Source organism: Coturnix japonica, chromosome Z, assembly GCF_054131305.1.
Source record: "Coturnix japonica strain WE chromosome Z, WE-NBRP24, whole genome shotgun sequence".
In the NCBI taxonomy this organism is placed as follows: Eukaryota; Metazoa; Chordata; class Aves; order Galliformes; family Phasianidae; genus Coturnix; species Coturnix japonica.
Genome location: NC_140702.1, coordinates 28,036,683 through 28,108,771, shown reverse-complemented (window position 1 = coordinate 28,108,771; position 72,089 = coordinate 28,036,683). Strand labels below are relative to the sequence as shown.

At 38.7% G+C, this 72,089-nt stretch overlaps 2 protein-coding genes and 1 pseudogene across 4 annotated transcripts; all 3 read right to left on the bottom strand.

Annotated features, from left to right (window-relative positions):
- Nucleotides 1-2,108: 2,108 nt before the first annotated feature.
- LOC146753839 (uncharacterized) lies at nt 2,109-3,095 on the bottom strand (annotated as a pseudogene).
- Nucleotides 3,096-8,758: 5,663 nt separating this feature from the next.
- On the bottom strand, nt 8,759-35,281 carry LIX1 (limb and CNS expressed 1). 3 transcript variants are annotated; one of them, XM_015849500.3, is made up of 6 exons: nt 35,132-35,281; nt 25,996-26,159; nt 18,730-18,870; nt 16,005-16,100; nt 11,205-11,282; nt 8,759-10,581 (listed from the first exon to the last, which is right to left on the bottom strand). In XM_015849500.3, the coding sequence occupies exons 1-6, from the start codon at nt 35,211-35,213 to the stop codon at nt 10,297-10,299; spliced, it is 846 nt and encodes a 281-aa protein (XP_015704986.2). In that variant the 5' UTR covers nt 35,214-35,281; the 3' UTR covers nt 8,759-10,296. The 3 variants fall into 3 exon arrangements, with proteins under 3 accessions (XP_015704986.2, XP_015704989.2, XP_015704988.2); XM_015849503.3 differs by having other exon boundaries at nt 8,759-10,557; XM_015849502.3 differs by having other exon boundaries at nt 11,205-11,261.
- A 2,429-nt stretch (nt 35,282-37,710) lies between these two features.
- On the bottom strand, nt 37,711-48,506 carry RIOK2 (RIO kinase 2). The gene is made up of 10 exons (XM_015849499.3): nt 48,411-48,506; nt 47,857-47,995; nt 46,870-46,986; nt 45,724-45,899; nt 45,281-45,369; nt 43,833-44,024; nt 43,338-43,430; nt 41,724-42,251; nt 41,156-41,249; nt 37,711-38,022 (listed from the first exon to the last, which is right to left on the bottom strand). Exons 1-10 carry the CDS (start codon nt 48,474-48,476, stop codon nt 37,861-37,863), a joined length of 1,656 nt encoding a protein of 551 aa, XP_015704985.1. The 5' UTR covers nt 48,477-48,506; the 3' UTR covers nt 37,711-37,860.
- Nucleotides 48,507-72,089: the final 23,583 nt, after the last annotated feature.

The following is a 72,089-nucleotide window of genomic DNA, read 5'->3' as shown; positions in this document are numbered from 1 at the left end:
CTCAAGATCACAAACTCAACCAGGGCATGATTGCTGCAGCCCAGGCAGCCTCCAACTTTGACACCTTTGATGATCTCCTCCGTACTGGTGAGTAGCAGGTCCAGCAACGCTTCACCTCTGGTTGGTCTGTCCAGTACCTGGACCAAGTATTTCGTGATAGACCTCAGGCTTTTCTCAGCAACTTCCTCACTGCCAGCCTGAATTATCAGTAGCAGGCAGTAATCAGAGGGGCGAATCAGCCCAGGAAGTTTCCTTGAAATGTCCCTGCCCCATGCCCCAGGGAGGCAGCATACCTCCCTATGGGTAGGGTCTGGCTGACATATAGGGCCTTCTGTTCCTGTCAGGAGGGAGTCACCTATGACAACCACCCTTCTTTCCTTTCAGGTAGAGGCAGTCCTGAGGCATGGGGTTGACTGCTTTGCCTGAGGCAACCTCATGGGTGGACCTCCCTCCACACTCTCACTCACCCCTCCCTGTGTGGTTTTGTGAAACAAGACATTGCTGGTGTGTGTCCGTTTGGGGGTGAGTCCAATGCTGGCTGCAGGTCTACAAGCTCAGATGGGTGTTGTGCTGCTCTTCTGTCTGTGCCTTCCGCTCTTCCAACTGGTTCTGTGGTTTAAATGGTAACCAGAGGGAAGGCTAACAGTGAGAGGTAACTACAGCATATCATAATGAGAAAAAATTAAACAAAAATGGGAGCAGAATAGGGACGGGTTATGTCACAGATTTATCTCTAGACCTATCTGTGTCCAGGATGAGGGGACAGCAGGCCCACTGACCAGAAAAAAAAAAACAAGCCAAAACAGGAGTTGGGGGTAGGGGTTCAGTAGTTTTACAGGCCAGTTTGGCCCAATGCTATGACTAAGGGGGCAAAGGATCCACAGATCCACACACTGGGAAAAAGGAAAGGGTAAAGGGAGAAGAGCAGGGAGATGGGAGCTGGGCCTAAAATTAGAACAGCAACAAACTGAGGACGAAAGGCAGTTTACTAAATATGATATCCAAATGCAAGATAAGACAGTTTAACACAAAATAATTGGAACTGACACAAATAAATCAAATAGAAGAGAGTGTCCAAAACTGAAGGCCTTATGCTAAAACTGAAAGTAAAATGATGACCATGCACTGTGAGATGAGCAGCAAAAAATGAGAGCAGTCTTGTGACTCCCAAGCAGTTTATCTTAACCTCCAGATAAAAAGTCCTCCAGGGTATGTAGTACTTCTGCTTTTGTGAGAGAGAGGTACCCAAAGAATCAACAATGCATGGAACTGGAACAGCAACTCGTTAAATCATGGTTCTTGAAAAACTTGTAAGATGTGAAATACAAACAACAAAATAAAAAATACATGGAAGGTAAACCAAGCAGAAAACAGGGGATGAACACATACTAACGGAAATAAAGTTATTAGATAGGCATTAAACCTGTGAGACCTTGACTGTTAAGGGCTAGGGAGGGATTTCACTTTGGCATGCAGGTGATAAAAGACACAGGAGCAATTGATTGCTGGAGATGACCCACCTCATGCCCTGCATAGAAGCAAAGCAGTGCCTCCCCTGTCCACATTTCCCTTTGCAGTGTGCTGTGGGAGGTCCCAAAGGAACGGTTGCAGCAGCATGGGAGGCCTCCAGGCCCAGCAGAGGTCAGACCTGCCCTGTGCACAGCACTGACAGATGCACGGGTGGCAACACGGATAATTTTTATGGAATTTTACTGGGGAATCAGCTCTTGGAAAGGGTGGATAGGAGCAGGACAAGGGGAAATGGTGTTAGGTTGAAGGAGGGAAGATTTAGGGTGGATGTCAGGAGAAAATTCTGTACTATGAGAATGGAGAGGTGCTGGAACAGGCTGCCCAGAGAGGTTGTGGATGCCTCACCCTGCAGGTGTTCTAGGCCAGGTGGATGGGGCCCTGGGCAGCCTGGTCTAATAAATATAGAGGTTGGTGGCCCTGCCTGTGGCAGGGGTGGTTGAAGATTGGTGATGTTTGAGGTCCCTTCCAACATGGGCCATTCTGTGACTCTGTTGTCTGATGCAGTCCGAGCCCCTGAGGGCTGCTTGTGGCCCAGCTGCAGGCATGGCCGTGTTCTGGCCAGTTGCTGGGGTGGTGTCCTAGTGCTGCCTGCGGGGTGGCCTCTTGGCAGGAGGTGCAGAGTGCTCAGCCGTGTGAGTCCTCCTCCTCTTCATAGCTCGCCGAGGCGCCCTGCGTGAGCGCTCCCTGCCCCTGCTGGCACTGGAGGGACCTGGCACTGCCTCCCCCGGCTCCTCTTGGGCGGCTTCTTGGGCAATTGGCACCAGAGCCGGGATGGATGGAGGCTGGCTGGGTCCCTCACAAATGGCAGAGGTTGAGGGGCCAGGAAGCTCCCCCACGTTGGCTTACGTGGTGCTGCTGAAGGGCTGCGGGCCAGGGTCAGAAGTCTCTGCTGGGGAGGCAGCTGCACCACGGGTAGCTGCAGGGCTGCTCTCCTGCCCTGTGGCAGCATGGGAGGCCTCCAGGGCCAGCAGATGTTGCACCTCCCCACTGCAAAACTGCACAGCTTGGGCAATGAGCTGTTGCACGAAGCTGGTGGCCTGGCTTTGCAGGGAGCCAAGCAGCCACAGGGACAGTGCTCCCTCATCCAGGCCAAAGATGCGCAGTCCGGAGATGACAAGGTGGAGCACTGCAGAGGCTGCCCCATGGTCAGCCCCAAAGAGCTGCCTCAGCTCCTGGCGGAGCCATGGCAGCAGGGGCTGGAGCACAGCTGGATGCTGGCGGAACATGGCCGCCCAGGTGGGCACCGCAGGCACCTGCCCTGCAGCCTCAGGTTGCTGCTGGGGATCTCTCCCTTCCTGCGCAGGCCATCTGACAAGGAGCTTTTCAAAGCTGTCGTCCACAAGCACTGAGTGCAAGATGTACTGCACTGTGCGTTTGCAGAGGGGGCATGTGGGCCTACTCTCAGCCCAGCGCTGGATGCAGCCAAAGCAGAACTGGTGCAGGCATGGAATGACATAGCTGCCATCATCCCTGGTGTCCAGACAAATGGGGCAGCGATAGTGCAGCTCCGCGTCCATGCTGTCCAGCTGCTGTGGTGGGCAGGAGAGCGCAGAGGATGATGGGCTGCTCCTCACTCCTCTGCTGCAGCAGCAGGGGTCACGCTAGAAAAGGAAGAGAGGCCACGGTCAGTCGCTGAGCCCGGCAGGGGAGGAACAAGTGCCCACGTCCCTTGCCAAGTGCCCAATTCCCTCCCTCCCAGCTGCCCAGGGTGAGGTGTCCCCTTACCGGCTCCCTTTGCTGCTGGGGCCTTCTGGGTGCCCCGGCTGCCTGAGCCAGGCAGGTCGGGGAAGAAGCTCCGGTGGCTCTGGGGACGAGCACTGAGAGCGGCTGTCAGCAGCTCCCAGAGCACGAGACCAGCACCAAGGCAAGACTTGCCGCTCGCTCCAAACCTCACAGGCACTCTCCGCTGGTTGGAAAACTGTAAAGACAGGTCACAATTTGGATGGAGAAAAAACCTAATAAAATAATTCCAGCAGTGTGCACAGGCGGTCAAGAAGGCCAATGGCATCCTGGCTTGTATCAGAAACGGTATGGTGAGCAGAACTAGAGAAGTCATCTTACCCCAGGACTTGGCATTTGTGAGGCCTCACCTCGAGTACCGTGCTCAGTTTTGGGTACCTCAGTACAGAAAGGACATGGAAGTGCTGGAGCAGGTCCAAAGAAGGGCAACAAGGCTTGTGAAGGGCTTGGAGAATGTGCCCTCTGTAGAGTGACTGAAGGAACTAGGGCTGTTTTGTCTGGGGAAAAAGAGGCTAAGGGAGGACCTTATTGCTCTCTTCCAGAACCTGAAAGGTTCCTACAGCAAGAGTGGGGTTGGTCTCTTCTCACTGGTGACAGGTGACAGGACAAGGGGAAATGGCCTCAATTTGTGCCAGGGTAAGTTTAGGTTGTGTATCAGGAAAAACTAAATTGGAGAGGTATGGATTTGAAGGATGGACTGTTCGGTGGATTCAGAACTGGTTGGCTGGTCACAGCTGAAGGGATATGATCAATGGTTCTGTGTCAGGATGGAGACTGATCACAAGCAGAGTCCCTCAGGGGCCGGTCTTGGGACCAGCGCTCTTCAACATCTTCATCAGTGACACAGACAATGGCATCGAGTGCACCCTCAGCAAGTCTGCAGATGACAGCAGGCTGAGTGGTGCAGTTGATACATTGGAGGGAAGGGAAGATTTTGCATGTTAGCATCATGACATGGGGCTCTTATGGCGTGAATATTTCTTTATTGCTGTGATGATCATGATCATCTTGTGTATCCCTAAAATCTTGTGTATCCCTATCGTCTTGTGTATTCATGCTTATTCTCCTAAGTGAGCCTTTTATAATCTAACACACATTCAGTACACATAATTCAGTACATTTCCACGAATAATCCATTGGCCAGAAAGCAAGCAAGTTCCATAACAAGCAGATAGATTATCTTATGTCTACATACAAAACACCTCTGTTTATTCCAACCTTCTGTCTCCTTCCCAGAGCTTCATTATCAGTGATTCAGCTTTCAGTGAGGCTGAGCTGACCTCCCATTTCCCACATCTCCCCCTACTTTACTAATGAAAAATGCATGATTTAAAGAATCTTGTATCACTTCTGAACACACTGTAATAAGCAAGGAATGCAAACTAAAACTCAGAGAAAAGCAAGAGCTAACCCTGCTTTTAATACATTTTATATCCACACGCCCAGGCTTAATTACACCAAGCTGAGTAATTTCTATAAGCAGCTAAACTAGAATTATCTCACTGAACTAATGATTGATTCTTTCCACTATAGTTAAAATACAAAACAATAATCCATTTTAACCAAACCAAATAGTTCCACAACAGTTACTAGGTCATCTTCAAGATGGCAGTATTCAGCTCTGTTGTTGCTGCTGGTGTCAAATGTTGTAGTGATGATAAGTCTGGATCTCCTTCCAGCAATCTGAAGAGGGGGCTTGGCATACAGGAGATGAAACACCAGTAACAAATTGTTGACAAATGATTGGGCTGTTCTTCATGCCCTGAGGCAACACAGTCAAATGGTATCTAAGACGGGGTTCCCCATTATTAGTAGAGGGAACCAAAAATGCAAAACAGAAGTGTATCATCAGAGCACAGTGGGATGTTAAAAAAACAGTCTTTCAAGTCTATTACTGTAAGCAGACATGACTGTGGAAGCATAGTGGGGGAAGGCAGCCCTGGTTGCAAAGAGCCCATATCTTCAATAACAGCTTTAATCTTTCTGAGATCATTAAGTCTCCATTTCCCTGATTGTTTTTTGATAACAAACAGGAATTCTACAGGCTTGTAGTTGGCACTGTATGTTCAGCCATGAGTTCTTCTTGAACAAGGATATTTAACTGCAGCAATTTATCTTGGGATAGGCGCCACTGGTCCACCCCCGGGATCAAAGGGATTGTTGAGGCCCTTGCTGCCCCCTCTCCCCAGCAGTGGTAGCAAAGAAGCTGCTGGCACAGCAGGTGAATTGGAGGAGGACCCTGCAACTCCTTCACTCTTGGGTGGACTGGGAATGATCAACAACAAGCCCACATGACTTTTTAAAGCTTTAAAAATTTTTCTCCAGGTTTTATGCAAGAAAGACATCATCTTATCACCTTTAGTGGATGCATCCCACAATTTCATCCCAATCCTTTCCCAAGTCTCTGGACTGTAAAATATTTGACTGGTGATAGAGGGATCCATTCTGGTGGCCCTTGCAAGCATTTGCTGTAGATCAGGGGAGGATACTGACACTCCCCATCTTTTAAGGATAGACTGAAAGGTGACTATGGCATTTTTCTGTTCTATGGTCATTTTGTTCCCCGTAGTGCGCATGCTTACCTTTGTCCAGCAAGAGGCAATTGAAGCACTAAGGCATGATGAATCCTCGGTCTGCTCTATCTCAATACTGCCCTGTATAGGATTTCCACATTTTTCTCAACACATTTAGCATGTTTTGTGTTTTTTTTTCAACACCTGCCATGTTTATCTTAATGCATTCCATGTTTTTTTTCAACGTCTGCTGCATTTATCTCAGTGTGTTCGTATATTTTTTCAACCCTTGCCGTGTTTATCTCAAAGTGTTCCGGACAAGTCAGTCTTCAAGTTAGGCCACATCTCTGGTCGAGCCCTTGTTTGAAGTCCCGTTTCATAGTCCTTGTGCCTTGTCCCTGTTCTGGAGTCAGATGTCGTGACCTAGCTTCAGAATGCAGGGTCCTCATGCCATGAAGATTTCTTTATTGCTGTGATGATCATGATCATCTCCATCATCCCATGTATCCTTATCATCTTGTATTTTCATGGCTATTCTTCTAGGCAAGCCTTTTGTATTCTAACACACACATTCAGTACATTTCCATGAATAATCCATTGGCTAGAAAGCAAGCAAGTTCCATAAGAAGCAGAGAGCTTATCTTATGCTTAGGTACAAAGCATCCCTGTTTATTCAGACCTTCTGTCTCCTTCCCAGAGCCTTATTATCAGTGAGCCAAAATTCAGCAAGGCCAAGCTGAACTCTCCATCCCCCTCAGTAAGCCATCCAGAGGGACCTGGACAGTTTGGAGAAGTGAGCCCATGAAAACCTAAAAAGGTTCAATAAAGCCAAGTGCAAGGAAGAAAGAAAGAAAGAAAGAAAGAAAGAAAGAAAGAAAGAAAGAAAGAAAGAAAGAAAGAAAGAAAGAAAGAAAGAAAGAAAGAAAGAAAGAAAGAAAGAAAGAAAGAAAGAAAGAAAGAAAGAAAGAAAGAAAGAAAGAAAGAAAGAAAGAAAGAAAGAAAGAAAGAAAGAAAGAAAGAAAGAAAGAAAGAAAGAAAGAAAGAAAGAAAGAAAGAAAGAAAGAAAGAAAGAAAGAAAGAAAGAAAGAAAGAAAGAAAGAAAGAAAGAAAGAAAGAAAGAAAGAAAGAAAGAAAGAAAGAAAGAAAGAAAGAAAGAAAGAAAGAAAGAAAGAAAGAAAGAAAGAAAGAAAGAAAGAAAGAAAGAAAGAAAGAAAGAAAGAAAGAAAGAAAGAAAGAAAGAAAGAAAGAAAGAAAGAAAGAAAGAAAGAAAGAAAGAAAGAAAGAAAAAGAAAGAAAGGAAGGAAGAAAAAGAGAGAGTGGTTAAGCTAATGATTCTAACACCAGGACACCAGGAGGAGAGGGGGCTCCAGTTCAATGACTGTGCATGCGCATTTTCACATTTGCCCAGAATTATGGTTTCATTGAGGTGTGATCATCAGTTTTTAGCTGTGTTTTCCTGACAAAAAGGAAGCAGCTGTAGATGACAGAAATGAACATCCTTCTGAACAGAGGCAGCAAAAGCCTGCTATCTGTTTTTGGGACCTCTGTTGTCTAAGTCTGACAGATTCTTACATTCAATGTGTTTGTTTTACCACAGTTATGCTTTAGTGCACTGATTGAGATGTGTACAAAAGATACAGCTAATTTTTAAGACACAGTAAACTGCTGGCATTTTATTATGAGCAATAGGAATTACACCAATTTTCATTATCCTTTCTCGGGCCACTTGTTTTGGATCCTGAAAATGCATTTTTTAATGCATGTGAGAACAGCAGTACCTAGGATGCAGTGGCTCATATCAGAAGAGAATCTCCCTAAGCTTCTCTTCAACAGTATGAGAGCAAAAGTGCACTGGGTATTTTCAGAAAGATGTAGTGTAACAACCTGCTTGCACAGCCTTCTCTGCTAATTTTATTCTCAGGTAAATGATGCAATCCTCCTGATGGGAGTGTGCATCTGGGGTCAAGGGGATCTAGTTTTCCCAGTCTGACAGATTATTTATCAAACAACTATTATCATTGCTTCTGAATTATAATTACCTGGACACAATCCACTCTGTTCAGAGTCTCCCGATACAAATTGAATCCACTGTGGTGGAAATAGTTGAAATCTCTCCTCAGGCTGGTAAATCCAGGCTAAAGGGCAAGACAGGCAGCATCTCAGAAGTTTCTTATTATAAACAACAGTTGCGTTTGCTTCCCAGCTCCCTTGAAAGGGTATTGCTTTCTATGAAACTTTAAAGGACCATTTACTCAAGTGTTCCTCTGAAAGAATGCATGGTAAAAAGACTACACATTTTCCCAACATCTGGTGATTTGGTGTATTGTGTTACATAAATACAGTCTGGTAGATTCTGTCCACACGTAGTTACTTGCAGAAATTACGGGCACCTATGTATCACTTGTGTCCAACATCAAAGTGATATTTGAAATTTAAGGAGGAGATAAACAACGAAGTCAGACTCTGCCTCTGCTGTGGGTAGGCAATAATATATTTCAACATTTAACAGGAGACATGAACAGCACAGGCATCCAAGTAAGGCTGATAAGTCTACAACACAAAGTTCCTATGTGAAAGTGATTAAGTATTTTGCTGCAGTGGCAACATTGGTTCAGCCCCTTCTCATAGTGGGAGGAACAGCATAGAAAGCATGTAACCCAGAAGCATGTATCTGAAAACAAGGAGGCTTGTAAAGTTAAAATACAATGATGGGAGTGAGGTATGAAGAGGTAAGTGGGCAGTACTTCTTAATGCTAAGTGAAATGTGTTCTTTTGAAGCTAATTTCTCTTTTGTGTCTTCCCATTAGCACAAAGAATGCAGAGATCTAGGATGGGATCTTTAGTTTTCTTTGTGCTTTGAAGAACTGATTTCTGCTTAAATCCTTGAAGCTGAGTATCTAACAGAAAAAAACAAACAAACAAACCAAAAAAAAAAAACCAAAACAAAAAAAACGAAGATTGATTGCTGCAAACAGTATCAGTCACAGGAGTGCGATTATTTATTTCTTCATCTGATCAACAAACTAAAATCAAAGCAATCCAAGTTTTTCCAGCACTTTTTCTATAGTCGACTGTTTTAAACATTTTACATACAACACTGTACCAGGCATCTATACCATACAGCCATCCCACACCTTTCCTTATACAGTGAAAGAATCTTTACAGGTCACAGTTGTCTGTCTCTGCAGTAAGGTTGACCCCACACCAGGGAACTGCCTCTAGCAGTGGTGTGCATGGTTTTGTGACACGATTATTACTGCTGACCTATTCTTCTGTTTTGTTTTTTTAAATTTGAGATGTGACATTGTTGGGAACCCACTTCTGCAAAGGATTAAAATGAATTCTCTCTCCCAAGCCTGTTTCTCCTCCAACTGAACTGTGTGTCTCTTCTATGTAGAAATACATTATGTCTAAAGCAAACTGTACTGATGCTGAGATACTACTGAGGTTACTGAGTTGATTTCAACTACAGCTATGCTAGGTGTCCATTCTTCTGGCAGAAACTATGAGGAAACAGAACTATGGAGAAGTGTGTTCAAGTTCATTGACCAGTAGCTTAACACCTTCCTGCTGCCATCATCAGCTAAAATGGTTATTATGAGTGTATGCCTCATGCAGGCTTATGCTGCTGACTTTGCTCTAGGGACAGTGGCTTCTAGTAGTGGAATTGTGCTGACAAAGAGCATGGGGAAAGAAAAGAACTTGAACCTCAGTAGGCATCTGTTGAAGTGCAAGCAATTAAATTCCCTTTGAAAAAGTACATAAAATCTAACTAAAAGACTTCTATTACACAGAATTTGTTAGCCATACCTGACAGTATGGCCAGTGAATAATTTCTGCTCATCTTTATGTTTGCATAGATTTGGGAAATCTTGCTGACTGCAGCAGAGGTAAAGCACCTTTAATCTGGATTACTAGTTTAATCATGCACGTTGTTTTTTTGTTGGGTTTTTTTTTTGTTTGTTTGTTTGTTTGTTTTGATTTGGTTTTGGTTTTTTGCTTGAAAGGTTCTTTATATCCTTTGAAAAACAGAATGAACTTCAGCAACAGCACCTGATAGGAAGAAACACGTGCTGTGAAGAAGTCTGGGAGTAACCAGGCACCAGTGCAGCTTAGAACTAACCTTTTTGTCTTTTACTGCTGACAGTCTGCAGGTTTGTGATGACAATTTTTATGTCTTCATCAAATAAGATTTAGTCTTCAAGTGCAAATCAAAAGCCAGGTTACCGCATCAAGTTGAATCTTCAGAGTACCATAAAAGCTTTCTCCACTTTGTCTTCATTTAGGTTTACACATACCTTAGTACCAGTGCTACACAAAATGTTTCGTGGCAACTTTAGCTTGAACTGAAGAATATTTCTAGTCACTGAAATAAAAATTAAAAAAAAAAAAAAAAAAAAAAAAGACATCTGTGCTTTTAGAGAAAGAAATTAAAACATCTATGAAAAAGAATGCTAACAACTTACACAGTATTTTTAACCTAGACTGGCATGTTAAAATGCCTTCTTCAAAGTTAGCGGTAGCCATGTAGGGCCAAGCTCATTTGATTGTCCCATGAGGAAGTGGTAACTTTATCGCTGTAGATCTGACTCAGTGCTAAGCTAAGTATTTCTTTCTTTTCTTTGTAGAACCTCAGTTCATGTCCAGCTTTCCTGACTTCTTCCAGTTCCCTCAGTGCCACTTGAAGCTCTTGAGAAATAATTCCTGGAGATTCTTGCTCCTTCATAATCCAGTCCAAGGCCATGTGACTTCTCATCTTTTCATCTAAGGAACACTGGGAGTAGTAGGAAATTACTTCCTATTATTCAGGGAAATAACAACAGACACAGAACTTAGCAACAGATCTAAACAGGAAGATAAACAACACTGAGAATCATTCAGCTTTATGCAAAATTACACAGCAATCCTCTGTAATGTTCCACGTTTCAAAAGTTGATCAATAAAAGATAGAACTAAATCTACCTATGTTTATTTCTCTTGAAGAGAGGCAACACTTTAGAAAACGAAAGTTATTTTCTTCCCTTTTGTAAGCTCAGATTGTAGTTTTTTTTCTGTAGATTATAATACAGTACACAAATTAACTTCACAAGTTAAAAATGTTTCAAAATTTGTCAGCCTGTTGCATTTCCGAGTGTTGTCCCAAAATGGGAGACAAAACCTGATAGGGTCACAATTTTTCTCAAGTGAATTTTCTGCCTGTCGATAGATAAAAGTAAGAAACAGTCCAGGGTTTTCTTGCAGTGATATCAAGGGACAAATACAGAAAATACCAAAGTATTTTAAAATTTATCTTTTCTAAGTCCTGTATAAATCAAAATAAAGGACATTTCTTCAGAAAAAAATTCTACTCCTAATAATAATTTGCATATTTTAACTTCACACACATAACCACTCAATCAATTTTTTAATGGCTTGTCCTACCTGCCTGGAGCACTTTGTTTCCCGTAGGGCTTTAAGGCTTCCATTCCAATGCAGAAGCTGAAAGACAATCATCAGCTCCTGCAAAATTTGATTACAAACTGAAATATTAAAAAAAAAAAAAAAAACAACAAAAAAAACCCCACATCTCTTCATTTAAGAGGAAAAAAAAAAAAGAAAAAAAAAAAAAAAAAGGAGCAGATTTGATGTTGAAAGTTGTTGACATAAAGGAAAATTAATCCAAACTGTATTAGGAGTTATAATGAAAGGTTTACAGCTGGGTAACTAAAAGCTACTATTTCCTCTTTTGAAGCAAATAGAGTACTGTAAAATACTGGTCCCTCAATAGCAGCTTTTACTTCTAGGTGACCTCTACAACCTTGTTTATAGTCACAGTGCTGGTGCATTTAGAGCTACTTAGCTATCAGACACCAGCATTAAAAATGTGGCAAACTTTTGATCACCAGGTTGAGTGTATTATTTTCTATTTTCTGCACACTGAAGTCAGGTAGTTTAAATTATTTTCTAACTTCCAAGTCCCACTATGCATTGCAAAATAACATCTAATTAGGTGGAGTAACAATGGTACTTAAAATTAACCTTAGATCCTTGCCCCAAATCACTGTACTGTTAGTTTGGGCAATTTCCAAACTTTGAATTGAGATGGATGACTATCACAGAAAGAATAATATCAAATAAACACACACACATACACACACATACACAAAGGATGAGAATATGATTCCTTATCCAACTGATCACTTTTCTAATGGGATTTTTATTTCATGGCAGACATACAGCGGCCTTAAACAAAACTGATATCAATGTAATTATTTTTCTTTAAATGAGGTGAAGCATTTTGATCTTTTTGTGAAACGAAATGGCTATTTCACAGTAAACACACAAATCAAACGTTAGTTGATGCAGTTTAATGGATCAGCTGGTGCTATTAAACAAGGCTGCACAGAAGAACAGAACTAGAACCCCATAGAGAGTTGTTATTATATCTGCTGTATTGAATAGAGCTAGGTTAGATGGAACTGGATTTCTCATTGTAAAGATTTAATACTGCTAAAATTACTTGTTCCAAAACAAACATCTTGCTAGTATTGCCCCATTTTGATAATATCAAGACCCTGTGGGGATTTACAGTGGGTGCTAATGGAAAGTAGGGGAATGGGACAGAAAAGTAAACCTTAAGGAAGAATACATAAATACGTGTCAATCCAGACCACTGCTCATGGCCTAATACCTACCCCAATACTGAATCACTGTGTGTCACTGAGAGTAACTAACACATTACAATTTATATTAGAGATGGGAAGGAGAAAGATAAACTCAGTAGCATACAAGGATTATTTTCATCACCAGTGATTCTCTTTCAAATGCTAAACACAAGCTGGGCAGAATAAAGAACGAATCTTAGTCTCTTTTTGCTCATGATCACTTACTGCTTTTGATGTGACCAAAAGCATTGGCTTGCAACTGGATTTTTTCCACCTAGCTTGCTGATTGCCAGTCTTCTGACAAATCAGAGGTCAGGACAAAAGGGCTCAGATAAAATTATCTATCTTACATTAGATAGAAAACATAGAGTTTTATTTGGGCTGTACAAATTATTTTTCTTGTCTGGTATCTTGCCCACTTATTCCTGCATTTCAGTCTTTTTCCTGAACCTTTTATAAACTTGGCTATATTATTATTTTTTTGTTTATGCAGGAGACTGTTTGTATTACAGTGAATTTTAAATACATTTTAGATGGACACATTTAGTAGATGGAGGAAGTGGCCTGGTAAAGAAAGAGAGAGTGCACATATTAACTCTGCATAGTCTCACATTTCAGACCAAGACACCAGGAGCAGTATACCTGGTGGTGTTGACCTAATATGTCTTGAATACAGCTGTACTCCTTTCATAATAAGGATCACAATTTGATAGTGTGGGAAATGACATCTGGTTTTTACATAAGTAGCAGAATGTTGTACCAAAGGGACATACCTCAGAATGTGTGATACAAGATAAGTTTCTATCTGTGGTTAAAGAATAGGGTATGCACATTCTGGACAGATAAAAGGAGAGTTTGGCTGGCGTGTTAATTTGTGTACGCTCCTCCCCTGGGGAGACTGTGGGCAGCAGTTGAGTGGTGATCCAAAGGTAAGGACTGTAAGACATACATCTGCACCCAGAACTCTGCAAGAAGAGACAAACTTATCTGGCAAGACATATGGTGGAAGATACTGTCCTGGTCACTATTTCATTAATTCTGTTTCCTTGGAGAAACAAAGACAGATGGACTTTGTCAAATGCCTATAGGATGTGTGTGTGAAGAATGTGAACCTACCAGCTGGGGATGAACTCAGCATTGAGATCTAGGAGATGTAAGAGCTTGTTTTTCTTACAACAGGCTCTCTGGCTTGCAGGATGCTCACCATTGCAATTGTGGATTAAAACTTTTTCACAAGAGATACAGTCTATGAAAAATTGAGTTATTTCTCACAACAGATGAAAAGAACTTCCTTTTTACTACATGTAAAGATTTTGTGCAAGAAAATTCATTATGTCCCAAGTACTGTTTAACCCAAGATCTGACCTAAACATTCAGGTCTTTATGTGTATCTCTTTACTTATTCCCTTTTCTTTACCTCAGGAAACAAAAACAAAATAAATCAAGATACAAGTCCAAAATTCAAAGTCCCCAAAGCCTGCAAAGACTGATCTTTATAGGTGGAAGAAATCCCAGAGTTTATGCTACATGTCTGGAGTCCTTTCAGACTAAAAAGTTGGTGGTAGGTTTTGCTTGGCTTCAGAAGCTAATGTCTTATTTTGACTTCCTGTGCAATTGGCTCTTGATTTTAAAGTATTTATAAAAGAAACTACTAAGCATTTTGTTTATTTTAAAATTATATGTCCTATATTTCAAAAGACAGAAGATGGCAATCTGTAACTAATCATATGGCAATTTGTAATGTCTTTTGTATAAATAATTTACATGCAGTCTCCCTTTGATGCCTCTTCACTTACTGGAGATGAATCCTGCAATGCAATGCTGTGTTTTTTGTAATTTAGACTGGAAATTGCCTTACTTCTTTTGTTTTTCAGTACTTCCTTTCATTCCGCAACAGCACGCGAGCTACACTCTGAAACAGCTGAACATTTTCTTGGATACATAGTGATACATGGGAATTAGCGTGAACTCCTTCACTCTCCATTCTGATTTGCTTGAATGTGTAAACCTGCTGTATTAGTTCTCATTTACCACTGGATTTTTAACTTGTCCATATAAAATATTAATCTTTGCCTTAGGGTGGCTTGACATCTATCTGTATTGGTACACGTGGGTTATTTGATAAGTAATCTTGGCTTACCCATTTTACTCAAATGCACAGAGAAGGGCTTTAAATTTTAATTGGGATATATTGGAATTTGGATTCAGAGATGTATTTTATTTTACAAATCTCTATTCGTAGGTCATAGCATCTTAATCTATCAAATGTATTTTGCAGTTTCAGTATTCTTTCTCAAGGCCTGAGTTTTTCAGAGTCGTTTCTGAAATTCCATCCCTGGATGAAGTGCATCTTGGGGAGAGAAGGCATAAGACTTCAGAATGATATAACTTTGGCCCCAGAAAGCCTCTTGAAAGTTTATCATCTTGAGTGCAGTACCATTACCTATGACATTAATAGGGCAACTTCTCCCTATTGACACTTTTCTCACTCTTTATTAGACATGTCACTGTGAGGTGCTACTTATAGCTCACCCAAAACATGTAGTCTGCTGGAAACATGCAGTTCAAAACAGGCATGCTCTAGGAATATTCACACTATTTTCCTTAATTTGTTCCTTCCTTCACATATTTGAAACTTACACAAAGCTGTGTCTTAATTGCACTTAGAAGGTGAAGCAGAATGGTCCCCATAACACACAGCACTTATGCCCATTTAACTTGTGCTATTTATCAATAAAAAACAAAGCTGCAGAGCATATTGTAGGCAGTTGAAGTCTATATGACATCACATCAATCAGTTCACACTTAATCAAATGTAAGAAAAGTAAACTCAGAAATATATGGGTCTGGTTTGGTGTCCAGATTAAATGATTGTGCATGAAGGCTTTACATATAATTTGATAATTAGGAAGCTGTAATAAAGCATCTACTTGGAGATTTTGTTAGTGGTTCAGAATATGTGCTCTGAAGTGTTGAATCGAACTTCCTTCAACTGGAATTAATTTTAGAAAGGCTCTGGCAGACAGCCAGAAATGGCCTTTGAAATGGCCAGCATTACAAGAATATTTGCCCTTCAACATATTACATCAGACAGTGCATGGTAACTCATTCACCCATGTTCAGTACAGTACTTTCAGATTTTATTTCGAATAACACTGCAGGAAGTTAAGTGCTCACTTGTGAGGATGTATCAACCCAGTATAAGGCCATTGCTCACAGTATTTTCTCCAGTAATGTAGATTTAGGACAATATTTTTTATTAGGATATGGAATCAAAAAGGCCATTTTATCACATGTAAATTTTAGGCACAACACTGTGCAGATGATATTTTAGTGCATGCAATCAGCTGGAAAGGACACTACTCTTTGCTAATACTGTAGACATTTGTTGTTGGCACTTATTGTAGTGCAGTTCTGAATTTAACCTTTAGACATTAAGACCTGATTTAAACCCAATTTTCTCTCATTCTGTATGGTCTCAGCATGCCTCAAATGCAGTGAATTCTATCTGGAATTAGTCATTAAGTTGCTTCACTCAGATGTGAGCGAGGTAGAAGCTGCACTGTTATCCTTATACCTGAAATTCCAGCATTGTCTTTCCAATGTTTGACTCTAGCATGTAATGATAAGCTCCAATACTAGTGCTGGGGTCATCAGCATCCTTTAGGTTGCCCTTTGGGAAGAAACAAAAGAATGTGATTAGAATGGAAGTAGTTGATTTATGGTTGTATATTTTATAGTTAATAACATGTCTTAATACTGCTAACCCAAGACATTTTAATACCCCTCCATTTCTTCCCCCAGCAAACAATTTGGGAGCCTGTTTCTGCAAATCACAATTACCTTGGAAACTAATCATTTTATCAACATTTTGTGTACCAGCTGAATGTGAAATATCTGACAAGTGGTAAACATGGTTTCTTTCTCCTCCTAGAGTGACAACAGATGAGAATGCTGAAGTGCTTAGTGACACACTGCTGAAAGGAGAAAACACGTGGGATTAACTAGAAGTGGTTTAGTATTTGCTTAGCAGTAAGCAGTTAGCACTCAAAGGGTTCCCTTAGCTAACATCCCCACGCACCTCCTACCAACACTCAAATTGCTCTCCAGCTGATACATTTTTAGCCAGTTTATCTGGTGTACTTCCTTGTCGGTGTGATTTTCACATTACCTTCTTAAGCGTTCCTTCCTTTCTAACTTTCCACACTGGCACTAGACTGATTATTTGTATTCACTGGAGAAGCCAATAAAAAATAAAATAATGTAATTATTGTAAGGAAGACACAGAAAAATGCAATCTGGAATCATCAATTTCCTTATAAAAAAGGAAAATTATGTAGGGAATGTTATCTGATCATTCTGGAGGTCTACAAAAATCTTCTCTCAGGTGCAAGGATGGAAAGAAATTCCTTCCTGAGGAAGGAGGAGATGTGGACAAAAAGGGGAAACAATTTGTTACTGTTCTGCCCAGACCTGTTTATCTCTTCTTAGTCAGAAAGCTATAATACTCTCCTGCTTTGGCAGCTTCAATGTAATTGACTGTAATGGGACTATAATGACTACCTAGAGTTTTGAAGCAGGTCTTGGCTTTTCTTGTGAACTGGAGCAGCATCCCCCTGAGCACTTCTAAAATAAACTGACAGTAGTTAGTGGTTCAGCAGTACTCAATAATTTCGTGTCAAGCCCCGCTTCTCTTTAGCTAATCTTTGCTGTCCTAGTGCACTATTAATGGGAGAGTCTACCTCTGGTCTCTGTGTGGTGTCCATCCATCTAAAGTCATAATTGTTAGAGATGAATCAACAAACTGCCCATTCAGTTCAATCAGTTCCGTCTAGTTCCAGGTATTTAAGAAATACTTACTTCCACTGCAACAAATGCTGACTGTGCAGGTTTTGCATCTCATAAATTGTATCTATAGTAATGAGAACACTCAATAAGGTGTATCTATGAGCATGCTGATAACACGATCCATAGTTTTACATTCACTTTTTCAGCAGAATTCAAAAGCTGCATCAATTATCCGGATAAAGGAAGGGGCTGAGTTTCACCCCTTTCATAGAACCACAGAATCACAGAATGATCTGGGTTGAAAAGAACCACAATGATCACCCAGTTTCAACCCCCCTGCTATGTGCAGGGTCTTCAACCACCAGACCAGGCTGCCCAGAGCCACATCCAGCCTGGGATGGGGCAGCCACAACCTCCCTGGGCAGCCTGTAAGCTCCTTTGAAGGGGGAAACCTAGAAAAAGGAATGTGAGATAATTTTGGACAGATTCCTTTGCATAACCCCAGGTATTCAAAGGCAACTTTGAAAAGTTAAACATATTTCTACCCAATATGGTTCCACTGAAGAGAAATAAAATTTATGGCTTTTGAATGCTGTAGCGTTAACACACTGCTGCTGAAATATTTATGCTGGCTTTTAAGTATCCCTAAGGAAATCCAGGCAGAACTCTGTGAAGCACATAATCTTTTAGCTCAAAAATTTCCTTAAAATTGATAAATTACTTACGTCAAAAATTCCCTTTAAATTTCATACACGAATAAATCGTGTTCTATTTTTCCTAACTTCTGTGGATTTTTGTCCCTCTATAATGTATAAAATTCTCAGTACTGAAAAAGAAAACAATTCTTTCGTCTATAAAACAGATACAGACCAGGTCCCATTATACTCATCTGTTTCTACATCCTTTCCCAAATACATCCATGAGGGAGTACACTCAGAAGGTGAGCACTACAGGTTATCTCAAAAAATAGAAGGAAATAGAGATATTTCCAAATTTGAAAAAAGATCTTCCACACTTATTATCAGAAATGTTTCCTGCAAGCAGAAATGAAATGAAATGAAAGTTTCCTTAACTCACAATACATATCTCCTAGCAAATCAGCACTTTCATTCCTAAGGAGCACTGTAAAATATTTGCTACATAGTAGTGATCTGAACTATAAATATTTTATCCAGGTATAAACTCTGAAAACAAACAAACAAACCCAAGTGACCTTTAAGGAACTAACACAGCTTTAAAAACCTGATGCTTTCATCCGATTGTACTAAATAAACATTTTAAACATAAAATTGATCATCTTTATTACTGCAAAGGTGAAAAAAACAGTAAGACCTTGACTTCTGTCAGCTGGTGAAAGCTCTACTACTAGAGAACCATAATCATGTGTGTTCTGTTCATTAATACCATTCACATGTGTTCTGTTTGCTCACTGACAGAGAAGAGATAGTAGGCAGGCTGGAGCTTTGATTTTACCTACAAGACCATACACCTCCCCCATGATTTTTTGCACTTACACTTGTTGAGGAAACAGCCTCCTGAACACTTTCCATGATGAATTCCTTTGTGATTCTGCGGCAGGGCAGTTCATTGAAGAGAGAGTTGATCAGAGCCACTTTTGCAGCATCTCGCCTTGCCTCTGCTCTGCTTAAACAGCTCTGTAAAAGAACATACAAAATTTTACAGGTCTAGGATGAAACCTATATTTCCCACTATGTTTCTTACGTGTGCTTTTTTGTTGCCTCTCAAAGTAAATCAGAGTTAAAATATATAACTTATTAATAATTGCTTTTATCATAAAATCTGAATTCTGAGAACCAACATTTCAATTGAGAAGTGGCTTTGCCAGAAATCTTCATTAAAATAATTGGTTTAAGTAAACATTAATTTATTTTATCAACATTCTTTAATTTTTTTAACCCTCAATTTGTTATTTCAATAGTTACTGCAAACATTAACCTGCTACTTCCTAGCAACAACCATGTTGGGAGTGAATTAAGCTTACAAAACATTTTGCAGTGAAAAGGCTCTGGACAGTAGAAAAGGGGAACTTGAAAAAAGAGTTGTCAACCCTCGTTGTTCACCCTGCCTTTCTGTGTAGCTGCCTGAGCTGCCAGTGGTGACATATGCTGTCCTCACACAGCTTACAGAGGGACAACTCAGTGTTTAGTTTGGCCCCCAGAAGTTTCAGTTCAAGACTGCTTTCTCTGGTTTTGTAATGGAGCGTGAGAATTTCTTAGCTCTCAAAATGCAAACAATGCACTCATATTTTTAATAAAATCAAGATTTTACCCACTTCAGAGGTAATGGGAATTCCTAAACATGAGCTCTGTGGGGTGATGTGGACAAAATGTTATGCTTCCAGTTATGTCTAAACTCTGGAAACTTCCTCACCTCATCTTGCCTCCTGTGTTACACACATCACCGGGGCTCACCCACAGTCCCCACATCAAGCTCAAGATCTTAATTTTATCACAGCTTTTACAAGACCAAGTTTTATGCCACAGACACTGAAAAACAGAAACTAAAGCACCAGCCATGCCTGAGCTTCAGCAACTACAGGGAATGGATTATGTAAATTGAATCCACATGAACTTAGAAGATGAACTGAACCCCAAGCTTTCAGACAGGCTTAAAAATGCCTCGAAAGATTTATGCCAACCTGACTGAAGGGTGAGACTCTTTTGAAAATCTCAGATCTGGCTAACAGCAAGGCAGTCGAGATAGAGAGCAGAATGCAGATGGTCTGTGCACCGGCTGCTGAATCAGCTGTGGCTCTTCTCTGATGCTGCAATGAAAAGCAATCAACCTCAAACTTTGATTTGTCCATTCTTCCAGATGCTGCCTCTGAACTCCAAGAGTAATTTATTGGGAATGGGATGAGAATAATATTAGATTTTACTACAATAATTATAACAAAAAATCCTAGCCTTCCTAAAAAACTAATTGTCATTTAACTGTCATTTTAATTTGATTTCTTCTGTCTTAATACAGTCTTGCTGAATGAAGTTTTACTAGACACAAAGGAAGACCAGCTTTTAAAACTGCCTGAGTATGTTTCAGATAGCAAGAAATGTTAACACCTTTAGAATTTCAACATCTAATTTTCTTCATGGTGAGTAAGCTGTGCTGTATTTGAGGACTTTATCTAACTTTAACCCATACATTAGCTTGTCATCCATCTTAATTTGCAACGTCTGATATGACAAAATGATCTCCTGAGGTCCGTTCTAACCTCCATCATTCTATGGTTCCATGAAAAGCATATCTTCTGTGTTCATTTACAGCAGCATCCACAGATTCTTCCATGGTCTCTTTTATTTCCTTCTCCAGACCTACAGGTATTCAGTATCTGGCACAATTGGTTTAATTCCACCAGGTTGTTTCTATGCATTTTGATAAGAAGAAGTGTGATTAGTCTGAATTATGTTAGAATATGTAGAACATTTTTTCATTATATGGACTAATTTACCCTACCTTTTAAAAAGCCACTTTGAACTCTATTTATAAACATCCAGTTTTTTAGGATGAAATTCAGTTTGTATTTTATTCTGTTTTTTCCTGCCATGCTCTCTCAGAAGCTGGGGTCTTCATGAACATGTAAAATATCTAATCCTTTTCTATCCTTTTCAAGCTGCTCAGGTCAAATGTTTCAACACTGTGTATTTTTCTTCCAATTACATTTAAAGATTCTTTTGCAAGTTGCATGTGATTTTGTTTTGTAAAATTCTAAGAACTTGGATTTCTATGTGCTTTCAATAATAAATGTTATAATCTAAACCAAGCCAAATAATTTGGATTTAAACCATCTTTGTGCAGATGAAATCCAGTAAAAATGACAGATAAAAGAAAACTATTCATTTTTAAGTAATACCAGCAAAGCAGCAGATCAAAGAGTCTTTATGTATTTATAAGCAAATGGTTAGTTTTGAAAGATCAAGAGATTTACCAATCTGGAAGAAGGGAAAGACCCTTAACATTTAACTAAATATAATGGAAGATAGGAAAACTTGAACAAAAATGGAGATTTTATTTTAAAGTGATGACATATGACTTTTCTCTGTTGTTTGTTTTTTTTTTTTCCTCCCCCTTTATTTTTTCCTCTCTATCCTGAAAGAGTGAAATTATTAGCATAGGATCTTTGTCTCTAGCTTACAGAGAAGTCTGAAGCTGAATTTGTGTTGGGAATCGTGGAAGAGGCCTCTGACAGTTGTTGGATGGGATTGGCACAGAGAGCAATGTCTGCTGCATTGTAGTGGTGTAATACATAGTGTAATACTGCCATGTCTACTCTTCAGCATGCTGGGTTTTAGCAGTTTTGATGTTTGTAGCTGGAAAAGGACAACAAAGTTGTACTCTCGGTCCCCAGAGGAAAGAGGAGGTGCTGAACCAAGACAGAACGAAACAGGTTCCTACTGGTTTTTCAGACATGTTGGAAACAGGGAAAGTAGGCTTTAGGTCTTTAGCTTAAAGATGATAGTTCTTTGTTCTTAGCAGGTGAAACTATCAGAAATGCACAGATGTTTCATTATAACCTGTTTCTACTTGCAGAGAATGGCTTGAAAGCAGCCTGAGCCATCAACAGCCACTTGAAGGTGTCAGTTGATGATATTCAACCAGCAATCCAAACCATTCTAAGACTTTTGGACTGGTATACAAGTGCTACATTTTTGAGACCATCTAACTGCTTCCTCCTGCTCCGTATTCACTGTCTTATACACAAGTATATGAAATCCAGAAACATCTACTGAACACATAAGATGAGGAATACAATACTTGTTGATTTCAAACAGTTGATTTCTGGCCCCTGTGAAAATGCTTAACAAGACATTAACAATTTAAGACAATGACATCAGATGGAATGATGAAAAAAGAGGAAATATTTATAATTCATTATTCACTTTTATAAATGTATATTTTAGAGAAGGCTGTAACCTGGAGCTAGGGTGGGAAGCTAGTGCTTTATGTAATTACCAAGCCTCTTTGTTACCCAGCTTTATTTTGTCTTCCATCATTATACCAAGAAGTGATGTTCCCATTGTTCACCCTGCCTCATGACAGCGAGTCAGACAGAATTTGTGTTGGATATTTAGAGCTGGATATTGAAGTAAATAATCTGTCCTTTGATGAAAGAAGTACTTTTTCAGGGGGATGTTGTTTGTTTGCTTGCTTCATTTTTGGGGTGTTAATCTCCTGGTAGTGAAGCTGAAAACTGTGATCCCTAGTGTGACCTTATCACAGATGTTTTTGTTCTACTCTGTGGAAAGCCTAAAACAATGAAGTAGAAGGTGGTAATGTTGTCCTAGGTATTTGTCTATAACGGCTATTTCCATTATATATACTATACATACTATGCTTGTGCTCTCTTATACTTCTAGCAAAATTGGTACCTGTAGCACAATTTAAAAATTATAGCAGTTTTGGTGGTATTAATATTCTTGTGACCATGGTAATTTATGGTGTAATGGAGAGAGTATTCACTACATAGTGACAATTCATTAGGTAGTTTAATTTAATCAATTAAACTTTCATTGGAGTGAGGAAAAAAAATGCACACAAAATCTGATAATTGTTTTTGCTCATGGCAATATTACGTTGTCTAATAAGAGATACTGTCTTTTCTACTAAAGCGTACTTTGACTAATAGTAACATGGAAACGCCAGCAAGTACATAAGCAAATAATAATTTGATATTTTAATTGTCAGTTCAGGGATTTTTCAGTGCTTCTATCAGCTACAAACCAACTGTTCAGGAGAATTCATTGCTGTAGATGATCTCACTTGGAAAGATAAAAGCTAGGTTTGACTTGCAAGCGCTTTTCACTGCATTTATAAAATCAAAGTATTTGACATATTTCCTTTTTGGTATTAAAAGCAAAAACATCTGCTAAAGCCATGAGAAGTTTGATGCCTGAGTTCAGAAAGAGGGGAGACAGAAGCTGATCAGATGGACCTTATGTTGGTCCCTTTAGCATAACTGAAAATTATTGCAGTTTACAGGGTTAGTCATGGCATGTGATTCCCAGTATTATGTACCCAGAACAAAAGTAAATTAACAGATGTCTTGGACTGTGAAATGTCATATGTATGTAACACATACCTGCCTTTCTTTAGGCAGAATAAAGGACTATATATGAGAAGACTTGAGCAGAGACATTTGTAGTTTTTTACTGTGCTGTGTTACTTACTGTTATTTAGTGATGTTATAAATAAAACTTCAGTAAGTTTTAAGCAATGCGTTCATTGAGAGCCTTTATAACTATAAACAAAGGCATTGGCAATTCCTTAATATACTCTTGTAATGCTGTTTTCATGAAAGCATGAACAGAACCAATCTCTTAATGTCTGTCTGCAGGTTGGCATGGGAAGTGTGCTGCCAAGCTGGCTTGGCTCTGCTTCTCTATCAGTGAGAGGATCCTGAACCTATTACCAGCTGAATGCAACAGTGCAGCTATGTATGTATGTAAGAGAAATATATGGCTCAGCACTTTATAATGCAAGGAAACATGCACAATTATTTGTAAGGCACTGTTAAAAGAAAAAAAATAAATAAGAGGGATTGTGTGGATAAAGTGTTGGTAAAATATAAAATGTCATGTGAAACCACTGGCATGCAAGCAGTTTAAAAATTCAGGAAACAAAAATGTGTAAAAATAATGAAGTTCTTTTTCTTTTGTCATAGTTTCAAAGACAACAGTATCAAAATTATCTTGCTTGTAATCACAAGCTTTTGAAACATTCCAGGAATTCTAGGACGTTTTAAAGCATCTCTATGAACAGCGCTCCTAACAGTTTCATACTGAGAATTGAAACACTAAGAAAAATAGGCCCAGTGTTCACAAGAGACCACAAAGATCCTCATCCTGGCCCTCTTCAAAACAAACAAACACACAAAAGCAACAACAACAACAAAACCTTCAAAAATAAGCTAACTGCAGTTTTTAAATGAATAGGCATATTAATTAAGCTTTCCACAGTCTTTCTCTGCCACTGCACGTCAAAACTATGTTCTACATGTATTGCTGAAAGCATTATTTATGATCTTGAGATACACCACATAAGAAAGATGAAGCACTGGAGTCATTGAAGAGCAATGTGCTTTCTTAAATATCTTTAGTCCATCTCTGTAAGATTTCAGAAGCTTTAGAAAGTTATCCAGGAAAAATATCATTATGCCCTCAAACTCCTGATGAAGAGGAGCCAGCTACAGAAATACAGGAAAATGAAAAATGTGAATCTCAGTCTATAGTTATGAAAGAAAGATTCCTAACCTGAATTCACCACAAATTCAGAGACTGCAAAATTAGATTGTTTTGTGGGGTGGGGGATGAGAGCAATGCTGAACTGAATTGCCTGATTTATTATTTTTTTAAAGCTTAGAAAATAAAGCATTCTGTTGGGTAGAGCACTTGTGCTACCCTATGTAACTAATGTCATAGCTGCTGTAAGTCATAGCATCTTGCTCATCTCCTTTCCCACCTCAGCTCCTAACTCTCCTACTGCAAACTGAAAGAACATTCAATGGCACATGGCTTGTTTTCACTATGAGTTGAGAATACATTCCCAAAAGCATATGATGCAACATTCAGTTTGCACACTGTTATTTGGTTCTGTTCAGCAGAGAGGCTAAGGTATCATCATCTGAAAGACACGTGCATGCCATTCAAATTAGTTAAAATGCTTCAATTAACAGCAGACATGTCTGGTTCTAGATCCTAATGGATTGCATCTGCACTTTACGCACCAATGAACAAGCATGTGGTGGTATTTAGTTGCTTTAGTACTGGCCTTTGCAGAGAGGACAGATTGGTGGTAGGCATCAGAAGGTTATTAGGGATCTGAGCACAGGCTGGCTATAGAGTAACAGCATTGCCTTTGCAATTAGTTTTTAATGACTTCTTCCTTGCCTTTTCTATATCTAGAAATATATTCTGGATGCATCTAGTAAAAAAAAAAAAAAAAAAAAAAAAAGGAGAGGGAGTTTGGAAGGAGTCAATTAAAATTGCAACTGATATTCTAGAAATAATTCTGATTTTGTCCCAGTTATTTGGTTGTTGAAGATCTCAAGATTTATCTTTAAAGTGGCTCAGAAACCTTCTGTGTATGTCCAAATCCCACATCCTAAGTAGATGAGTCAAAATGTCAGTGTCTATAGAGCTCAGGCTTAAGACGTTGTTATTTACTGAAAGGAAGATGGAGGATAGAATACTTTACAAGGCAACATTCCTCCTTCTGGAGACACCAAATTTAGTTCCAAGGCTTTTTTTCATTGAAAGGGAAATCTGATGTGTCTCTGGCTAGTTCTGACCCCTGTTCTTTATGGCTCATATTATGGGGACATGCTGCCACAGTTGAAAGTATCTTCACATTGAATAAAAAATCAAAATACAAAACTATTTCTCCTTCACATCAGATTTTATTGTTTTCTGAGAGATAGAAACAATGTGAGTCTTGGTCTTGGATTTAGCTGGCAAATGTATGGATTACTCATAATGTTTTTTTTTTGTTTTGTTTTGTTTTGTTTTGTTTTGGTAATAATGTTGGAAAATGGAAATGGGATTGGTAAAATCATTTTATGCCCAATTAATTCCCAGAATTGTGTTATTTTCTTTCAGGTAGTTTGTCTCTCTGAAATCACTGAGATATAAGACAGTGCTAGGCCGGAGAAGTCATTTATGGAACTGCAATGCAATGTTGCAGAAGTAGTTTGCAGTGTATATTCTATAGCAAAACTCTGCAGAAAAAGAAATCTTCCCTGGCAAAGACTGGAAGCTGACACTTACCTGAAAGTTACCGAAACAACTTCCTCCAGGCAAGGTAACGTAACTCACAAATGGTGGGCCCAGGCTGCTCAGTGACTCATAGACAATGATGCCTTCACTTGGAAGTATGGCCTTCTTCTTCTGTTTGCTTTCCCAGAACTCTTGCAATATTGCTACAACATTCACTGCCAAAGAGAAAAAAAAAACTGAATGTAAGATGCAGCACGAGTCCTTTATCCTTAGTGTTTTCTATGCTACACAAGAAATGAAGATATATGAACTTGAAACTTTATAAATCATTATTAATATAAAAGATTTTAAAGTTGTTCCTGCTGGCATGACAATGTGTTCCAGGCATTACTGATCCATTTTCATTCAGTCCAAGTCCCAGGATTTTAATGTGCTTGCCATTCTTGATAGGAATGACCCATAAGTGCCATGCTTCTGCTTCCTATGAGAAAACAACTGTGGTAAAAGTGGTCCACAATGGAAACAGAAGGCACTTTAGGCACTTTTGTGCCAGCAGCAGCGACAGTCTCCTGAACTGTACTGAACGTATGATGCTTCTTTCTCTTCTGTTGTTAATTCTAGAGCAATTTTAAAAGTTCAGAGCAAAAGCTTTATTTACTTTCTGTTCTCTATGAGACTTATGAGTGTATCTCAGCACGTGGACAGCCTGCATTTCTTGCTTGGCAGAAAGTTTTCACTCCTCTGCAAACTTAAGAATCAAAAACTTTTCAAGGACTATAGAGAGGTGCATCTTTTTACTGCAGTACATCAACAGAAGTGAGGGACTTTCCCTCCTGTTTGCTGAAACCCTTTTGCAATGCTTTCTGCTGTTATAACCTGTACAGATAAAGCAGTATTTTACCAGAAGGCTACTAAGCAACTACTAACCTTATTACAGGTTACACTGATAAAATTAACACTGAAACAGCAGATTAGAAGTAATACTTCTGATTAGAATTAATGTCTGTCAAACGAAGTGAACTTAACTGTGAGACTGGTAATGGGAATACCTGAAGATGTATATCTACTGGCAGCATCTCAAACTACCACTTTTTTGCTGTTTTTTTTTTTTTTCAGCCCAAAGCCAGCTCCTCAAAACACTGATGCTGTATCAGGTAACTATGGAATGTGGCCACAATACCAAAATCTCATTACACACGTTTGTGGTTTTTTTTTGTTTTTTGGTTTTTTTTGCCAGAATTCTTTATGCTTTTGATTCAGTTCAGCTTATTTAAATCAGCTGTGTAGCTTTAATCAGTGTATTTACTGTCATGTGGTTAAACCAGCATATCCATTTCAAATATATAATTAAAACAATTTCAGATTTTTAAAATATATATAAGCCTAAATATACTGTCCTAGAGTGTTCATACATGATAAATGTTATGAGTTTCTAATAGCGTTCTACTATATATTTGTTTTTATTTATTTGTTTGGTTTGGTTTATTTATTTATTGATTCTATGATTTATGCCTAACAAGTATGAATTTGTGTATTTTCATTATATATCATGTAGATCTGCTGTAATTGAAGGTGAGAAGTCTTGTGCATGCATTCAAGTGTGCAACTAATTGTACTCTTGCTCTTCTGAGATAATTCCATGATTACTAATGTATTAAGATTTCCCAGGACCCATTTTTCCTGGAATAATGTGTCTTTTTATGCTTCATTTTTAAAGATTCCAGGCAGAATGTTGTTTGATCGTTGTATTTTGCATCCAGTGGGCTTTGAGTCTAAATAAAGTATTGTAGAAAACAGTGAGAATGTTCAAAAGCAGTAGCAGTACAGAAATGAAACAGCAAGATTTGCTTTTACTTGGGAGGCTTAATGAAACTCTACACAGTGATTTAAAATTCACTCTCAAAGATTGTTCTCATTCCTGTAATTGGCTCTTGAATTTTGAAAGACAATTAAGAAATGACTGAGTTTTTAAGGTAATGATTACAGTATTTATATGCGCCAACAACCAACTTTTTTTTCACGATTAAATCCTTGATGCTTTAAAAGCTCTTACTTTGTACATTATCAGTTGCTGTAATTAGTTAGCAGTTCAGATCAAATTGAAGGCAAACCCTGTATAAACAGATGACGTTTTATCCATTTTATTCCTACATGCCTGATCTTTTTTAATTAGAGGTTTACAGTAGTACATGTATCGCTGGGTTCAAGGACAAGAATTTCACATATCCTCCTTTAGTTCTCTCCTATCTGTTAATTTACTGAGTTTCACAGCAGTCTATTTGATGCTGACTGTAATGACCAGTAACAAAGTGAGAAGATCATTCTTTTTCTCTTATGTGCTTTCTAAACAGCTAGAAAACCACTCATCCAGGGGCTGACCATTGTGGCAGGTGACACCGTCCTATAGTCTGCTTCAAGTTTTCATAGACTAGAAGGGTAGGTTTGGTATTTTTCTGTTTTGTTTTTTTTTTGAAATGGGCTACTTGGAAGCTCTGGTTCTGCAGAAATACATGGGTTGTTCTGTTGCATTTACCCTAAATGAACTCTGAGCTTTTTTCACTTTTCAGAAACACTGCTTTATGTGAGCCAGATTTGGAAGAGGATTAAATAATAACACATACCTTAAAACATGGCAGTATTTTGCAGTCTGTTTCTCACTGAGTAGGAAATGTCTTACTTCAGTTCATGGAAGTTTTTGGGTCAAATTCCTGATTAAGTAGGAAACAGAACTTTTGGACTTGAATTACATCAGTTTACATCAAACCAATGCCAGAATGGGGAAAAAAAAAAAAAAAAAAAAAAAGGATTGATCCCAATCTACTATGAATTGCTGCTAAAAATACTAATGAGGCACTTCCTTCATCCAAGGCAAACAAACATACAATAAACAGCACACTGCCATGACTGGGAGAGCAGGAGCCAAGCACCTTTGCCACTAATGCAGAATGGAGTCACAGACTTGACAACGTTTTGCTGCTGAGAGAGTGGAACATAAAGAATGCACACAAGATAACCACCTACTTTGTCATTTAAAACTTAAAACAGCTGCTTCTGAGAGTCCTTTTAACTGCCTTTGTGGATTTAATTTAATATGTGAATGCAAAGGAAAAATACAAGCTTTCTGAATAAGAGAAATACATAATATGAAATCTATTAAAGAAGATTCTTCAGTGAGAGGCTAGTAAAGTTGTCTTACATGTCTTAAATCAAGCTATGGCACATAATCAGTGAAATCATATCATTTAAACAAAGTTCATAAGTTACAAGTGCACCCTTCTGCAGCTGCAGCCTATTATGGCTTGTAACTTAATGCACACATCTTAGGGAAGCTGTTAAATTGAGCTCAGGCTAGCAAAGAGTACTGTTTAAATCTAGAGAAAAAAGGTCAGCAACTGAAGTGGGAGCCAGCTGTTTTTTGACGGAAGGTTTTGTTGGTTCTCTTTTGATTCATTTTGCACATTTTCATACTAATAATTATATAGCCTTGGGGAAAAAAAATGTTGCAAATGTGATTAAGCAACATCAATTAGATTTTCCATTATGTTGCTGTGCATTTATCAGCTGTTATGTATTACCAAGTTAGCAGTGATTTCATTAGGATATACTGATTCCCATGCCGTAATTCCTATTCTCTATTTCTATTCCATCCTGCGTTGATGTAGTATGAAAAGAGCAAGCCCCAAATCCGTACTAAAACAGAATGAAACCAGGCATATTGTTACAAAAATATCATCCTGTGGCAAGTACTGGGCCACTAACAATATGCCAAGGAACTTTCAGGGAACTTCTCCCTTGTCCATGGGGGACTTCTGTGCTAGATGAGTGGACTGACCTAGCTGTGGACAGCTCAACAGAAAAACAGCAAGAAATTGTTTCAGGAAAAGATCTTATTTCATCCGCTGGCAATGAATACTTTAAATCCACCACTTACAGGCAGTTCCTAGAAGACTTCAGGGATTTGGGAAAAGAACAAAATTAAATAAATCATATGGACAGGCTCCTCAAAAGAGTCATTTTTAAGGTTCTGTCAAATAGGAGAAGAGAGTGTTGGAGGTAAGATGGTCAGAGAAAGGTGTAGGTTTACTAGCTGCTTCAGAAGTGGCTAGCTTAGCCCCTTGGCACAGACATATGAGATATAGCCAGAGAAAAGGAAGGGTGGCAACTGGAAAGGTTTTATTGATGCCTCTTTTGTGATGAGGCAAAGTGCCAGTCCCTGAAGTGTTATGAGCTGAGTAAAATGTTATCATCTGGGGCAGAATAAGGAGATTTGATAAATTAGACATTTTCAATGGGATAGTGTGAAGACAACTGTTCGTTATTGCCAAGCAACTTTGTATAAGGTCTGCATTCTTATTTAGCATTACATGGGAAAAATGAAAAGAATTTCTGGTAGACTTTCCGTATAAAATAGCTATTAACAACTTTAAAACTGTTAACCTGTCATGATAATCAGAAGTATAACTGATTTCCACAGGAATAATATAACAAGAACCTAGAAAGGAAAAGATGGTTTGTTTGATAAAATTTAATCTCGTAATATTGCCCAAGTCAGCTGACTGACCTTGGCTTCACTGCACTTGGATTCAAAAGCTTACTTCATGGTGAGGTAGTTTAGTACTCACTGACAATCTAGTTCGGTGTGTAATGAAGAGATAAGCGAGCTGGGCTGATTCTACTGAGATCCTATATATCCCACAGGGATCTGATCACAACCCTCAACATATTTTTTCTCTTAAAACATCTACAGTCTATTGCTGACCTGAGAACTTCACTGGTAAAATGTGCCATGAAACATAGCTTGTCACTGCCAGTAAAAACATGGAGACGCACTGATGTTCAACCGATCTGAAATCACCAGGTTGTTTCACAAACCAACTATCCATCAATTCAGCCAAGAGCCATGAATTCAAGCCAGGTGATTAGAAAATCTCAGTGGAATTACTTAGCCTTTTCCAAGCTATATCACAGCCTCTAGCTGATAACAGAACACTGTTTCATTGTGGAAACAAACATAAAAAGTACAGTGGTTACAACTGGCATTCAACAAATTTAGGCTTGAAACAAGGTGATAAACTTGGAAATGCTTTATGAAATGGAGGAACTGATACATGGCTGCTTGAAGTCTTTATAGGTATACTGCCTTACTTTTGAGGCTTAGCTTGTGATGCAAAGGCATCGCTCTTTCTGACTCTTCTCCCATCTTTCGCATGACTCATCCAGAAAGCCTGGTAAGGCTGATGGCTCCCACACAGACCATGCCAGGGAGTGAAAGGCACAAGTGGCAGTCAGAAGAGCAACTCTTTCCCCCCACCCTCCACAGCCAAGAAATCACATTGCAAGTCTAACACCAGGCAAAGAACAAGCTGGTGTCTTTTAGCTTGCTTCCTGGAAGGATCAAAAAGAAGGTCTTCCAGCTGTATAACACATGAAATGCTTTCAGCTGTTCTTGCTTGCCTGTGTTTGGAGGGGAGACAAGCTAGAACTATTGATAGGACCCAGATGTAGCACCGCAAGTACTGCAGTAAGCTAGATGTGGCTGCTTGATGTCACCATAGAGCTGCAGGGAAAGTCTGCTGCTGTCGCAGTGCCCCAGCCATCAGATGATGAGCAATTCAGCAGGGCATTTGCCACATTAGGCCATCTAGATACACCCCATGCAGTTATCTCAGCAAATTTGGAACAAAGAATAGCATAGTACTTTATTTATACTGAGCATTCTTAGGCAAAGAATCTAGTTTGCACAGTATTCTACAGAATTGGATTCTAAAGTATATTTGGACCTTCCACAAATTATTTCAATATCAAACTGTCCCTAATTCGGGAAACTTCTTCTGTAATATATTCCTCAGTGGCTGTACTCAACAATTCCACATCAGGTAAAGGGCTTTTCCCATTTCTTTGGTCTATAAAACTTATTTAAGTGCTGGTGATGCAATGGAAATACACATTTTAGTTGAAGGAAACTGTTTCAAGCTCTTCCCTTCCCTTCCCTTCCCTTCCCTTCCCTTCCCTTCCCTTCCCTTCCCTTCCCTTCCCTTCCCTTCCCTTCCCTTCCCTTCCCTTCCCTTCCCTTCCCTTCCCTTCCCTTCCCTTCCCTTCCCTTCCCTTCCCTTCCCTTCCCCCTCTCTTGCTTGCCTGTCTTTTAATTAAAAAAACAAACAAAAAAAAAAAACCAACAAAAAACTTCCTTGCTCAATCAACACCTTGAATCCATTCTTAGTCTTAATTCAGAGGGCCTGGGATCAACAAAATGAACTGCAAGACGCTTTGGTTTGCAAAGAACACCATGAAAAGGAACATGAAAACTGAAGTTAGATTACACCAGTGTATTCTAATACATCCATAATATGTATGGAGAAGGAGTATGAACATGAGAGTGAATTTAATTACACAGTAATTTATTACATACTAACAGTTCCTCATTCTTCCCCAGCAGCCAGGGCCAGCACCTTTTCAGATACACACACACCTCCCTGGTTTATATACCAGCAGTACAGAGTAGTGCACCCAGCTCCGGTCATGCATCTCCCTTAAATCTCATCTCTGCTGCTGGTGGTAGAGGCTGCCCCAGAAGGAGCCCTGTTGCACTGTGCTCGCTCCTGCTAACAGCACCTAGCAGTACAAACACTGCACCTCTGCTGGGGCAAGCCTTCTGCAGGGCATCCCTCATACTCTACCCTTAAGCCAGCATAAGTGAAGTTCCTGGGCTGTTTGAGCAGGCAGCAGCAGACTTGCTCTGGGATGCACATTGCTCCTCTCCCAGAAAATCTCAGTCCTCTTTACATACTGAGTCAGACCACACTGTGAAAAAGGCAGGTGCTGCTGTAGCAAAGTTGATGCTGGATTGTTCATTCTTACCTGATCCAGTAAAAGCTGAAAGCAACATGTTTCTAACAGCATGCTTTCATGGGGAAGCATGAGAAATTATCTTGCTTTAAATCCCATTTAAAGTCAGAGATGGACATACTTAATTTTTTTAGACTTGACAGGATAAAGAGAACACACGTAAATTCTCATCCAGCTTACATGGAAAACACTGTGAGTGTCTGTCACCCCCTAGAACTGGCAGCATGCACTCACAGCAACTTCAAACCTATCTAAGTTGGGTGTCCTGAAAGTAATACCTCATATTTACATCCACAGAAAATACAGTAGGCACAAAGAGCATGACACTGTTTGATGGAGCAAATAATCAGTTACAAAACATTATTTTTCAGCGTAGACACCACCATTAGCTCTGCATTTCCATCAGCAGTGAACAGGAGCCTGCATGCTGAACTTGCTTGTAATGATCTGCACCAGCAAAGGTGTTGTCACTACTGAAATTCATCACCCATTGCCTCACTGTGCTCACACCCACTGTTTGGACTTCAGAAATGTTCAGCGAGTGTTGATGAATGTCAGTGGGTGTCCCCCTGGAGGAGGAATTCAGTGATGCACTTTTGCTCCATGCACGCTTCCATGCCAGACACCACTGTGTCAGAATGCTCCTCTGCTGCTATCAGTCACACAGCAACAACATGTAATGAAATAATGGTGGTAAGATTCAACCTCTTCTGCCGCACCACCAATATCCACCGCCGGTCTTGGTGACCAATGCAATAAAATAGGAGGCATTACTTTTGGAGCAGCTCTCATAGATCATGCCTACATTTGAACGCTCTCAGAATTCTTTCCATACCTCAGAAAATCTAAAGAAAAATAGTACTGTGAACTGCCTGCACTTTTGTTTTGCTTTAATCATCTCCCTCTGGCTCCGATCTGTGGGTGGTCACAGTGCATTGTCCGAGCAGCCCCTACACGCACTTTCAATAAAAGCTGTGTGGGTAGATCTGCTGGAACTGCTTACCCGCGGTATCTTGTGAAAGGGAATGCTCTTTTTCCTGCAGTCCACCAACCCCCCCACTGAATTCTTTGTTCCTGCGACATGTGTACTCTCACAGACTGTACTCTGAGGTCCTGAAGCCACAGCCATAATGCAGACCTACCCAGCAGCACATAAACCTCCCGTGAGGGGGCCTGAGAAACTGATGGTGAATGTTAAGGTTTGGGGATGGTTCCTTATGCTGCAGTTGTAGGAGAAAAGGTGTACTTATACTTACTCTTCCCAGGGACCTACAGAACAACTTCATTTTGCATAGTGATTCATAGAATCACAGAACCATAGAATGGAAGTGTCTCCAAGGATCATCAGGTTCCACCATTGATGCCACAGGCAGGGCCACCAACCTCCATATTTACTAGACCAGGCTGCCCAAGCCCCATCCAACCTGGCTTTGAACACCTGCAAGGGCAGGGCATCCACAACCTCACTGGGCAGCCTGTTCTAGCACCTCACCACTCTCATAGTACAGAACTTCCCCCTGACATCCAACCTACACCTTCCCTCTTTGAGCTTAAAACCATTCCCCTTTGCCCAATTACTACCTACCCAAGTAAAAAGTTGATTCCCCAACTTGTCTGAAATTGCCAATTAAACAGCACTTCATTCCACGTGCAGCCCTGTGCTAATCATAATGCACAACTTAAACAGTCGCATTTTCACGATGTGAGTCACATTCAGCCCCATTTGTTTCAAAGAATGCCAAGAGAGCCATTTCCTGTGCAGCACTCACTGCTAAGCAGGTCAGAACCCATTCACACAGTTTGTAAACCAAGAGGGGGAGGAGGCACAGCGAGGCCAGCAGTTGTGGGATGCTTTGGAAAGGTTCAGCAAATCGGAAACTGCTAAAAAAGTTCACATTCCATATGCCTGCAGAACATCTTTTTGCATTGCATCTGTGTGGAATGACTGTGATATTTGTTGTGATATTTGTTTTTTGTTTGTTTGTTTGATAGTTTTTAGTTTAACCAGGACTTAAAAAGAAATGCGGTTTAATAGGACAGACCAACTGCTGGAGGAAGGGAGCTGACAGAAAGCTTCCCAGGACTGTCATTAGGTAACATTTTCACCGGGAGTAGCTTCTGGGATGCAATTAAGTATCCCATGGAAAGGATCCGAATCAATTCTGTGAAATGCAAATTCCAAACGCAACCAGCAATGCCGCCTGTGATGGGCAGAGTTAAAACAGCTATAGCTGGCAATTCACACACAGATACAAACAGATTAATTATTACTTCTCTCTTTCAGAATCTCAGCTATAAGGACCGCGCTGTGAGGGAAGACGGACAGTTTTCAGGTACTTACAGTCCTTAAACACCAGGGCAGGGTCTCTGTGCGGCAGAACTCGGGCAATCACCAGCTGCAAAGACTCCAGGGTTCTGTCCATCTCCGTCCTGCTTTATCGGACAGCGGCCACCAGCTGTCCTCATGCCCGAGTGCGCCGAGCCCTGCACTGCCTTCCTGCAGCAGCTCATTGATGCACCGGGCTCCTGAGGAATCTCCACCTCGTCTCCCAATCAGGCGCTGCCTCAAACTCCAAGGCACTCCAAGGGCCCACCTCCCCGTGCGCTGCGCTGAGGAGCTGCAAAGCCGGCTGGCACGTTCAGTGTGCGGCTCCATGCTGAGAAGCACAACCACCGGCGGGCTGGGAAGGGAGAGACCTGTGTCTCACCAGGATAAGGACCGTGTCGGGTTTATGTCGAGCGAACGAGGAAACCCCCTCACTCCCCGAGGCTCTCAAATTGTAGGATAAGATCGAAAATGTGATGCTTCATTGAGTTGTAAAGCTGCTCCACATGCAGCGTTTTGGAAGCAGTGTGCAGAATTCTGCTGAGGAATTAAAGCAGCGCATAGTAACTATGATCTTCTTCCTTTGGTCCTGTAGCAGGAATGGGACTTTGATATTAATAGCCAGAAGAAAATAAACTGAAATAGTGAAATTAAACTTGTGGTGTATTAGGGTAACTGAATTTGAATCTGTTTTCCTCACTCCATACACGGCGAGTTACACTACTAACGAGCAAAAGAAAAGTGCAATGGCCTCAACGAGCACTCCAGACAGGAGAGGCACAGATGCAATGGCAAAAGCTTGAAGGACGCACAGTGCTGCCACACACAGCTATGTATCAGCCATGAGCTGCACCAATCAGGGCTGCACTGATGGTACAGAACACTTTTATTTCAGCTCCTGTGAAGTTCTCCTGGTTTGGAAAAAATGCCATAAGAAAGTATTTAATTACTATAGTCCTTCCTTCCACATTCCCTAACAATTACTTTTATCTATTTTAGGATGGAAAACTGCGACACAAACTTGTACCTCCATTATCACATTGCATGTAGCAAGTACACTATACAGCGTAGATCCACTCCTCACTTTTAATTTTTGCTTATGAGATAAGGAAGCAGCATTATGACTGCCCAAATACACTGAACAGATTTTGTTATAACCCACATGCACGTTCCCTGCTGCTGAACAGCGAACTTGCAGACAGTCAATAACGCTATTGTCCTAACCACTGCATTCCCTCAAGCCTACTCTAATAGCACTCTGAAGTTCACTCTGAGTGTAAACGTTGCCGTGACCTTCGATGGCTTCAGATATTTCTGGAATTCTGCTGCTTTAAAAAAAAAAAAAAAAAAAAAAAAAGAGGAAGAGGAAAAAAAAAAAAAAGCTTAATATATCAAGCTGTAACCACAAGGCTGTTCCTCCCTCACTAACCCCAGTAAATGGAAATGATAACTTACAGCCATCCATTAGAGCACCTTTAAAACGGTTAATGGATGTTTTAAAGGAATGCTTTGAAAATAAACAGCAAGGATTTCCATCAACCCTTCTATTCTGTGGAGCTGAATCCAACAGGACAGCCTGTGTGTACTTTTGGAACCCATTACCAACACAGACTTAAGGTTGTGCACTAGGAAGAACTCATTCATTGCAAAAAGTTCAAACTGAGAAGCCAAAAAATGCTTGCACATCTTAGGCAAAGAGCTGCAACTGAAATACTGTTGTCACTGAAACAACCTCTTAATAGGCAACAGCCTGGAAACATGAAGGATGTTTTTTCCCCCTTGATGCTTGAAACGGAAATGTAATTAAATTAACTTAGGTCTCTTTTCTGCTCCAGAAAAAATGAGCTCTGCATCAGGAAATAGGCTTGTGTATCTTGATTGCAATCACTTACATCCAAGATTTAATTGGACTTTCTTCTGTCACCAGGCTTTCCCACAGCTGTGATGCTACAGGTAGCATTTATCTCTTGCATCTCATCACAGGCCTGCCATGGTTTCACGTTCAGATGCTGGCAATATTAGCTTTTGTATTGTAACAGCAAGGCCAAAGCTAGAAGCTCTCAAATCAAGAGCATGCTTCAAGACAGAGCAAATCATGTAGTTCTTCAACTTACTACAGCCTGAGTTATCAGGTATAAGGGGCAAAGTAGAACAGATAGCATCAGATGTGTGCGCATAACATCTAAAGCATCATTCCAGTTCCTGATATCTCCCAGGCAAATAGAAGATGTGCAGTTTGCACATTATCCTTTTGCAGGAAGGCTCCACCTCACATCTCGAGTGCAGATATATATCAAAGCATTTGATCTTCTAGGTCTTCAGAACCCTGGGATGTAACATAATAGAGGACAGGGTAGTAGTTTTGAAAAGAGAAGTTCACAGTTCTCACTGCTATATGTGAGTTACTAAAGGAATTAAATTTATTGGTAACTGCACAGGTACATCCAAAACCCAAGTGGAAGATTTTTAACCTATATAAGCACAGAAAAATCAAACAAGATACTGTTGGAAATTTCTATAGTTAAAAGATCACACCTAAATTACAGTCAGTGGTTTTAACTTGAAGCACAAAAGAAAATTCTCCAAAGCCAGAGGAATGAGAATGATATTTATTAGCTTCCAGAAAAACAGTGTTGTACAGAAGAGCTGTTGCTCCATTGTATAAAAGGAATATTTCTTATTAATAACATTCTTTCAACTGTATGTACTATTTGTTTCTTGATGTTTACAGTAGTTTCAATAAATCATTCCCAAAAACTGGCTGCATCCAAGCTTGACTTAATGTTATGCATATTTTCCCGACGCTGTTTGGTATAAATATTTGCCTCTCCTTTCTGCAGTCGTTGTCTCAGAGCAGACTTTTGTTGTTTTGTCAGCTGACGTTTTATCTTCTTTTTCACCAGTTCCTACAAAGAAAGAATTCATTAACAGAACTGTCTGAAAAGCATTTGATACTAAGACACAGCACAGTGATCCTGTATTTTCACTACTAACACGGACATGCAGCAGGGATCCTGAATGGAGGCCACTATGTGACAAGCCGGTGATCCATGCCAGGGTTAAACTCAGTGTATTCAAGCCTGACCCCTTCAGCCCTCAGCCTTATGCTGTTCTGCATAGATCACTGTGCTTCAGGGCAATCTCAGCCAGCTCCTCGTAACAGAGCAGCCTGCAGGCAGCCCCTGGCTGGTACCAGCAGTTATGACTGCTGTGTAACTTCACCTTTACCTAATAAAGTGGCAAGAAGTTCTCATGAAAACATTATTCTCTGTGACAGCAGAAATGATGAACGGAGGTGTTTCCATATAAGACAGTCTGACTATGGTTTGATTGACTGAAAGGGGACAACTTCTGCTACAGAAGAGGTCCACACGGTGGGCGTGTGGCCTGGACTCCAGTTTGATGCTACGCTGTTCAAGGCTCCAGCATCTAAAGGGGTATAAGATTACCTGCGCTATTGTTTTCTTTTAGTGATAGTGCTAATAAGTAGCATTTTATCTAGCTCAGCGTTAAGTGCCTGAATTACAACAGACCAATTAAAAAAGACAAACAACAAAAGAACAACTACAGTAGTTTTAAGAAACGTCATACTATTTACTCCTGTTTTCATTCTGAGTTCTACTACGCATTGTGATGGCAAAAGGTATCCATAGTAAAAATCAATCCATCATGTAATAGTTACAGCTGTAAATTTGTCATTTAGAACATGAAGGCACAGAGCTGTGTCAGACTGATGCTGGGAGACCTGCAGCCTGTGAGACAGCTCAGGGGGTCCCACATGAGGCAGGAGCACAGAGGGACCAGAGAGGACCAGGGGAAGTGAAGTGTCATGGGCTGACTGCAGCACCCACTGCACCTTCACATATGCTGGCTGAGTGGGGTTAAGGTGGTTTTAGTTTGCTTTCAGTAATTTGCTGCTCTCTACTGTTATCAACAAGCAATACATTACATTAATCTTGTTTACGCTGTGTCTGTTTCACATCAGAATTTAACAGTGAGCTCTTTAGAAATTATCTGTTTATTCTCTTTAAAAATATTTCTTAAAAATTCCTGAAGAAAATTTAACAGAATTAGCTAAAACTGGTCCACTAATGTTTTCCTTCTGTCAGCAAAAGAGATGCCATCCTCTGCTTTTTACAGATAGTGCCCTTAAAGGCAGCTTCTCTCCTTCTCCCACTGAAGCAAGCAACGATTTTATTCATAGCTCAAGCACAAAATCTTGCAAAAAAACCAAATACCAGGTATTTCTGATATATAACCATAATGTAAACGTGCAGAATTCTACTGCTTAACCTCAACATGCAAGTCCCATTTGTCTTTCCACCATCCTAGACTTAACTATAATCAAAACCAGAAAAAATTCAGAGTAAAAAAATTTACATTTTGCTACTTTTCTGATAGTTCACATTTCTTCCTTTAATAAAATGGGAGAAGTCCCTAGAAGATTTCTACAAGCACAGCCAGACACTTTGTTTTGTCTGGAATACTTTATTTTCTTTAACTCATACTGCTTTTGCTTTGGCATACTCCAAGTTATGACCATACCTACTACTATTACCACTATTACTTATGCATGTCCTTCTCTGTGTTCAATATGAAAATCTGTTTTAATATGTTTCTCCATGGAGAAAGCTGTATAAACAACAGAGAAGCACTAGCAGCAGTCACAGTGGGCCCTACTGCAGTGCCTTTGTTCACTTTAGTTTTGTAATCATGTCCTTATGTTACAAATAGCTCATATACATACTCTCCCTTTAGTTCTACTAATTACTTCTAGCATTCAAACTTTCAAATAAGACTTATCAACAGGCAGAAACATCATTTAACTCAGAGTATGAACATACAAATGGGATGACTGGCAAACTGGATAAACAGGATGTTTATATGGCTGCACCTCTTGAAAGCCCTCTCCTGACAAAGTGCTTTTATGTTTCTTTTAGAAGAGAATATTAGGTACTTCCATGTCATTTGAACATTTTCTAACAAGTTTTATGTGCAGAATAAACATACACCCTCCAAACACTGACAGGTTTCGAGAATTACATCATGACCACTGCTACCACCTAATGGTGAACGGAAGTATAATTTCAAGTAACCCCTATAGAAATGTAAAGCAATTCTGCATACTTCAGTTAGCAAACTAAGGGGGAAAAAAACAAGCAAAACCAAACATACATAAAAATCCAACAACTGAAAAAACACATCAGACTGCACACCCCAGAGATTAAAGAACTCCTAGTAGGTCATCCTGGCTTTTCTTTACCCAGTTCCACAAATCAAATCCAATTCTTTGTCTCCTTAAGAAGATACAAAGCCATTCTCTACACTAAGAATTTGAATGACTAACAAATGTGAAGTCCTGTACAAATGTCTTGAGACAACTTCCAAGCATGCCATTTCTTGATACGTTTATTTACACATATAACTGTCCCTTTTTCCCTTCAAAAGGGAAATGTACTTCTTAAAATGTAATAGAGGTAGCCATACTGACTAATGCACAGACTGTGGTTGGAGAAAAGATGTTAGATTCTGCTGTAAAGCCTCCTGATTTATATGATGCTGGAAGTTAAATTCAAATCATTGAAGAAACCATTACTAAAATGAGTCAATATAAATGTTTCAGAAAAACAGGAAGAAATCTCTCAACAGAGCAGGTTAAATCTTCACTTAAATATTCACTTCTAAAATACAGTAACATTAATTGTGGAGCAGAGTTCATTTTTAGTAAAAGAAATGAAAGAACAGATCATATGACTTACACTTGCTACTGTCAAATTAAAGTCGCTTACACAAGCGCAGAGATTTTGTAACAGAACAAAGAGCAACAAATGGAGTAAAGTGTCGGATATAATTCACATGTCAGCAATTAGAAAATTATCAGTGCCATTTGTCTATGACCATGTAACTGACATGCACATGGTAGTAATCACTGAAAACCAAATAATTCCAAATGGTATTTTTAGAAATACATACTAAAATCAACATGAAATTTAAGAGTTAATTAGATAACAGTAACGTAATAATAACAGTAATAATTACCGGTGGAATGGTTGAACAGCTCCCAAGACTGCTGACTGATGTGGTCCTTGTTCTTGCCTTGTTCTCAGCAATATGAGGCATGCTATCTTCATTTCTAAAATATGCAAGGTAATGTTTTATTCCACCTAGCAAAATTAACACCCTATTGCGTATGTGATCGTCACATTTTAGCCATAATATTTTTGAGATACAGTTTGAAAACTGCTAGCAAAGCATCTAAGTACTACAGAACATTTCTATTTGAAACATTAACAGTTCAACACAGGCATTTATGACAGGAAGGAAGAACCACTGCACAACAGGCACTTCATAGTGGACACACATAAAGCAGCCTGTTACTACTACAGGACAGGACAACTGCTGCATCATACATATGAAGCCTTACACATACAGTACCAGTTATCAGGAAATATATCAATGCACCATCTTAAGAATAAATTAAATGTTTAGTTTGCACTTTGAGCTATGGTGGCTGAAGAGCAGTTGCATTTTAAGTACTTGAAAAATTTTCATTTACAGGAATGCAGTGCCGGAAACACAGACTTAGACAGTAAAGAACATTATTTACCTGAAAGGCTTAAACTTCCTGTTTAAAGCTGACAAGTCAACCAGATCAGGGCATTCATCACCTTCGTTGTCCTTATCAATGCAGCACTCTCCTTGAGTTGCCTTATCTTCCGAGGTACCTTCAAGCACCCTTTCATGCTCAGAAAACACAGTTACACAACTCTCTGCATCTTCACTGGATTTGCAGTGGACAGGTTGCCCTTCAACCTCATCTAAGGCAGAACTCAACTCTGACAAACTCAATTTTTGTAGATTTTCACTAGTTTCAGTGGCATCAGCCTCTTCATTACGATACATTGCATCTTCAGAGGTTCTGCTATCAGAATCCTCTTCACGTATTAATTCTGCATTATCTTCCTGATTACTTTTGAAGAATCTGAGGTTACTCTCAGCAAATTCTTCAAATTCTGATACCTCTGCTGTATTATCATCCTCATCAGAGACCGATGGGTGAAGTAGTTCATCATCTTCTTGCATTTCTTTTGTATATCCACTGGCAGCAATCTCTATGTCAAGAGAACTCTCTCTCCTGAAAGTGAGCAGTAAAAGTAGGTTTTCTTTCAATACGTTAAATCATCCTGCTATGGATGTGCCATAAAATAAATTCTAACTACCACAACATTAAAGAAGTGTGTACTCTGTTGAAACATACGAGACAACATGGGGCTTTGAATACTTAGCAGAATGTGGCATAACAGGAGCAAACTGCCACAGAGCATCAATATTTATTTACCTAAATAATTTCATTTTAATGTAAATATTATTTGGTTTTAAATGACAAGTGTGTAAACAGAAAAGTAAAGGGTGCACTGACACAGTTATGTAAGTACAATCCTCAGAATGACATGAAAACATACCCACTGCAACAGCTTCACTCTCAAAGTACACAAAAAATTAGTTTACTTTTCAAAATAACAAACAGTATTATGAATAAAACTTCATAGACTCATACAATGCTTCAAGTTGGAAGGGACCTCTGAGAGCTGTCTAGTTCAGCTCCCCTGCAGTGAACAAAGACACCACAGCTGGATCAGGCTGCCCAGGGCCTTATCCATCTTCCTGTTGAAAGCCTCCAGAGATGGGGTATCCATCACATCAACCTGTACCAGTTCCTCACCACCCTCACTGTAGATTTTTTTCATTATGTTTAAACTTTAAAGACAATATTTGAGGAGGAAGTCACCATGTTTGCTACCATTCTGAAAATTAAATTTAAAATTGAAACCTACTTTAATACTCAATATGTCAGAACAGTTAAGGCTTTTAAGAGTGGGAGAAGCTGATTTTGCATCACTGTAACATTTCCTTTGTATTTACCATTTGGATAAAGGTTTGGCATTGATCTTTTTCCCTCAGCTGCAAGCAGGAAGGCAGAGGAGAAAGCAAACCATTTTAAGGCATGTTACCTTTTGGTTACCATTTTAGTAACTGAAAGCAAAGAAGGCAGGAAACCTTCTTACTGTGAAAATAACAAAAATATTTCAAATAGCTTAATTTGGCTTTTCTCCCCCTTCCCAGTTCTCCTGTAAACATCTCAAACAGGCATCAGCTCTTTTCATAAAGCTAACACAAACACCAAAGACTGGGGAACCCAGATTTAGCTGGCATTTTCTACCTGATGTCTTTGAATTCTGGGAAGAGCTCACTCTCATAGTTGAAGCGCTTCTTAAAGAACTCCCTAATGCAGGTAACATCTCTATCAAAATACCTGTAAAAAAGACAGAAACACACACAAAAAAAAGAATCGAAGTCGTTAAATCTATTGGAATGACAAAATCTTATCGTGTACTTGCTTTTTACCCATTTTATTTGCAAGTTAATGGCTTATGAGGGACCTAGAGAAAAAGCTAATTAGCTGAATAGCATACAGTTTATTACTAGGTATTCCTTAACCAAAATAAATCACTCTCTTTGAGGAGCAATTAATTATAAATTTATCCTAGATATTTCCACTCATTCATAAATCAAACTGTACTTGTAATGTTATTTGGGACACATGATAAAAACGGTAGAAGGAGAAGCAGGTTACGAACATAAAGAGGCACAGTTGACTGCTTTCATCAGAACTTAACCTGCTTGTTCTGAAAATACCATTAACTTTTTAACCTACCATTCAGCGTTTGGATGCGATGTTGATATCATCTGTGGAAAATCAATCATAGTGACATGGTCATCATTATCCAGTATGAGATTGAATTCATTGAAATCTCCATGAATCAAACCGTGATTGGCAAGTTTTACAATTAGATCCATTAATTCACTGTAGACAGAGGCAGGATCTTCCACTTGGTGCACCTGGCACCTGTAAAGTTCAAATAAAATATTCTGAACCCTGAAGGACTTGATTAACAGATACAGATAAGCTATACCACTTAAATCTCACAAAAGGACAGAACAATTCAAGTTAGAAAGGAACTCCAGAGGTCTCTATTGTGATGCCCTTCTCAAACATGCTGCTGCTGAACTTTTTTGTGCAGGTAGAAATATTAACTGGTGATATTTTTTAGAGGGACAGGTCTTATATCATAAAATATAATACCCCTTGTTCTTTGAATTTGGAAGTCACATTAACTGGTATCTTCTGAGACTGTTGCTCACTTGAAATAATTTTCATCCAGCACCTCCTTCAGATAAAACTGCAGAACAGGGTGAGCATGGTAAAACTCTACCGCTGATGCCCACATGAAACCACTCTGTCTAAAGGATGGATGTGGAATTATTTAACAAACAAAGGGGATTCAGAATACACTGAAGGCACTTACTTAAAAGGCACTTATTCCATGTTTCTGTTCAACTGTTGTACTTTGAGACAATCACTTTTTGATTAAACTACTTATTTTAGATATTCATTACCATATCAAAACATAGACTGTTTTGTTCTAGCCTGTTAAACTTTAGATCTCTGGATAAGCACAAATGCTACTTTACATTTTGTAGAGCATCAAATACATTCAGCTATGCAACCAAACCAAACCATTCATTCACATACAGATTTTTATTTTTTTTTTAAATCTCTGAAAAGATTCAAATAATTCAAGTATTCTTCTTATAAAAAAAAAAAAAGAGTATACATGATACAGTAAAGAGTATACAAGTAAAGAGAGCAACTCCCCTCACTTACCCCCTCTCTTTTATTGTTAAACACAAGCTCTGGATTGGAAAGCTGTAATCTTACCTAGATTGCCACAGCATGCATCATGAACTTGATCTCAGAATGCGGAGGATATGCAACTTGGTACTGAACACAACAGAATATGCAATTTCTGCATAGAAATCAGCTGTACGACTAATATCTGCATCACACTGCTCTTTCAGTGTAATGCATACTTTAAGTCTACTCCACTAGTTTCTCTGAATAAACAATACATTTTTATTCAGATAAACTGGTCAGAGAAGTAAGGCTGTAACTAACCAGGACAGTAGCCACTGCAAGCTAAGCAGCTTTACTGTGGTCAGAATTCACTCACATGATAAGGAAAAATGCAATCCCTGCTGCCTTACTGAACTTATAATCGTTAGGGTTTCTATGAAACAGAGAATTCAAGCTTCAGTACTTACAAAGGATAGCCATCAAGGAGCTCCATAATAACTGCATGTCTGTTGTAGTCTACAGGTTTTGGAACAGGAAATTTTCTGTCATACAAAGCCTGCAAAGAGTCAACACATTAGAAAAATAAAACATTACATGTATGTTGAACTCCAACATAAGCACATAACTGGTCAGCTTTGTTATCTGTCCAAATATATCAGCAATCAACTGAAATCCTCTAGGAAAACTTGTTTCAGTTTCATGCAACTTTTGTTGCAAGGCTTCATTTTATCACTGGATGCTACATAGTAAGTACAGCATTGATGTTCTTTGAAATGCATAATTTAAGTCTGATAGGAAAACAAGCATAAATTCTATCAGTACCACAAATACAAAGTGATGAAAAGATAGTATGAGAAGTATCTTCCAGTCTATTACACCAATTGTTGACACTGTGCAAATGGCCACCTACCTTCATGTAGGCAAACTCCTTCATTGCTGCTAGCCGGGATAAATACAGCCATGACATTTTATGCCTGTGCTTATGGTAGTCACGTTTATTTTTCAGACTGCGAAAAGAAGTTCTTCCAAGCCTATGCAGTTTCATTGCAAACTGTTGCTCATCTTCATTTGCAACAATATAAATATCTAGAAGAGGAATAGCAACACAGATCTATGAAATAATTGGTATCTGACAAGTCCATAATGAAAAAGTATTTCTGGCATAGCAAGGTCTACCACACTTAGTCCAACAGTAAAGAGAGCTACATTTATGTATTGTCTGTTAGTGACATAAGATGGAAAAAATTTTTGTTGAAGAGATAATGGTTCTCCATTAGTAAAAATACTGATGTTATCTGAAACATCTTTCAGACCAGGAGGTAAAAGTAACTGGCATGAAAAACTGAGACAATTCAAGTTCTCTGACTACAGGTTCCAACAATCAGGATAGACTGGTATTTCTCCAGGCCACCTGTACAGTGTGGGACTATAAACTTCCCTAGCAAGGAAACACAGTTATATGTCAAGCTCCCATGTTCTTAATAACATGCTGGAAAAGCTGCCTACTCTCCACTGACTGGAAGCAAATCCCAAGGGACCAACCTCTTGATTTTAACAACTAGTTCATATTTCATTTCTACCATTTGTCTACAACAACTCTCTTTCTTCAATGATGAGCGAGACAGGCTGTGCCAAATTACAGCCTACGTGAAAGTGAAACCAAGACAGCAATCCAATAGTTTTGATTGTATTTTACGTTATTTTATTTTATGGGTGGAACATAAAAACTGAAGTTACCTTTTTAATAAAATAGTTCAAAATTATTCACAAAGCATGAGACATTTAGCATCTGTCAGCAAATACCTTTTTAAGCGATGAATCAAAATTTGGACAAAATAGTCAAACTGGAACAATGCTCTTACTAATTAAAAGATAAATAAATCAGATGCAGTCAAAAGCCTCATGAAAGGAGCCACAGATCTTGGTGTGTGACAGTTTAATGCTATGACTATCCAGAGATACATTTTCCAAGTTCCTATCAAAATACAAGCAAAAATACTGACATGCTTCCTTCAATAAATAAACAAATAAAAATTACATAGTTTTTTTTAATTACCTGATTCTTTGCCAACACCCATCTGGTTTCCAACAGAACTGATGACTTGCCGGGAAGACAGAGTTTTCAAGGCAAGGTAATCATATCCTGCATTAGTTAACCGATAGCCCTGGACCGCTAAATAAAAACAAATTATAAAACATTTCATTCCTTGTTACGGACACAGTACCTTAAAAAAACAACAACAAAATCCAGTTTTAAGTCTAGTTTCTTGTTCCAACTTATGGTATAAATAACTCAAGTACTACATTTCCTCTTGGCAAGTATCAGCCAAATTTGATGGAACATTTAAATTCCTGCAACTCTTAGAAAAGCTAACTGTATAAAAGATTAAAAGCCGTATTATCAACTCCTCAATGGCACAAGCAGTTATGATACTCCAAATGGCATAGAAATGGCATTACTTTTGAAGATAATTACCTAGGAGATATAGCAGGGATTCAGGATTGTTGTGAGGCTCTAAATCAACATTTAAAACACTGAAGAACGGAGAAAAAAAGGGAAGAAATTTCATGCAAACTCAAAAGTGGGATGCAACTACAAGGTTGAAGGAGATGGGCAGGGGCTTGCTACTTGACATGTGGGATGGACTAAAACTACTTCAGTAACTGTTTCTACTGAGGTGCAGGTGATATGACTGTCTTTTCCAGTTTGTGCACTATGATAAAATCGTAACACGTTTGGGTTGATTTCTGCATGCACCGGAATAATACCTTAACCAACAGGTATTTCATATTTTCATCAATTTTGTAATAGAGCCAAGGAGATTTAACTGCTCTCCTTTCCTCTTTCCTGCCTATGAGCTCTACTGGAATCAGCAGTTGAGCAGACAGCAATATCATTTATTGCTGAACAAATCCAAGCTCCCAGGCTATACCCCACAGAAAATGAGGTTAGCAAGTGGTCCAGATGTCTATGTGTGCCAAGCAACGGTACTACAGCATGAAGAAGGTGAGAGAAGGAGCCCAACACATAAACCAAACTCACTTTTGGTTCGTTCATAAGCCAGGAGCCTGTGTTTCGCCAGCTCTCTCAAAATTTTGTTACAGCCACCATGTTTCAGGCTTGCAATAGAAGCAATCAAGCTGGCAGGAACTATTTCATGGTTCTTCATTCCCATTTCCACCTAAAAGGGCAAATGAAAAACAGGTCTGTTAGCCAGTGTTCAACAGCTGAATAACATCAGATCCTCCTCGAGCCCAAACCACTTCTCTCAGGTGAATAACTTATTTAACTGCTCATTTGTATACAGAATCACAGATTGACCGGGTTGGAAGGGACCTCAAGGATCATGTAGTTTCAACCCCCTGCCTGGCAGGGCCACCAAACATACACCTTTACTAGATCAGGTTGCCCAGGGCCCCGTCCAACCTGGTCTTTAACACCTCCAAGGACGGGGCATCCACAACCTCCCTGGGCAGCCTGTTCCAGGGCCTAACCACTCCCCTAGTGAAGAACTTCCCCCTAATACACACTATCACCTTCACAGCCGCCAGTCGAGCAGCCTGTGACCAGACGCCCCCCCCCCCTGCCCCGCTCACCGCGGTGAGGACTCGGAAGTGCTCCCTGGTCAGGTACCGCAGCATCACCACGTTCAGTTTCCCCATGGCGGCTCCTGCTCAGCCCTGTCCGCGCACAGCACGCCTCATACACCGCTGCGCATGCGCAGATCAGATTTCCCCAGCGGAAACGCAATCCCGACTACACGCATGCGCACGAGCCGCCTGAGGCTGTGAGTCAGGGGCGCTCTGAATGACTCGGGTTCGAATCCCGGGTTCGGCTGTTGGGGTGGGGAAGGGCAGCTTATCCCGTGGGCTGCTTTTGTTGCCCTAAGGAGGACTCGGGCTAAAAGAGATGAAAGCGCATAAAGACACCATTCCTGCCGCGTGCTGGGATCCTAGATTATTTTATCAAGATTTTTAAAAGGCAAAATGACAGAAAAACTGTTTGCTGGGAAGGCTGGAATATTATTTCCCCCCTCCAAACACTCCAAAGGAGAGCAGGCAGTCTAAACTCGTGCTTACTAAACGGGAAATGATGCTACTGCATACGTAGCACTGTTCTGTATTGTATACTACCTTGCAATGATGAGAGCATAGTTTATTCTGTAAAATCAATGACAGATTTGTTGTCCTGCCATTGTTTTTGTAGAAGGACATCAGTGAGTGTGTGATTAAATTATTTCTGCCTTTCAATTTATAACAATGCTTTATAAGAAAGTCTATTAATTGGAATGTGTCTGAGTAAGAAGCAATGGTTTTAAGCTAAAATAGTGTACATTTAGACTAGATATACATAAGAACTTTTTCACAGTGAGGGTGGTGAAACACTGGAATAGGTTGCCCAGGGAAGTTGTGGCTGCCCTGCCTTTGGAAGTCAATTTGGGCAGGTTTTTGAGCAAAGCGATGTAGTGAAAGATGTCCTTACCCACAGCATAGGGGTTGGACTAGATGTGAACTGGAAGGTTCCCTTCCAACTCAGTCTGTTCTATGATTCTATTAAATAATTGTTGATCAGCTTTTGTTCTGTCCTGTGTTGACTGGTACAGAACAATTTACTTAGGGTGGTTCTGCTTGAATCATTCAACATCTTTTGTCACAGACTTTACATTCAAGAACTTGTTTAAGCTGAGAGTGATGGAGCACTGGAACAGGCTGCCCAGGGAGGTGGTGGAGTCTCCTTCTCTGGAGATATTCAAGTCCAGGGGGATTCAGGCTGGACATTAGGAAATATTACTTCTTGGAAAGGGTGATGAGGCACTGGAATGCACTGCCCAGGGAAGTGGTGGAGTTGCCGACCATGGGAGTGTTCAAGAAACGTTTGGATGTTGAGTTGAGGAATATGATTTAGCTGGGAAGTATTGGTAATGGTTGGACTGGATGATCTTCTAGGTCTTTTCCAACCTTGATAATTCTGTGATTCTGTGATTCTGTGATTTGTATAGGTTCTCTTGCTATACATGTTTTTTGGAGGAATAAAGAGGAGTAATATATGTATGTGGAACATCTAATTGTTCTAATCAATCTCAGTGCTCTGAGCTATTGATTTGTAAAAACAAAATGTAACCAGGAGTCGTTTAACTGAATTTGTTTCCTCAGTTTTTGCAGTACATATTCAAAAAAGTATTAAAAGGGATGCAAAAGAGGTGCAATGTTATTTGCCGGTTGATGTATGTGAGTAATGCTCTTGACTTAAATGCATAAATTTGATATGTTTGTTTTAGCTAGATTTTATCTTTAGTTTGGTGCACCCATAATTGCTCCCTGGTGTATCTTGAGCAAGCAGCCTCGAAAGATGAGATAGTTCAGTAAAATCTGCTTGAAACACTGGGAACACATGACCATGTGAGTATCCAAGTAAGGTGTATCTCAGTGGGAAAAAAAAAAAAAAAAAAAAAAGAGGACTTTAACCTAATGCACAAATAGCTAATGAGGAGGAGTGTGGCTGTTTGAATATACTCTTGTAGTAGGTCTGAAAATGAAATTAATTATTGACTCTTAGTAGGAGCATGAGTCTGTCTCTAGTATGAGCTTCTGCAGCCTTGGATAGGATTCTAACTGCAGCAGATCTTCAGTTATGCTCTTAATAAAATATAATTTGTGTACCATACAACTGTATTAGGAACTTGCATGCATTCACCTTGAAAATTGAGCTTATAGGATGTTAAGTTTTCAGCAGAACAATTGAAAAATGAATCTTTCATAATGTTCATAAAACTCCTTCTGATCATAAAGTCAGAAGATTGACCATGAAATTTCTCTGGAAGGAGTTTCAAAATAAACTTCAACACTTAAATAACTGTTAAAAAGAGCTTTAAAAAAAATAAATACATTAAAAAAAAAATAGGATTACATTTCACTGAAAAGCATACTTCTAAGGTCCTGGCTAATATTGAAAAGAATATATACAGGGACATTATATTTTTTATATTTTTAAGAACTACAGCTTTCACCCATTTTATGTGTGTGTGTGTGTGTGTGTATGTGAATGACCAATGTGGGAACAGAAAGAGCTTGGTGTTTGTAAAGCTTTTCTAATGAATAGTAGAGTATATGCCCAGTGTACAAATGCTGCACCTTCCCTTCTAAGGATAGTCTTATAAATCCCCCAAAGCTTTAGTTGAATGTAAGGTTTGAGCAGTGCTGTTCATACAGTGGGCTCTTTCATTGCAGTTTTAGGAAACTACTGTTCTCAAGATAAATATGAATGCTTAGTGATTTTGTTGCTGCAGATATCTTATTTCAAATAAAAATTAGTAAGGGCTCCTTAGGGAGTAGGCTGCGGTAATGTTACAGTTGCTAGTTTAGGATACTGCTAAGGTGTCTGAATTTGTAGGAAAAAAAAAAAAAAAGGATTGCTGTGTGCAGAAGGAGCCCACAGTGGTGGTTGTATGCTACCTACATGTTTATACCTGGAATTTCAAACCAACATTTGGCACTTCTCAAGGAAATGTTTGGTCACTTCATGAACCTTGGTTGGTGGTCGAACAGCTCGCTTTCCATTAGAGTTGTAGCTTGTCCAATACGTGTGAGGTCTACCCAGGGTCCATTCCCTAATTTGACTGAACACAATCTCCTGAAAGGCTGTTGAATCAGGGTAGTGAATACTTTCAGAGTTGATAATATGGGAACTTTTCCATTCTAATCCAGTATTGTAGAATGTATTGTGTAAGAGAAACCTCTTGTTTTTCATACTGAGTGCAAGGACAATCTTGACATTGCTTTGCAATAATAGTGTGTTGCATTCAGAGACCAAAGCTTTGTTAGTGTTACTGTTTCTCCAGCTTTGAGGCAAAAAGGATTCTGGTGGTTACAGAATAATTTATTTTGTGGAGCTGTGATCCCAACTTTAATCTTGTTGATGCTCCTCTTGTTTACCTTGGTGTTTTACTGACAATATTTTTGTTGTTGTTGTTATTTTGCCTTTGTTATTTAAAAATAACCTGCCATTCTCGTTTTCATCCCTTTTCACAATGTACAGAATGTTCAGAATGCTAGGAGGCCTTGAATTAAAAGATGAAGTGAAAGGCAAATACTTCAAGCTTGATTTAATGGCGCAAACACAGTTTTCCCCATAACTATTGTTGTTAGCTCAACTAATTTTTTTTTTAATTATTATTTTTTTATTTTTTTATTTTTTTACTATTTTCTCTCAAAATACTGTCTGTGGAAGTTTTTGTTCTACGAATATTTTCGATGATGTTTGTACAGCTGAACTGTATGCTGCATCAAAGTACAAGGCCCAAGCTATAACTATTAATTGTATTCAAATACACTGCTGCTCGGTTAAGAATTTAAACCCTAGTTTGGAGTACAGTTCTGTTCTAATGCATCTCAAAAACCTTTGGAGGTCACTTGCACTGAGGGCTTCTGTAGAGGAATAAGGGAGGGCATTTTTTACTTGCATCCCTAAAGTCACGAGCGGCTAGAATAGTTTGTACATCTTTATCTTAACAGAATTTTAGGAGTTTCTGGTTTGTATGGATGTATTTGGATGTTTTTCATTCATTTCGATTACATGTTTCATTTCATATTATTTCTATTGTATACTCATCTTCCTTTGACTTGTAGTAAGTGAATAGTGTGGGCCTTCAGTTGTTTTTCATTTCTGCTCTTTGGTATTACACTTTGTGTGAGATTGTGAAAACCTCAGACACCAGAAATCACAGTTTTCAAAATGTGAGTTATTTTGCTTAGCTCTGTCTTTTTACTTCTTCCTTTCCTGAGTTCCTGTCACTTTGTCATATTTAGAATAGAACTTACTGAAGTTTGATATAGTAGTGAATATCTATCATTACTTAGTTGGGAACAAAAAGTTTTGAGGACCTTGAAAATAAAGAAGAATCCACAGTTTCCTGGAAACAGTGAGTTTAAATGTTTAAATATCAATTTAACTAATAATAATAATAAAAAGGGGGGATTTTATTCATAATGGGCTCCATGGATTCTTACAGAATTACAAAGTAGAGTGGCAGAAGCACAAATAGGTTACAGGCAGTTCCTTTTGGTGAGCAAGGAAAGTATGCCAGAAGTGGGCAGTATAGGTCCAGGCCTGGTAGGGACTGACATTCATCCTTTGTGGACAATCCATCTATGTATATATCTCCCTCCTACCATTAGTTTCTCCCCTGGTCCTGTATGTATTTCATCCTGTTCTGTTTGTATCCTTCTCTCACCCAGACTTAAACCTTGGTTCTTTCTTTTATTATCTTCATCCCAAATACTATAAGGTTGTCTGCCTCTGATACTGACTGATGAGCAACTTAGCCATTCAGAAGTCTTTCAAAATGGAGATAAGGGAGAGTACTTACAGACTGTTACTTTGTAAGGCACTTATGCTAAAACTGTAGAAATAGACATTTTTAAAAACTAGTGGGTGCCACTCTGCCATGATTGATTTGAATGTATCCAGACATTAAATTTACACGTTTTGGAGTTTCCATCCAATCCATTTTTCCTTCCCATTCTCCCATTTATAAGCTGTCTTCAAAACATGGAAGTGGCTGTGGGCTGTTGAATTGCTGTCAATAGCGTTTAAAGACTAGCAAGACTGTATTTTTTGCTAATCGCATTCATGAAAATAACTGAGTTACATAGCTGAAAAACAAAAATTAATTTGAGAAGATTCTGGCATGGAAGATTTCAATGATCTGGAGACCCTGTTGATTTCACAAAGAAGCAGAACAACTGTCAGCACAGAGGAAAAACCCATCTTGGCAGTTGCATTATGGAAAGATGATGCTGCCTGGGAAGAAAAATACAGTTGTACAAATATGTCTTGAAGATGCCCATATACACCAGAGTCAAGCCACTAAAGAACATCAAAACAATCAGCAGGCAGATTAGCACACTGGGATTGGAGTAGCTCAGGGAAATTTGGATGAACTAGTAGACAAGGGTGAATTATTTTTAGCTTTGTGCATTCATGACAGCTCCAGATATCAAGGAAACAATGTTCCAGTGTTGCCACTGGTCTTCAGCAGACAGGTACAGACCACCAAAAACGACCTCCAAGGTCACCTAGTCCAACCATATCAACAAGAAGGAGACCAAATTTTTACATGAACATACTGATAAGACAAGGGGGAAATGGTTTTAAATTAAAAGAGGGGAGATTTAGGTTATATATTAGAAGGAAATTCAGGTCAGCCTGATCCAGTGGGTGACAACAATGCCCATGGCAGGTGGGTTGGAACTAGATGGCATTCATCCATCTTGGCCACTGGTTCAAAGAACTCTTCAGAGACTGACCTCTCTTACTAATAAAAATGACCTTGCTTAGTTTATTTGAAGAAAAAAGAGAATTAAGATTGTGCCCTAGTTTGCATTACTGGCTAACTAATTTTAATTAGCGCTGTTGACTGACCATAATCCTTTTTATTATGAAAGGGCCAAAAAAGTAGAATAAATTGCAGGTGGAAGCCAGGGAAATTTGCTTGCAAATGGTTCCTTTAAGTGTCTTCTGATTTATTTACAGTTACTCCTCTTATTTGGAAGTTTTATAGCCATTGACAATTTCTATGACCTTCAGAAAAATAAGTTTATGTAGAGAAAGGAATTGCATTACTAGTTCAACAGAGGAAGGTGCAATTTTCCTCTGATCGTTAATGTTTTACTAATACTAGCTGTATTTTACATGGATCAGTAGAGGGCAGTATATTTTCCAGAATAGCAAGTTTTGTTATTGTCCACAAAGGTCATGACTGCAAAATTTGAACCCTGTTTTTGTTGTGTTTGTTTGTTTGTTTGTTTGTTTGTTTTAAACTACAATGCAATCAGCAAGGACTTTTGTTTAAAATAGCAAACGTTTTCTTTCAAACTACTAGTTGCTCTCTACTTCAAGGTATTTGAGCAAACTAATGTGGGAGTACTTTGACACATTTAACATATTTGAATTTGATGGCTTGCATATAGGGCTTCCTTTAACCACATCAGGAGCAGCTTGGTAAATAATTGTCATGCTTTGATTTACCAATTACTGATGGTTCTGTCAGAAGTGTGCAGCCATATGCTGATGATTAAACTGACAGAACTAGTGATCTTATATGCAGGAGGATTTTCATATTTTAAAAAATTGTCTGAATTTTCAAGGTTGAAAAATTTTCACTTCTGATAACAAGATTATTTTTATATCAATATAATTTTTAATTATTTTGCCACCTTTTTAAAATTTATTGTGACCCTTTCTAAGTAGACTCCTGGGTAAGATTTATAGTATGAGTTAGTAGCTGACTGTCTTCTTTAGAGATGTGGTACACTTCACTACTGAACTGCAGATCAGGTTACAATTTGTGCCTAAATAATTTCCCTCTTCTCATTTTCTTGGAAGAGAAATAAAAAAGTCATTCAACAAACTGCAGATCTCTTACTGTTTACCTACTGAACTGCTAAGTTTGAGTAGAAAATGCATATGTACTTTACAGACACATCTATTATTGGAATCATGGGTTAGTGTGCTTTTCTTCCTCCCTGTATATGTTAAACCTGTATGTCAGAGGTCTTATATGAGGCAGAAATAGTCTAATGGGAAGCATTTCTAGAACAGTACTGTAATACTTACTATCAAGCTGAGAAAACCTGTGTTGAAATCTCTGTTAGTCAATTGTTTAGATTTATTTTACTTTTTATGTTGTTCTTAGCTGAAAACAAAACTGGGTTTGAACAGATTTGTATTTCTTCCCTTAGATGGGAGAGGTGTGGTTGTTAATTTGTTTGTTTTTAATGTATATTTGAGTAGGATAATTGGCTTTGTTGACCTGATCTTTTTCTGACCTGTACTGTTGCACTGATACTTGGTTACATATGCACTTTTGTTCTTTGTGTTTATACAGGACGTCAGAATAGCTTTTATCAGTGAGAGTATGATACAGAGATTCCTGAAGACTACTTTATGTCTGTGTACATTATGTCTGTGTGCAGCGTGTTACAAAAACATTTACAGCTTTGTGCCTTAGTATCACAGGGCCCTGAGATCCTTGGGTCAAAAAGATTATAAAGAAAAAATATGTTTCATGTTCTATTCAGAAAAGCCCTGTTAGAAACACAGAGGCACTGAAGCAGAAAGATGCAGTGCATCAGAGCACTAATTGCAGCTGCTGGTTTTAATCATCCAAGCTGTCTAACATGCTTCATCTGGACTAAGTTTGAGGGCTTTTAAATTTGTTGTTGTTGTTGTTTTTCTTTGTTTTGTTTTGTTTTTAGAAACCATGTTGTTTCCTTTCACTTCTGACTGTCTGCTGGCTGGACAGGTGATTTTTTGATCCTAGTTTATGACCTGGATTCATTCTGTAACAGTATTATTGTGATGAAGCACTGCAGTGTTGCATACTTCCCCTTTACCCATATAAGTAACTTCTCAGATTTTATGCAGAAAGAAATTGTTACCTCTATCCAGTTCTCGGGAACCTTTTGACTTTGTTATGGGTGATACATTATGTTAAAGCCTGTCAAAACAAAAGCAAAACAATAAAACAGTACATGTTGTACTTGAGAAGTTAGCAATTTTTGATAGAATAAACTTTCATTTGTATGTTCCTCTTCTTTTTGTATGACAAAGAGAACTGTGGAAATGGGAAGGTCTTGAATGGAGATTTGCATATTTCTTATGATAATTAACTGAAGAAGAAATGGAGAAAAATCTTAAAATTTGAGATTTAGCTGTAACACGTTTCCAGAAAATAAGAAATTTCCTGTAGAGGGCAGTGCTTCTCCTTCCTCTTGAAAATACAAAATAGGAAAATAGGATTTTTCAGAGTTAAAGAATTGTTTCCAGTGCTGTGTTTCTTCAGTAATGCTTTTGTGGTATCTGCACTTACGTGAGAGAGCTTTTTGGAAGCCAGATACCTACAAACTTCCTCAAGCCAACATCTGTAGTCATTAGACACTATTTTAAGTCTACATCTGCCTGGGCTAATTTACGAATTTAGATACCTGCTGCTCACGGTTGTAAGTAAACGTAATCAGAGAATCATCTAGATTGGAAAGAATTCAAGACCACCAAGTCCAACCATCAACCTAACCTACTGAGTTCCACCACTAAACCATGTTCCTCAGTGCCGCGTCTACAGACCTTCCAAGGATAGGGACTCTACCATTTCATTGAACAGCCTGTTTCAGTGAATGACCACACTTTCTGTGAAGAAATTCTTTCTAATAGTCAATATAAACTTCTCTTGAAATAGGCCAAGGAGAAACTGTAACTCTGTGTTGGTCATTGCCTTTATCTTATCACTCCCTCTTGCTCCAGTCTTTCGGTCTTGAAGAGACAGGTTCATGTAGAGATCTGTACACTTGGGATCACTTGGTGGCTGGGGGTATTAAGACACTTTTCTGCTGCTTTTTAAATCAGGAGCACAAGTTTTCCACAAACATTTACCTAATCCACTCTGTTGGTTGTGTTTCTTAACTGGGCCATTTTGAGGTGCAACAGGATATATTTTATACCCTCTTAGTTTTTATTTTTATTGAACTTGATCTTGTATGATTTAGTTATAGGAGCTGCTGTCATGGCCAATAAACATGACAGTATTTCTAAAGAGACATAATGTGTTTCATGTACTGTCTGTTGAGTTCGACTGAATTGGTCAGACTGCTTGCCTCCTCCACAGAATTTTTGCTGTTGCTTTCTCCCGTAAGTATGGTTCTATTCAGTCACATTTATCTGTATGCCTTGATATGAACAAACTCGGGTGTAATTTGACTGGAAGGTTTCATTTAGAGTACGACACACTTCTAAGTAATTTTTTATGATTCTGCTGTATTCTTTGGATACTGGAGTTGTAAGTTAACAGAAATATTCATGTTCTAGATTATTACTGATATTTCATGTTGTGCTTTAAAACTCTGCTTTTCTTCCTTTTTTTTCTCCTGATATTTAGCACTTAAAAAATAGTTATGGACAAAAGAAAGCAAGTGGCAATTAGGTGGAAGAAAACAAACCAATGAAACGTTCCTTTGTAGGAGATTACAGCCCTCCGTATTTTTACTTCTAGATTTTTACTTCATACGTTTTTTACTACCAAGATGTCTATTCTTGTCAAATTTTTCAGATAGTGCTAGACTGTAGGTTAGTGTTATGTTTGACTGGAGTAGAAAAGATGGGACATCCTGAAAGTGCTGTCTTTTGTTTCCCATGTTTTAAATTAATGGCCTTTCATTTAGGTTTATCTTTTGGATAGATTTCCTGTAGAAATTAACCTAAGTGACTTTCTTGATAACTGTTTCAAAATATCAAAATTACACGTGGTGCCTATTTTTCAGTCTGTTACAACTGGTGAGTGGTTTTTTTTTTAATCATTATTCTGCAGGATAGAATTCAGTGTTGTATATTGTCACCAGGCACTGTCTTTTGTATAAAAACAATCAGTAAAGTTTGAAGATACTCAAAACAAAAGCTACTGAAAAAAAAAAAAAAAAAGAAAAAAAAAAGTTTTTCTTTCTTTTAAATAACTGCACTGTCCAATATAATCCTTATAATTCTTTTAGTAATTCAGGCACAGAGGAGGAACCAAAGACCGGATGATGCTTGTGTATAGTAGACATTTGGCTGTTCATCGCCAAGTGCACAGTTCACTGTTCGGTCACCTGTGTCTGTCAGTTTAGTGCATTTAACACAGTTCTTTGCACCCTCCCTGTTCTCCAAAGCTTACTTTGGGGCTTTAGACATTGCCTGGCTCATTATTCCCCAAGGAAGGTTAAGGCCTTTACTGCCCAACCGGAACGATCACTAATTAGAGCTCTTGCTTTGGCACAGAATGTGTCAGGCCTGCAAGCCTTCCTGCTGGGATCAATGGCATTCATGTTTGCTTTCATGAATGCACAATGGACAGGGATCCTGGCAAAGAATTGCCTATTTAGCTTGTGCTGAGAAGTAGATTTGAGTCTTCACAAAATGTTGAAATAATTGTATTTCAAAGGAAGCTATAGGAATACACACTGATTATTCTGCTCAAAAAAAACCAAAACAACAACAACAGACCTGTTCTCCCTAGAAAGAGTTCAAACCCATGATATGTTTTATTCTCACATAACACTCATAAAGAAATTTAGAATAGTTACACTTCTGGGCTGGCAATTTTATATATATATATATATTTATATATATTTATATATATAATTTTATATATTAATAGTAATGTAACCTTACTATAAACGCAAACTGTGATCAATATGATTAATTCAGGGTATGTGTGAGGTTCTTCTTTTTTTTTTTTTTCCCTCCTTCCCTTTAGAGACAGGTACATTTCTACATGTGATGCAAGATTGTTAAAAACAGCTTGTTTTGTCATATGGTTTTCCTGGAATTAGACTTGGATCTGTATCCTGAAGTGACTCCAGGGGTTACCCAAATTGTAGAATCATAAAATGATTCTACATCATGGAAATGATGTAGAATGGAGGGAATCTCAAATATTCTATCAATACATTTTTACCAATAAAGCAATTTAAAAAATTGCTCCTTTTTCAACCATTTTCTTCCTTCCATTCTCTCTCTCTCTCTCTCTTTTAATTTGTTTAGTCAATAGTGTGAATGTACTTACCTGGGACATTCTAAAGCTGAATGAATTTGGTGGGCGTACCATGGCAATTACTAGGTGCCCACCCAGCTACTCTCTTTCTCCCTCTCCTTAGCTGTCCAGGAGTGGCAGAACACAGAATGGAAAATCTGCTGGGCTAGTATAAGGATATAGAGATCCTACCAATCTCTGGCATGGGCAAAACATACTCAACTACAAGAAAATTAGTTTAGCTTATTGCCTATTAAAAATAAAGTAGGATGGTTAGTGGCAAAACAAAAACTAAAACCAGCTTCCCCTTGCTCTATTCTTTCTTCCTTGCTCAGCTTCACTCCCACACAATCTGTACTTGAGCAGTGTAAGAGGAAGGCAATGGAGGCAGTAGTCTCCACAGCAGTTTGTCTCCTTTCTCTTCACCCTTTCCACCTGCTCCAGCGTGGTACCTTCCCACCCTTTCAATGGGGGTGCAGTCTTTCATGAATGGTGTGGGTCCCCCACGGGCCACAGTTCTTGCCAAAAAAACTTACTCCAGTGTGCATAGCAGTAGCTCTCTTTAGTTCATATCCACTTTCTTCAGAGTCCTCTGTGAGCTACAGTAGGATTACTTCACTGATCTGCAGGAAACCTCTGCTATGGTACCCAGAGCTCCTCCTTCTAATCCTTCCTCACTGTGGTCTCAGATCTGACAGAACTCTTTCTCACATGTATCTTCCTCTCCCTCTTCTCGCTCACACTCCCTTGCACAGTGTTTTTACACTTTTAAAATGACATTTTCATAGTGACACCTCCATTTTAACCCACGGGCTCAGCTGTGGCCAGCGGTGGCAACAGCTGTATCCAGCACGGGGCAGCCCTGGACCTCTCATGCCTCTGGGAATTCCCACAGCCAAAGCCTTCCTTCATAAACACAGCACAGAGTGTTAGGCCTTCTGTTTTATGGTAAACAATGCCATACTGGATGAAGATCCTGATTTCCTTCTACTGTGGATTGTCATACAGTATAATAATGCATTTGTATGTTACAAAAAGAGCTTTAAAAATATACATGAACTCATAATACGCTTACAAGAATCTAAATGATATCCTCTCAATTCTCTAACAAGACTAAGTTCTTTAGATGTTATTACTAAGCATGATTTCATCTTTAATTCAGTATTTTAATACAAGGCTCATAACACTTGTGTTTTTCAACTTTTTCATTAGAACAACAAAAAATGTCAATGAGTATCATTTTGACTAATTTTAGATGAATGAAATTCCATTATTAAATTGAAAGCAGTTTGCAAGATACATCTGAAAAAGCAAACGCAAAGCACAACCTACTCTCAAGGGAAGATAATTCTTGAGGTAAATAGTAATCGTATAAGACAGAAATGAAGCATTAGTATCTTGAAAGACTTCAAAGTAAAATGTTTCCTTCTCTAGAAGGAAATTATCCTTTTATTTAAAAAGAACATCTTGTATTTGCATGTGTGAAGCATAACGTTAAGGTGGTAACCATGGCAGTACTCGTGCATCTGTTTTACACTCAGACTGGTGCTTGGAACAAATGACAATTACCTGCTCTAATGAGATTAGGATTTCCCAGGATTAGGAAAGATACTTAATGTATTAAGGATTCAAGGGGGAATTGTTTTAATATAGAAACATTTCAAGATGCATTTGTGATGTTTGATTACTAAGTAACATTCAAGGAAAAAAGAAAAACTTCTTGATAAGTAGATTCCACCAGAAATATTGCAGTCTTAGTGTTCAGAGTGAAAAGACAGTAAATGAGAAAGTTAAAAAAAATAATGGGAGTTCAGAAGAACTCATGGCTTCTTTTAACCTGAGCACTTAAGAAGAGAAAAAAGAAATGAGAAAACAGCACATAATATCCTAACAGAAGAATACTAGGAGAAAGAGCAACAGAAAAGGAAGTAAGAAATAGTGATCATAGTGATAGCCAGATAAATAATTCCATTGAAGAATGGTTCTGATTATTAATTAGTTGTGGTCGAAAATGACAACTATTGAGGTGTTCGTGTGGGAATGCAGGAAGTCTAATAACAAGATAGAGGAAGTTGAATTTCTGGAACTCCAGCTCCATGGGTTAACTAACACAAATAATTACAGGAATTAAGATGATATTCACAAAAAATACAAATAAAGCTAGGGTGTGTGGTCAGATTGCTGTGTCCTGGTTTCAGTCAAGTGTGAAAGAGAAAGTAAGTTCTGTTAAGGCAGTTTTTGGAAACTGTGGATCTCTATAGAAGCAGTAAAAAGAAAAAAAAAAAGTTAAAGAAGGAGAGGAGAGGAGAGGAGAGGAGAGGAGAGGAGAGGAGAGGAGAGGAGAGGAGAGGAGAGGAGAGGAGAGGAGAGGAGAGGAGAGGAGAGGAGAGGAGAGGAGAGGAGAGGAGAGGAGAGGAGAGGAGAGGAGAGGAGAGGAGAGGAGAGGAGAGGAGAGGAGAGGAAGGGAGAGGAGAGGAGAGGAGAGGAGAGGAGAGGAGAGGAGAGGAGAGGAGAGGAGAGGAGAGGAGAGGAGAGGAGAGGAGAGGAGAGGAGAGGAGAGGAGAGGAGAGGAGAGGAGAGGAGAGGAGAGGAGAGGAGAGGAGAGGAGAGGAGAGGAGAGGAGAGGAGAGGAGAGGAGAGGAGAGGAAAAGAAGAGAAGAGAAAAGAAAAGAAGAGAAAAGAAAAGAAGAGAAGAGAAAAGAAAAGAAGAGAAAAGAAAAGAAAAGAAAAGAAAAGAAAAGAAAAGAAAAGAAAAGAAAAGAAAAGAAAAGAAAAGAAAAGAAAAGAAAAGAAAAGAAAAGAAAAGAAAAGAAAAGAAAAGAAAAGAAAAGAAAAGGAAAGAAAAGAAGAAAAGAAAAGAAAAGAAAAGAAAAGGAAAGAAAAGAAGAAAAGAAAAGAAGAAAAGAATAATCAGTGTTCACTTTAGAAATATGCAACATTTCAACTTCCTAGACGTAGGTTATGGGAAAAATGCTAGCTTAGGTATTGACATTTCAACAATGTCTTTATTAATTGATTTCTTTTCTTTGAGTAACTTGATTTGCAGGATAAAGAGAGAGATTATAAAAAAGCAAAATAAATTTAAATCCTATAGTTCAGCATTGATTTGTTTTGACTTAAATGGATAAGCAGGAATAGATGCAGGAATCAATGCTTTTAATTTCAAAAGGGCAAACACAGAAAAATGAAAGATTCAGAATTACTGTGACAACACCGAGCCCCAGTACTCAAGTAAAAATAGGACTTAAATTTCCACATGGAAATATATTTTTGTTCCCAGAAAGATTAGTTGGAAGACTGCATCTGACTGCAAGGATACTGACTTAGAAAATCGTATTAGGAAAGAAGGAAGGAAGAGGCCAATTAATAATGAAAGAATTCAGTGTTGGGATAAAATGATAATTGCCAAATGTAGTGCAGTGAAAATTTAGGCAAATAATAGAGAGGTTTTTAGCCATATAGTTTTTTAAAAAAGTAAGAAAAATGTTGGACTGCATTCAAGGAATATCAAATGGATATAATAGATAATCAAGATTTTACTCAAGAATTAAGTACTTTGTATCAGTTTCAAGGAAGAGGCAAGTAATGGCTTAATGATGAAAATAACAACCAGATACTAAAACTCAAAACAAAATTTGAAGAAATCTGAAAAATCTGAAAATCTGAAGAAATTGAAGTTGGAGTTTGATTAAAATCTGAATGGATACTCACATTTGATTGAAAAGTCGGATCATATGATTGCAGGATAACATTTGCACATGCAGATGCAGAAATAGAATAAATGGTTTAGAAAGAAGTTTATTAATATGTATTTGGCAGTATGGAAGCTTTTGTCTTTTTTGTCTGAACAGATTTTTCAAGAAAAATTCCCATCTTCTTCTCCTTACATAGCATTTGATATAATCTGCATTATCTACCTCGAAACAACCAACAGGCCAACATATTACATTCTTCATTTGGACTTCTTATTTCTAGCCCACGGGGCTGTACCCAGGTGTGGTTCATCTGTTCATGAAGAATACAGATGCCTAGGAGTTGTTCAGTCCTTTAACTGGAAAAGATCTTTTGCAAGAATAATTAATATATTGATAAAGGTACTGCAAAATGGGAAACAAAAAGTTTAGCTAGAGGATGATATTAGTGTCTGCGTTGCAAAGAGGCGGGTCTTGGGCTGGCTGCGCTTTCTTTAGTGGATGGCGGAAAACACAAATTGTTGTAAATTATGATAAAATACTGCAAGACTAAGGCTTCATATGAGCATATCATAAATTTAAAACTGCAGTAAACTTAAACTTTGCCTTCTTGCTTTCTAATGAAAAGTGTATGTGGTAAATTGTCTCTTTCATCTGTAGCTGTTTCTATGCAATTGTTGGAAAAAGGTGGAGAAATCATGCAAAACTGCTGTTGTCCTGATTTGTTGTTTCTGGAGATGAATGATGAACAGATCTTTTATAACAGACAGTGTCAGATACAGCTTGTTGAGAACTGCAGCAAAATGCTTGCATCAGATTGCTGAGTTGTATACTAGTTCTTAAATTGTCCATACAGATAAAAATGTCTGTGTGAAGTGGGATGGTTTTCTGTTTGAACACATGCTAAATAGCATATATATGACTTCCCGCCTTAAACTTAACACTACTTCTTCCTTAATCTTTTACCTTCCTGATCTGATTCATAATTGTCAATTTTATAATAGAGAATGTATTTAACACTTACCTCTTTATGTATTTTATAGGATATTTCAAGTTAAGGGTTGATCATAAGCTTGGTAAACATGATTTTGTGTGGCTTTTAGCTGTTGCCAATACTTCTTGAAGTTTAATGCTTTGCTGCATGCTCAGGTGTAGGTTAAATTTAGCTATTGTTTGAAGGTAGTAATAAACAGGAAAATAAATTACTTTTCATGCCCTTGTTACCTGTGTTGGGAAAGGGGCATGGGCCAGTAACAGTTGTTCTGAACAGCTGAAGTGTTAGCACTTGAGGACTTTGTTAAAAAATGACTAAAAATAAGTCTTGGCAATGGTTTGGAGCTGCTTTTGTGAAAGCAGCAATATACAATGAGAAGTAAGCCTTGGAGACTAGAGCCTAGAACAAAAAGCTGAGGCATTTTTTTCTTTATTATATAATGTTCAATTATACATGCCCCATAGCCATAGTGTGCAAAGCACAAATAGGGAGATTTTAAGAAAATCTGATTATAGATATATTCAAAGCTATTAGAATTGATTTCAGAAATGCTCTACCTAGCATTTGCAGACCCATTTGGAATTCTGGCTGCAGCAGGAGAGGTAAAGTGATTGTGGTCTCCTAGGGTATACAAAGTGCTACAGGCTCATATTTATTTATTTATTTATTTCACTCTTTGCTTCTGTGGATATATATGTGTAGCAGACAATTTTGAGAACATCTTTGGCTAACCTTATATGACCAGTTTTTAAAATTCTCTAAAGCACACTTGTGTAAGCTAAGTCTTAAGCCACGTGTAAATTCTATTAAATGGAGGACTGCTATTTGTCTGTAAAATGTGAATTAGACCTGCTCTATCCTTGTTGCACATTGCAGTCTCCTGAGGTTTTAAAAAAGATAAAAACTGAAAGCAGTTCAGCTGTATTTCCTTATCTGTGTGGACATACAGCAGGTTAGATGTTTGGTAATTCCTTGTTGTAACTGAACTATGCATATGAAAGCAACCAAGAAACACAAACACACAATGAAGCTAACTTCAAAGCCACTCATTTGGAATAAATTTGCTGTTAAGAATAGTACAGATGCATCTAGAGTTTCATGTCAGTTATTCCACCTCCCCTCCCCCCCAGCCCCCTTTTTTTAAAATGTAGCCAGTGGACACAGAGTTCATTTATGTCAGGTGCAAATATTTAAATACTAAAATTTTAATGTGGCCATCATCATTAGTAAAGTTTTGTGATTGGCGTGATGTTTAACTGCTTTCCAGCAAGTGTGGTACAACTGTTGTCAACCTTATTTGCTACAGAAAATATCCAGTACCAATCTTTTCCATAAAACAAATAAATAAATAAAATGATTCATTTGTGTATATATTTAATACTGGTATTTTAATTTTCAACTTTAATTATCTTTTTGTCCAACACATATTTTAAGGCTGTGAAGTTATTCCTGTTCTTTGTAGCAAACTCTAATTAGAAAATAGAAAGATTTAACAGCACGTTAATACAAGCATATCCTCAGTAGTGCTAATTTATCTTCCATCTACTCCTGCAGTTCTTTTTAATTTTATTGCACACCTCTCATCCCACAGTTAGAAGGAGTCTGGATATGAAAAACTGAAAAGAATTTGGCTGGAAATGAAAGGTTTTGGTTGCATTAATTATGGCAACTTTTACAATAATTCAAAATCTGATTATCTTAAGACATTCCAGAAAACTACTAACTTCAAAATTCAAATTTTCCATGATTTGTCAGCTACAGCATGCATTCAGAACAAATAAGCATACTGTCTTTATGTAGGGTAAGCCAGTATTACTCTGCTTTCCCCAGAACATGTAGATAGCATGGTACAAAGACACAGCTGATACAAAGATCTTGGCAAGAAGAGATAAAACTAAGGCACTGGCAAAATTAGAAGCTGAGAAAAGTAATATTGAAGTGCTGCTCTGCCTGACCATCCCGTGCAAATCGGCTTACTGGAAACTGAAGCAGGACACAGACAGTTCTGTGTTGGAAGGAACAGATTATTCAAGGTAATGCTTTCCAGTATCTCAAAATTTCAGGGATTATTTAACTCAAACATTTACAGAAATAGAGAAGATTTTAGATCTGCGAATCAGACTGATAAATAGTAAAGTAATACAAGTACTCATTAATTAATTCTTACTAATTAAGCATAAGATCTGATTTATTCAGAACAAGAATCTTTCCAAAAGATGGTGATGTGACAGTACTGAGTACATGTATTTGATGTTCTACAATATCCATGTGATTAATAGATACAGAAAATGCATTCATTGGCTTTTATGTTAGAAAAAAAGAGAAGAAGGAAAAGTAAAAGAAAAAAAGAAAAAAAGAAAATTATCTAATTTCTGAATCCCAAGCCTTCATTAATTTCTGAAATACTCACTAGATGACAGCATCGTCTAAAAACAGTGCAAGATATGAGATGCCAGCATGAGGAAGAAAACGGTGTTTCTAAACTTTCTTTGTCAGTCAAAGAAGTTTTTGAATGTAAACTGAAACAAATTCTGAATGACAAATTTTCCCTGGTCTCTATGGCAAATTGTATTTCCGTCAAACTGCTTTTCATGATTAATTATTTATGAAAGTAACTTCATGAAACAGAGCACCTGCTGAGCTCTTGCATTATAAGTGTACAGGCAACAAGTCCTGCAATCCAATTTTCAATATTAATTATTTTTCTTAGTGCCTCATGCACTGCATTAAAGCCAGTGAGAAACACACATTTGCATCTTAGAGGTATTTTAATGAATTAATTAACACTGGCAAAGATCAAGCAGAGGAACTTCACAGATAGTTGTGGGCTACTTGCTGAGATCCAGCTAGTGATGAACTTCTGCTTTATCTTGCTCAGTATGTACTAGGATTTTAATGTGAATCTTGTTGCTTTTTAGACATCATAATTCTCCTCATAAAGCTGCATGTTAAAATATATAAATGAAAAGGGAGTGATGCTGTGAGTCTGATTTACTGATTTGCTCCTCTTAATTCTTTAATGCATGAGAGCATAGCTAAAATTCTCCCATTGTGTGAAGAAAAAAACCAAAAATTGTATATGAAAGCTTTTTTTTTTTTTTCCTAAACATTGTATTGTTTCTTACAGTTGTGGTCGATTCCAACTACAATTGTATGCCCATCCTTTTTATAATTAATAAATAATTATAATTCTTAAGAAAACAAACAAACAAAAAACAACCAACAAAACAATGCCACTGTTTGGAAAAACAGCTACCCTTGTTCTTCCTGCTCTTGTTATTCACTGTTCATCCTTGTAGATTATTTGTACTACAGTAAGGCACAGAAACAGTAGTAAGATACTCCGTGATCTTCTCTTGTAATGTACTCTTCCTCAGTCACTTAAAACAGTAAGAAATCTCTGCAGGAAACAGCCACTAATTATGGCATTAGTGTCATTTTTCCAGTAATCCTAATAGACATATTTTTTTCAGCCTCAAAACATGTTTATAAAACCTTTCTTTTCTTGCAGTGTCCTGTTAAATATGCTTTTATTTGGCTGCCAATCCCAGAGAAGAGTGCATCCTACCAGCCAGCTGTGTGGAATCTGTCATGCAGCTGGGTGTTCCATGCGGTGTGCACTGTCAGTATTTGCGAGGCTCTGTAGTAATAAGGACTACAGTATCACTCCATTTGAAGGCTTTAAAACCTGAGAAGTCCATCATCCTACAGAAGTACTTCTTAAGTTTTGTGCTCTGGATCATTTCCATGATGGAGAGTTGTGTTATATTGAGAATGACCTAAAGGAGTGTCTGAAATAAGCTTCACTGTTGAAGAAAATGTACTGTGAACCAATGTCCCATTCACATTCAGCCACTGTAGAGAGTTATGGTGTAGCTCTACCCATGTGAGGCCCCATCTGGAGTACTGTGTCCAGGTCTGGGGCCCCCAGTAAAAGAAAGACAGAGATCTGTTGGTGTTGATCCAGATCAGGGCCACAAAGATGATCAGAGGGCTGGAGTACCCCCTCTATGAAGACAGGCTGAGGGAGCTGGGCTTGTTCATCCTGGAGAAAAGAAGGCTATGGGGTGACCTAATTGTAGCCTCTCACTACCTAAATGGAGCCTACAAACAGGAAGGGAACCCTCTCTTTGAAAGGGTAGATAATGGCAGGACAAGGGGAAATGGTTTTAAGTTGAAGGAGGGAACATTTACGTTGGATGTCAGGGGGAAGATTTTGACCAAGAGAGTGGTGAGGTGGTGGCACAGGCTGCCCATAGAGAATGCAGATGCCCTGCCCCCAGAGGTGTTCAAGGCCAGGTTGGATGGGGCCCTGGGCAGCCTGGTCTAGTATTAAACATGGAGGTTGGTGACCCTGCTTGTGGTGGAGGGGAGATTCATGATCCTTGAGGCCCCTTCCAACCTGGGCCATTCTGTGATTCTTTGAGCCTTTGATCTTCAAACCTTGTGTAGAGTACAACCCTGCCTATATGTAAATAGCCTTTTGTTAATGAGTTATGCTGAGTAATGCTTTGTTATTTAAGTATATAATTACTAAGTACATAAATAACTAACACAGGTTGGCAAAGCAAAATTTTTTTATAGTGCATTGTTTAGACTGAAGATACATAGGCAATGTCAAATCAAATGCAGTTTTGGAAAAATGGCTAATGTTTATATGAGTAGTTTAATTGGTCATGAGCAGTAGTGTAACTATAATAATGCATGAATCATCAGTTATGAGATATTAAATATTTATTTAGCCAAACATTTACTTCAGTCATGCAACAGAGTGGTTCCCTGCAGCTTCAATAAGCGTTAATAATATAAGGCAGTACCTTTCGTGACTTGGTATTGGCTTACATCTATTGAAGGGCAGCATGTAAATAGCTGCTTTGTTTTTTGATGCCAAAGGCATTTGCCTAAGCCTACAACAGATCAGGACAGAAAGATCTGTAAACTATATTTTCCAGTTATAAAATTTGATTAATGATACATAGAGAGTTAAACCTCAGTGTCTGCTACAAAAGATCTGTGTTTTTGGGTTGGTTTTTGTTTTAAATGTAAGTTGTACGAAATCAACCTGTGTTTAGCAAAAGCACTTGAACATTTGCAAGGAAGCAGGTTCCCTAAAGACTGAAAACTCAGTCTCTTAATTAGAGTAGACATCCACATGTTCATATGGCATGCTGCCTTACATATAATTGTGAGTGCTTAAAACCAAGAACAGTGATAAGATTTAAGCCTCCATGAAAACATAATTTTAACTGTTAGTTTTTCATGCAGGTTACTTGCATTCCAGCAGGAAATACTGACTTTACATCAAAGTGCTTATTCAATATGTAAGTTGTAATGAAAAGAGTTTCTGGTCAGGAAAATTAAAAAAAAAAAACAAAAAACTGATTGCTCCTTATTTGATTTGTGATGTGATGTCTGGGTGAATACATACTTACACACCTATTTGCCTCATTTCATATCTAGAGCCTGATTTAGAGCTTAACAGCCATGGAATTAAATGATCCAGCCTAAACCATTCAGTGACTCTATGTACACTTCATGTTCCCTCCATATGGGTTACATCTAAATACATTTCCAGTCATGTTCTTAATAAATGAAGACGTGCTTTCAATAAATTGAATGTCCAACTGGCCAAAGGTTTATACATAGAAAAAGGACATGAAAAGATTTTGTGATAAGTTTAGAGATAAACATATTCTTATTTAGCCTTTTTGATACTGATTGTTTAGAATTTTAAATACTACTAAAGAGAACTCTGAGCTGTTCTTCAGAAGAACCAACAATTAGCACAGTCTACACAGTGACTTTGATCTTTTGTTTCATATTTGTTGTAAGAGGCTAAAAGGAATTTGTTATTGCTCGCTTTGCCAGATTGTTTCCCCTTCACGCATGCTCACAGATGGCTTAATGGGGGAAAACAAATGCTGCCTGCCTAAAGTTCTGACATCTAAACAAATTTCCAGGAGGCTACTTTATAAACATCATCATACTTGCAGTTGTCTTGCAGGTGCTTAAACAAGACTCTTGGCCTTTCACCCAGCACTATCAGCTTCCTTCTTTTATTGCACAATGTTTACCATTTCTTTGCCTAGCCTTACTGTTTTAACAGAGTGCTTTTGAAGGAAAACTTAAGAAATTGTTCAAATACCTACTTGCCACAAGGCAAACAAACACTGAGCTTCATGTTTGTTCCAGGAGAGCCTCCCAGAGGCAGTTTTGTCATGAAACTAGATGCCATCAGTCTCTGGGGGAATGTGATGGTGACTTGCTTACTTTGGCATGTCACGTGTCATCTGCACTGTGGGTGAGTTACAAGCCTAAACACTCTATTATGATGTTCAGTGAATAATAAAACTGAATTTTACAGAGTTTTGGAAGGATATTTCTAAGGTCTAAATCCTTACATTTTAAATCACTTAAATTATGCTTGCCAAATTTGTTTTGTTTGTTTCTGGTTTTTCAGTACTATGGATAAGGTAACCAATGTATCTTTGCAATTTAAAGTCTTTATCATTATGAAGTGTGGTGCATTTGTTTTGTTTTGTTTCTTTGTTTTGTTTTGTTTCCCAGATGTGCCAATGTATATAAAATAATTCTATTGATCAGTGAGGGTTTATGAATATGTTCAGTGGAGGAAGATCAAATGACAAGATGCTAATTCTAGAATCGCTTCTATCTAAGAAAGAAACTTTTTGTCTTCCTAGTGACTGATTCATGTGTTGCTCTGAAAGTAATGCCTCCTGTATCGTGGAAACTACAACATTTACAGATAGAACAACTACATTAACTGACAGAGAAAATTCTCAGCTACAAAAATCTGTTTTTCAGCATAGGTAGTACCACTAGCTATGCATTTTTGCCAGCAAATAACAAGATCCTGCATGCCCTGGTCGTGACAATCTGCACCAGCAGAGGTGATTCACTGTTTCACAGCTGCTATGATGGCACTGTTGCTGAGACGTACCACCCACTGCCTCACTGTGCTCACAGATGCTGTTTGGTCTCCACAAACATTAAGCAAGTGTTGATGAATGTCAGTGGATCCTTTTTTTTTTCACATGGAGGAATTCAGTGACGCACCTTTGCTTCATCCTGTCACCATTGTGTCAGAGTGCCCCTCTGCTGCCATGAGTCACACAGCAACAACATGCAATGGGATACTGCTGAGAAGGTCCAACCTCTACTGCCATACCACCAACATCCACCTATGATGTGGATCAATATTGTAATACAGGAAACATTACTTTCAGAGCAACTCTTATAGATGGGAAGTATTTAGCACTGAATTCTTGTCCGATTCTCCTGATGGTCAGTGGCAGAGCAGTGCATTTGTTTATGATTTGCTGAATTGTATTTCAGTTTTCAGTTCTGTCCTGATGCAGCAGTACTTTGGGGCTAGTGTTCTCCACAGCTGCTGCTGGGCAGGCTTGGAACATGTGGAGATCCCATGGCATGCTAGGGCATTTGATTGATGTGCACGATCAATCCCTTTCACTGCTCATTTCAAGTAAGTATGAGAATCTGTTCTTTCCAAGAAGCTACATCATTCCTTCCTTTCCGTTTCTCTTCAGTGATTTCTGAAAAGAAACCTCGTTCTCTACAGTAAAGTAATTATGGACTGTTACTATATCACCTTGTTGACTTCTGGTAATTCTTTGGCTTCTCACTTTCAGATCTTCATAGTAAGAAATTTTTTGTTTGTTGTTTATTATTGTGTATATATGTGTACTATGCTGTTTTATTTTATTAAATCTCAGAAAAATATACACGTTATAGTTATTTTCTTGCTTCAGCCTTTTGCATTTTATAAGGTTATATTGAAATTCTGGAAAGGCAGAATACATTTTGATTTAGGAGATATTTTAGTTCTACAAAACGTGTGATGTCTGCTTATTCAGAGCTGGAGTATATGCATTTACGACACTGCTGGCTATCTTCTAATAAGGCTGACTTCAAAGCAATAGAGATTTGTTTGCTGAACTGGCATGGAACATAAAAATGAATAATTATTAATGAATAATTAATAAAGATA

Excerpts from the sequence above, each read along its gene's own strand:
- LIX1 (XM_015849500.3), bottom strand. The coding sequence starts at position 35,213 with ATGGACAGAACCCTGGAGTCTTTGCAGCTGGTGATTGCCCGAGTTCTG. Across the intron at positions 18,871-25,995 it reads GTTGTTTCGGTAACTTTCAG|AGCTGTTTAAGCAGAGCAGA; the intron begins GTAAGTGTCAGC and ends GTTCTTTTACAG. Across the intron at positions 10,582-11,204 it reads AAACAAAGTGCTCCAGGCAG|GAAGTAATTTCCTACTACTC; the intron begins GTAGGACAAGCC and ends CCTGAATAATAG.
- RIOK2 (XM_015849499.3), bottom strand. The coding sequence starts at position 48,476 with ATGGGGAAACTGAACGTGGTGATGCTGCGGTACCTGACCAGGGAGCAC. Across the intron at positions 45,370-45,723 it reads AGGAGTTTGCCTACATGAAG|GCTTTGTATGACAGAAAATT; the intron begins GTAGGTGGCCAT and ends GACTCTTTGCAG. Across the intron at positions 43,431-43,832 it reads TCGCATCCAAACGCTGAATG|GTATTTTGATAGAGATGTTA; the intron begins GTAGGTTAAAAA and ends TCTTTTTTACAG.